The 68,324-nt window shown below is 51.1% G+C and overlaps 3 protein-coding genes across 3 annotated transcripts in view; 1 reads left to right on the top strand and 2 right to left on the bottom strand.

The window, feature by feature from the left end:
- Positions 1–7,890: 7,890 nt before the first annotated feature.
- On the top strand, positions 7,891–23,236 carry LOC141936672 (keratin, type II cytoskeletal 80-like). Its single transcript, XM_074853821.1, has 9 exons — positions 7,891–8,217; positions 11,664–11,878; positions 17,066–17,126; positions 18,137–18,232; positions 21,406–21,570; positions 22,082–22,207; positions 22,303–22,523; positions 22,888–22,943; positions 23,034–23,236. Exons 1-9 carry the CDS (start codon positions 7,891–7,893, stop codon positions 23,234–23,236), a joined length of 1,470 nt encoding a protein of 489 aa, XP_074709922.1.
- A 21,588-nt stretch (positions 23,237–44,824) lies between these two features.
- Positions 44,825–48,709, bottom strand: BCDIN3D (BCDIN3 domain containing RNA methyltransferase). The gene is made up of 2 exons (XM_074853829.1): positions 48,503–48,709; positions 44,825–46,266 (listed from the first exon to the last, which is right to left on the bottom strand). The coding sequence occupies exons 1-2, from the start codon at positions 48,692–48,694 to the stop codon at positions 45,652–45,654; spliced, it is 807 nt and encodes a 268-aa protein (XP_074709930.1). The 5' UTR covers positions 48,695–48,709; the 3' UTR covers positions 44,825–45,651.
- Positions 48,710–53,520: 4,811 nt separating this feature from the next.
- FAIM2 (Fas apoptotic inhibitory molecule 2) overlaps positions 53,521–68,324 on the bottom strand; it is an 18,155-nt gene continuing 3,351 nt past the window's right edge. The window contains exons 3-12 of the mRNA XM_074853826.1: positions 66,460–66,563; positions 66,236–66,300; positions 65,420–65,473; positions 63,054–63,104; positions 62,475–62,514; positions 61,919–61,956; positions 60,659–60,746; positions 60,055–60,150; positions 58,162–58,215; positions 53,521–56,352 (exon numbers count right to left, since the gene is read on the bottom strand). Coding sequence (XP_074709927.1) covers positions 56,203–56,352; positions 58,162–58,215; positions 60,055–60,150; positions 60,659–60,746; positions 61,919–61,956; positions 62,475–62,514; positions 63,054–63,104; positions 65,420–65,473; positions 66,236–66,300; positions 66,460–66,563 — 740 coding nt within the window. The 3' untranslated portion in view covers positions 53,521–56,202. The remainder of the gene's footprint in view (positions 56,353–58,161; positions 58,216–60,054; positions 60,151–60,658; positions 60,747–61,918; positions 61,957–62,474; positions 62,515–63,053; positions 63,105–65,419; positions 65,474–66,235; positions 66,301–66,459; positions 66,564–68,324) is intronic.

The raw sequence follows: 68,324 nt of genomic DNA, 5'->3' as shown, positions 1-68,324 counted from the left end.
AAACTGTCCTCCTGCTACAGAGGGTGGTTTGTACCAGCCAGGGGTTCCCGAGATGGTTTCTCCTGGACAAGCACCAGGGACGTCCACAGCAGGGATGTTTTCCATGTGCAACCGCAGGAATTTAACACATTCAACTTGTAAAAATGGGAGCTCGCAGAATCTGCCCAAAACAGCTCAACCTGTGAACATACAAACAATTTTGTGAAAGGCAGAGAAGTGGAAAAGCAAAGGCAGGGGGGCTAAACCAAAGAGGTGTAGGACCTCCTCGCAGATGAGTCAGTGTCGGAAGAAGAGAAGGGCAAAAAAAAATTTCAAATGATTAATTTGCTACAAGTATTTTATTATGGCTATAATCACCCAGCTGAGATGGTTATCTCTGCTCACAGAGGGGCCAATTCAGGCCCTCAGGGAGACAAGGGTTTTTTCCTACAATTGCAAACATGGGAAATACAGAAACAAGGAGAATCGTGCTCCCAAGATCTCGGCTTCAGTACCTCCCATCTGTCTGCTGTCACACCAGCCAGGTATTTTATCTCAGCATTTATATCTCAGCCAGCAAGATGCACTGCTGCAGCACCCAGCTTTTACCAAGTATGACAGAGTTGGAAGCTTCCAAAGGAAAGCCAAAAGGAAGGCGCAACCCCCCTTTCCTCTCGCCTTCTCCCAGCTTGGGACTTGGTATCAGGTTTTACAGTACGAGCAAAGGGCAAGATTGCAGCCTTGGACCTGCTGGGGAGCCAAGCCCTGGGTGCTGATGGCAGCAGAGGGTGTGGTAGGTCTGTGTCTGGCACCATCATAATCAATACATTCAATTATGACAATAATAACTATGATTATAATTATTTTGTGTCTGCCCACATTGCCTATGACATGACTGACTCTTTCCAGGTCTGTGGGAGGGGAGGGATGATCAGGTCCAGCACCGGATGGAGCTGGAGCTACCCACGGCCATGTCTGCTGCTCAGAGAAAGTTCCTCCAGCCCCAGCACCCAGCTGCCTCCTCCCTCCACCCACCAGCACCCCAAAGCCACCTCCGGCCATCAGCTCTGCTTGCGGCAGGTTTCCACATTACATGAGGATAGTGTGGGAGGAGAAAGGCTTGCTGGACAAAGAAGAAGAGGAAAAATGGTGCCAAGAGCAAGAACAGGTCTCCATGATGCTGAGGGTGCTTCCTTCCCACATACCGTGGGCTGCAGCTCCTCAGTGCCGGGGAAGAGCTTTACCCAGCATGAAAAAAGACATAAGGGCCCTTCAAGGCAGGACTGAGCTTCCAGTTTACCGCGTTCACCAGGCGTGCACCAGGATGAATCAGTCGCACAGAATTTGACCCCAGGAGTTAAAAACCAGGATGAATCAGATCTGGTACCAGATTTAAGAGGGATTACAGACTGGCTCCTGGGCTCAGTGCCGGTGTGGCCCTGACACACGCACACACGTGGGGTTGCGCGGGGCTGTCGCACAGGCACATGCAGCCCAGCCACGCCACGTCATAACATCCTCGCAAAGCCGAGGCAGAGCGAAGCAAGCAGGCGATTCCTCCCTCTGCCTCAAGGTGCTGACTTGGGCCCGTGCCTGCACCGCCTGCACGCTACGAACCCGTTGAGCTACGCTACAGGGCACACCATTTGGTGCCAAAGTTTCTCTTGTAGCCACGTCGGGACGACAAGCAGCTCCCGACCGCACGCTGCACTGCTAAGAGGAGGCTCCAGGAGTTAACCAGCCCCCGGGGGGATCCCAGCACCAAAACCACGCACACAGCAACTGCCCCTTCACAGTAATTCAAGCAAGGAGCAGGAGCAGAGCGGGCCGTGCCCCTGCGGAGGGGTTGGGTTGCATCATTTGGGAAGTATGCAGCACGACAAACCGCGCCAGGAAAGCTGTGGTGAGGTGTAGGCATGGCCAAACGCCCACTCTGCATTTATTCCAGAAAGGTGTTGGTGGCACAAGGTAAAAAGTGGGAGACTGAGACTCCAATTCACATAAGTGGCCAGGAAAAAAATAAACTCAGACCTTTTGCCTGACTATTTGGGCATGTAGCCTCTGAAAAGTGTGGGCAGAAGGCAGCTATCAAGGGAGGGGGCATAGAGGCACTGGTTCTCCAGCACAAGGAGCTCCCACGTTGATCTTCGTGGGATCTCACAGCAAACTGTCCCTCTGTTTGTCCTAACACAGCTGCTGCATCAAGCAGTGACACCGTCCCTTTCTCCCATTCCCATCCTCACCATGTCCCTGTTCCTGGCTGCGGCTCCCACCTGATGACAAATGGAGCCCAAATCCCTGCCCTCATGGAGAAAAAATACACCCAAAGACATCTCACCTCATGTGCCATCCCTCAAAGTTCTGGGCTCACTCCTGCTACACTAATGTTGCTCTGACCAGCCACCAATCCCCACCTTGGGGCAAAATGATCCGTTTCTGCAATTCCCAAGGCAAATGTCCACCTTCTAACTATCACTTTGATGTCTTAAGTCTTTTTCCCCCCCCTGAAAAAAGATCCCAGTGTATTTTAGCCTCAGAATCTGCATGTTGCAAACCAGGTAGATGGCCTCATAAATATCCATGCAACCTCATTAAGAGCTAAGAGTTCGCAGTACCCACTGAAACACAATACATCATTATTTATGCTGCAAACCATGTGAGAATGACACACAATGCAGAAACAAAATGCCTAATTAAAAGTGACACAAGAGCACAGAGCCAGACTGTAATCAGAGTGGTGGATACTGGGTGCTGTCTAAAAGGAATGAAGTCATTTGCTCAAGTGTGGATTGAGAAACACTCAGCAGTAAATCCTCATGCTGTGTGTCTCATTTATGCTCTTTTTATAAGCAGGGATATTGAGAAAGAAGAAGCCATTTGCCAAAGTAACAGGACAGATTATTAAAAAGGGAACTGGCAACCTTCAGGCTCCCAGCATAGCTCAAAAGAGTGGGCTCGGAGAGTGGCTGCCACAGGGACCGGGGTGGGGGCTGATGGAGAGCCGAGAACACACGGCGATTCAGAGACCCTGGGACAGCCTTCAACTGGGAAAATAAAGCAGCGGTTTCTAAGATGGAGCAGAGTGCCTTTATTTGGGAGATGATACCATGCGGCTGCCTGGGGGAGATCTAGCGCCCAGCAGCTGCTTCCCCAGCCCCAGGCACGGACAGTATCACCCAGCCTCTTTGTACAGTGGGAAGGGAAGAGCCTGCAGCACCCCAGCACAAACGAGTGATGTCACCACCCCTTAATTAGTCCTACTTTTTTTTTTTTTTTTCAATACCTGAAATTTCCTGGAAACTACGTGAGCAAAAGCGCAGCAGATGGATTGGAAACCTTCCTGAGTGTGAAGCAGATGTGGGCACGTCCCGTCCTGCCTTCCAAACCCTTCTATAAATTCTTTGCAAGTGACGTTTATTTTGGGGAAGCAATTTAGATGGCAGTTTTAGCTACTCACTGCTTCACCCAGAAATCAAAAAGGAGCATGGAGGGAAGAGGGTTGGCAGGAGGAAGGGCATGTGGATGGCTCTGGGCAGGCACGTGAAGGAATGAAAGGAGGAAGTGAGAATGGAAATGGGACACTAGAAGGGTGGATGAGCAGGGAAAGAAGGAACAAGTGAGAGAGAAGGAAGGAGCAGGGGTGGATTGCATGCAGGGAAGGCTGCAGAGCTATCCCCCAAACCAGGGCCCACAAAGAGCCACGGTCCAGGGCAAAATTCTCCTGCCCCCTGCCACCATGCCCCGATCCCAGCATGGACAAGGTGGCTACAGCACTTCCCTCAGCGCCCATCCACTGTCCCCCAGGGCTGGGGAGGGTCGGACAGGGAGAGTGATGGCAAACCACATGCGTGCCCAAATTAGCATGGAGCCCTGTGGTCAGTGGTGTGTCCCTGGCTGTCCTACCACAGCACTGGTCTGGGCATGCCTCCAGCTCAGCCCAGGCCTGTCCCTCCTGCACTGGGCACTGCAGAGATGGGCTGAGAACAGCTGAACGAAGGTGTCTCTGCAATCAAAGCCCCTCACCACAGACCCAGCTCTGGGCAGTGGTGCTGGCCTGTGACCCCGCATAATCAACCTCTCTCCAGCCTATGCCCCAGAGCAGGTAAATGCCTCTCCTGTCACAGGATGAGGGCCAGCAGCCAAATTTATCAAAAGCAAAACAAACATTTAACAAAATAGGCCCTCCTCTTCTGTTGATTTTTTTTTTTTTTGAGCCTGAAGTGAGCTCAGTGGACTGAACCTGGTTCTCCGGAACCAGGAACCTGCAGCTGCTCTGCCTTGTCCTACCTGTGGCCACAGTATCAGCCATTCCCCTGCGATGTGTCACTGGGCTTAACACACTCAGTTCCCACTCCAGACGCTCCTCGCGTGCCTGATGAGGCTTAAATAAGTCCTGCTGACCCACTCATTACCTCCACAGCTCTCTGCATCCTTCAGCCCTGTCTCTGTCTTGCTTAACCTTCATCATTCGGATTCCTTGGGGCAAATGCTGATTCGTTGTTTATGCTTCATACATTACCCATACTTAATAAACAGCAATTACTTATGGAACCTTGATAAATGAATTATTCTCCTATGTGTATACATATTGAGCTAATAACCCTAAAAGGTGATTTTCCAGATGGCTGGGATAAGTCTCCATGTATCAAGGGAAGGGTGACAAGACTCTCTAGGTTTGTCTGCAAAGGTTTAAGCACTCCCAAGCCACCCTGTGCCCGTCTCCAAACCTCAACCTACCGAACAACCACACTGCAAACTCAAAGCAACACGTTGTTTTCCTCCAGACAGATCCAGAAGAGATCCTGGGTCCACTCAGCATCTTTGGATGGTGATGACTCCATCCAAACGGATCAGGAGACAAGCCAGCCCAGGCTGCGAGGACACAGGCAACACTATGGGAGCAGGAGGACACAGCTGTTTAGCTGGAGGTGACCAGACCCTTCATCGCATCTTCCAGAGCCTTCTCCACCTTGCTACCACCTTCCTCTCGTCCCCATCCTTTTTTAGCTTGTTTTGCCGTGTAGCCAAGAAGGCTGGCGCCAAATCTTAAAGCCCAGTTTTAGAGACCAGCCCATTCCAAATTGAACCAAATACCTAGCCGAGGAGGAGCATCGAGAACATCGTCAGGAAAGGAAGAAACACCCTGACTCAGCACTGCCTCTCCCATAGGGCTGGGAAGAGAGCAAGGGAGAGAAACACGTAGCAAGATTTTGGCTGCCGATGTAAAGCAGCCCTCCCTTCTCCATCCTTGAAAAGACAGCGGGAGGTGACAGGTTTCTGCCCTGCTAAGCGCACCTACGATGCCAAAGAGCAGTCTCATTTCAGCATCAGGCTGTTGGATTGAAATTAGGCTGGTTAGACTGAAATTCTTGGATCCCCCACCTCGCCCCTCTGCCTAGCAGGTGGGACACAGGAACTTCAGCCTTGGCACCTAGAAGGGAGAGGTTAGAAAGCAAGTTAATCCTCTCTCTGCAAGCTCTTCCCACACATCCTCACATCACCTGCCAGCAGAGATGACCACTTGCAAACACTTTCCTTAGATGGTTATTGCAAATTATACCCATCCTTCCGGAAGGAGGCAGGACTTTGAAAAGCCTTGCTCATCTCAGAGTAGAGTGGCCCCAGTGCTCCCACTGAAAAACGGCTTTTCACCCTGCCTTTTCCTAAAGGCAGCTGTAATCCTGAACAATCATCCTTCTGCATCTTTCTGTGGCAGAATGATTCGGCCTCTGCCTCCAGCATCTAATAGAGAGGATGTGGGATAGAGCATGTGCTGCTGTGCAGGAACCGGGACTCAAAAGGCATCCAGCAACATGTCACAATTAGATCTGATCACCTCAAGAGGTTTTTGTGCCATTGTGCACTGGGAGATGCTACTTCAGCCAAACTCACAGGCTGGTTCCAGCGCTAGAAATTTCATTTCAAGAAAAAAAAAAAAAAAAGGGGGGGGTGAGAGAAAAAATTGATACTTAGAGGAGAAAGGAGTAGGGATTGATGCACAGGTAGATGTGGCTGCCGATGCGATGACCAGCAGCGCTTCCTGGGATCTTGCAAAGCGTAACCGCGCAATATCCCACCTGGCTCAGTGCAGAACACCGCTCTTCGCCGCTATTAAATTGAACTAGCCTAATTTCACCTCTATCTCCTTCCCTCAGAGGGATCATTTCTAGGGAGCCATCACAACTGCCCTCAGTACCAGACGAAGCAAAAAACCTGCCAGGTGACCCCATGACCTGATGCTAATCAGGAACACTGATGTGCCTGCAACCGCAAAGCCACAAAGAGCAGCCCACGATGAGATAGCTCATCTCACCTCATCTTGCAAGAACCATGAGCTTTGTCATCTCCCAGCCATAAGTTTTGTTTTAGTCCTTAAAATAAACCATCAGGATTAAACTCAGAAGTCCTGACAAGGATTCGTTAAGTGAGGGACTTGGTATTCAAATGGATCATCAGGGGAAACATTTTCCCTGAAAAGGGTGTTTTGGTAAGATGGACTCGCCCTGTGGAAGCACACGGTTCTTGAAAAAATACTGAAACTATGCTTGAAGAAAAGGTTAACCCTACTGGAATGGGTCATCTTCCTTCTGAAGTCCTTCTTAAGGCAAAAACTACTACATCATCAGACACGTTTCTTGTTGAAGCAGGTCTGTGACAGATCCAAGCTTTCTTTCACTGCACTTGGTAGGGAAATTCCCAGCTTGTCTTTCAACACGGGGCAGAACCAGACCATAAAACAGCAGCTTTCCCACAAAATGGAACTGCCAAATTTTGGCCAGAGAAGACCATCCCCTTTCCTGAGAACTCCACAATGCCAACAGACAAAAAGAGGCAGAAACAGGTGTTCTGTCCTGATTTTTCACATGTGAAACTGAGTTAAAGCAGGAAAATGCTTTCAAGAGAGCCATGTCCAGCATTGATTTATACCTAGGTCCAAACAGGTATTTAAGGGCGTGCCACCTTAGCAGCCTAGAATTCATTAAAAGACAGTGGTTTTTGGTGTCTCCAGCTCAAGCTTTTAAAGGGCTTTCAAGGAATGTGGAGCGTGGTAGTCAAAGATGGACTTGGGCACTTTTGAGATCCAACTCTGTGTCTAGAGGTTTTGAAGGTCTCTGCTGTTGCCAGACCAGATGACTGAATAACCTCAGGACTCTTGGTTCCCACACCCAGGGGTCTCAAAACCAGACTCAGCACCCCTAAAACACTCAGAGCACCAGAAGTTTCCATGATGTGCCCGTGTGCTCAAGGGAAGGCCATGAGCACCTCTAAGCACAATGAGCTTGAGATGTGTTTCCAAACTCCTACCTTTAGCCAATTCAGTCTTTTTCTTTATGATTTTAACACACACACCCCCTCCAAAAAAATCACAATTCCTTCCTGCAGATTTTGGCTGGAAACCAGCCGGGGGCTGAACCCAGGCTCCATGTGCTAGGTACTAGTGCAGAAGCCGTGCTCAGAGCCGTCCTCCCTGAGCCTGCTGCAGCCCAGCACCTTTGACTGTTTTCTTCACCATTTAAGGATGAGGAAAGCAGCTGCTTGGGGCCCAGCGAATTACCTGTGAGTGATTTGTTTTTGCTGTGAGTGCCTATGCCCTCACCACACAAACAAGCTCCTGAAGAAAGGAGGGTACAGACAGAGGAGGGAAAAAAAAAAAATAAAAAGCCAACAGGTTGATCTGGATTACATCAACGGTTACACCCTCCTCCGTTTAATGAACATAGGAGAACAGGTGCTTGTAATTCATTAGCCAACCCACGAGCTGAGGAGACAGGAATTAAGCCGACCAAACTCCTCAGTGTGCCACTACTCTCTTTCCCTTTGAGGCAGCAGCAGCAAGAAAACTTCATCTTTTTTTTTTTTCCCTCTCCCTTTCCCTCCCCTTCCCTCGAGCTGCAGAGCCACAAGCTGAGCATGACTAACCCTTGCAAAGCCTTCACCAGTGGCTCCCTCTCCTCTTGGGAGGTGTCAGGGAAGATGAGCAGAGGAAAAGCAGCCAGCACGTCCCCGGATCGCCTGGGCCGCTGCAGTCCCGATGGGGTGGCCAGCAATGGCTACAGCTCTCTCAGCCTTCATGGGGATGGTGGATACCGGTGCTCCTCTTACCCCTCCTTCTCCATCAGCGGGAGACTCCTGGCCCCCGTGAACCTTGATATCGACTCAGACTTCCAAGCCATACGGCAGCAGGAGAAAGAGGACATCAAGCTGCTCAACAACCAGTTCGTGACCCTAATTGAGAAGGTAAGGTGAGCTACTGAGGACCACGGTGCAGGATGGGGACAAGGATGGTGGTGGGGAAGAAAACACTAACCTGACCCTCAGGAGACTTATCAAGAACTGCAGCTAACCATTGCCAGGCTCTGAATATTAGGCTAATTACCCAATTAGTTATTCCTTCAGTGCTATCTGTTTTAACAAGGGCTAGCATCATCTCTAGGTGAAGCTGGGCCGCATCCATGGTCAGCGGCATCAGGCATCTCCTCTGCTGCGCCGGATGGTCCGTGGGGAGGACAGGCAGCTCTGCCCCCGGGGACCCTGCCCTGCCCGAGCAGCACAGGCAGGGCCACAGAGGCACCGTGCTGCAGAGAGAGGCCTTGGCTCCCGGAGTGGACACACAGCCACGGGTGGTGACGCTGAATAAGGTGGCAGCTCAAGTCTTCTCTGACTGCTAAAGAGAGCTGGAAATTCACCTCCGTAGCGTTGTGGTGGGCAAGGGAGACACCCCCCCCCCCCCCCCCCACCTCCCTCCTCTGTGGTTTTTACTGTGAGGGGTTGCGTGCTTAGCCAAGAAAGTGTCGCTTTCATCTCTTAAGATGCATGAGAAGGCAGAAGGTTTTCTCAAAGGAAAACAACTCATCTAGCCGAGGCAGGTTTCTGCAAAGCCCTGGTGCTCTGTAAACAGATGGTAATCTCCTAGGAGGATTGCTTCACTGCAGTCTACAATACAGGCACTCAATGCCAAGCTACTATGGCTTGGTTTTTTTTTTTTTTGTTTTAACTCTACCTCTAAGAGGACCTGAGTTCACACTGGGAAGGAGAAGGGCGGGGGAACCATCTCCCATAGCATCTCTCCAACCTGAATAGCTGTGAACCAACCACACCCGCGTGTGCGAACAGGCGTGCGGCAGTACCAAGGGGCTGACCTTGGATGGAGGGGACATGGCAGCCTCCACATCGGTGCTTCTCCAAGCACAGATCTTGGCAATGTGAATTTGGAGAAGCCCTGGTGTGGAAATCACCCAGGTGGGTTGTGTTGCACGTGCTGCAGGACTGGTCCAGATTGAAAGGTCAGGTTTTGTGTGGATGTCAGCCCTGCTCAGAAACCAGACCTCAGCAGGAGGAATGGGGGTAGGGGTGATGGGACAAGACCACGCAGTGACAACATGTACGTGAGCCAGATCACATGCAGAAGCCTGTTCTGTGCAAACAGGGATGGAAGAAGCAAGAGAGCCTCCAGGTTTCCTGATAAACCCAGTCTGGTGGCCTGATGGACAGAAGACACAAACAGCCCACCGTTGTTGGGTGGCTTTGACCTCGGTGCTAGCAGCTCCTGCGTTTGGCTTTGAAGGCTGTAGCTTCAAGTGGTGCATCAAGTGGCAAACTTCAGCCATCTGCCTCAGGCTCTCATTCCAGAGGAAAGTAATGACACTTCCTTGTCAAAGAGAACTTGTCTTTTTAATCAGGAATTCAGATGGTCTCAAACCTGAGTGGCTAATTCCTCAGCTAATTGACCACACTAACTTTAGGAGTTTGCTGCTGATGGTTTTCCAGCAGGCTGTTCCAGATCTGCTAGTGTTTATTTTCCATCCAGGTATGTCCAGGTGGAAGAGAGGGAAAAGCCAAGTCATGAAGTCCCTGTTTGAAGCTCTACCTTTAGCCTGAGCAGCACCTTTGGTCACTTCTATGTTCAGGCCTGATCTTCCGGGAAATGAGACCAGATCTGGGTGATTCTTCTGCTGCAAAGCTCATGTTAAAAGACTTTGCGAGGAAGAATTTCTGCTAAGAGGGACGCTGTATAAGAAGCCAAGATGTAAGCAGTTCAGCCCTGTGGATGGGTATGGTTTGGGAACAGGAGAGAAACTGAAGAGTTTGGGGGAGGGAGAAAAAGAGCAGCTAAGGATTAGGAGCAAGGTCAGGAACTGAGACTTGATTTGAGGGTCAAAGATGGACCTAGAACAACAGCCAACACATTCAACCATTTACCATCCCAGCAGCAAATGGGGAAGCTGCCTTGAAATGAGAGGCTGTTCCTTACAGCCAATCCCCCAGGTTGACTCCAGCCCCCCGGAGGGATGCTCTATCACAGTCCCCAAGATGCCTCAGATGGAGAGAACAAATGGCCCAGTTGGCTCCTGGTAGCCCCAGAGGCCACTTGTGCCACCTGCGATGCCCCTTTCTGGCTCTCAGCTTCACACATGCACCCAGTGTGCCACTGGTTTTGTGCCAGGACAAAGGAGCCAGTCAGCAGGCTGGGCTACTGACGGGATGTCTATGGCCATGTGTTAAGATATTGGGAAGAAAGGATCAGGTCTCTAACAGTGAGACCTGGAAGATCTCAACACTCACATCCCTTCTGCTGAAAACTGAGCATCGGAGTGCCTCTGCTCCTGCTCCTCGCTCTCTGCTCGGCCAAGAAGCAGTGTGGGAAGATGTTGTCTCTCCCCGTGTGTATCCGTGCAGTGGTCAGCAGCTGGGAGCTCTGTCTCTTCAAGGCACTGGTGCTGCTTCGGGCCACAGAAAGTTCATCAAAGCTGAAGGCCAAGCAGAAGGTCAAGGCCAGATAGCATCTGCACCCCACTGCCCACACCACACAGGGCACAGTATCAGCACTGAATCATCCCCATTATAGAGCGGAGGATGTTGTTGGAGGCAACTCACAAATCACCAGCCAAAAGGTGACTGAGGGCATTCGGTTTTGTTCACAGAGCAAAAGGAGAGAGGGGTAGCAATGAGATAATTGATTGAAGTTAACCAAGAGCTTTGAAAATGCAAACTGTTAAACACTGAGCATTACTGTTAAGGTTGTGAATATTAGGAAAGAAGAGTGCCAGATTCATCAGCTGGTGGGTGGATGAAATGCAGTGTCTCCTCTCTCAAGCAGACAGGCGCACGCACATGCAGAGCTCACGTGGAGTCTGTAATTATTTTGCTTATTCTCTAGAGTTCCCATAGGCCTTGTCTATGTTGCTTTGCAATACAAACCAGGACTCTGATTCACTACCCAGACTTCACCATGGTGTAATCCTACAGATTTGAGAGGAGTTATCTTTGTTTGTGCCACTCTGAGGTAGTAAATCTGACTTTCCTTCACCCTGGACATCTGTGCATGACCTGTGGTGGATTTTCAGCCTTTGCTTCGATCTGTTCACAGGCGAAGGGGACTAGCATTGAACAGTCCTTGTTTTTCTGAGACTTAATAAAAGATGCTCATTCATTTTCATGTGAACATGTTCTATCAAGAAATTAATTAATAGGTAATGTGTAAAACCTCTAAAAGTCCCTATAACCCTCCATCCTCAGGCCTAATTTTCAAGGGATTTCTCATTCTTACCTGGAAATCTCTGCTAATTCCAGCAGCTTCTCACTACTCTGAAGGTCTCCAGGTCAATGTCTCCTGTCCTGCCAGAAGCAGTCAGCTTTGATTTTGGCTGTCAGTGTTACTAATATCTCTGAAACATCTTCTGTAGGTCCAGTGCTTGGAACAACAGAACAAGATCCTGATGACAAGGTGGAACTTCCTGAAGGATCAAGACAATTCCCACTCCGAGTCAGACATCAAGGCCATCTATGATCAGTACATGAGCAAAATGAATCAAGAGATGAAAGCGCTCAACTACGAGCAGGAAAATCTCGAGTCGGAGCTGACAAAGGTCCTGAGCACCATGGATAACTTTCGAAGCAAGTAGGTGTCTGGCCTAGCTGGATATTACAAGGGGGGATGTGTTTGGAAGGTATCGGTTCAGCGTGTGCATGAACAGTAGCGTGGGATTGATTTAACACAGACTGTTATTCCCAGGAACAAACTCCTAGTCTGGTGTGCACAGAACGGTGTATTCCTGATTAATTAGAGATGAAAGGAAACCCATAAAAAGTGAAATACCAAAGAGTGCATGGCATCTGAGAAATGCCTCAGGCCAGAGAACAGCCCTGGGGAACAGTATTACCAGGAATGACAATCACTAAAGCAGAGAAATATTTCTTGTCCCTGCTGCTATCACAAACCAGAACTTTATCCCCAAACCATTTATGGATCTAGGCTGCTTAGTATTAACAAACATCCCTTCCTTTCCCCCTTCACCCTACAACACTTAATGCAAAATTCTGCTTTAGTCCAAAAAGTCAGACTTTTACCCAGAAAACCTGTTGACAGAAAATATTGAGGCAGCTGAAAGTTTAAGTGAGGACCAGCTGCCACGTGCGTATCACTGCTTTTGCCAAGAGCTTTGAGATCTTCAGATAAGAGCCTCTGAGATGTGCCATGGCTCATTCAAGAAGACAATGCTTTTCTTATTATTGGTGTCATTTGCATACCACAGATGAACCACAATTAGATACTTTCCTTTACAGTTACACCCATCTGCCTACACGAGATCTCTGGAGTCTTCCATGCTGATTTGTAGCAAAGAGCCATGCATGGGCACTGTCAGAACAGCGATGCTAAGGGACTGCCCTTCCCGTCTACATCACTGTAGTAACAGCCCAAACCTCTTCCTCATGTACAAAGTGATGCAGAAATAATAACAGTGCCCTCTTCAGAGAGTTTAGCCCAAGGATCTTAAAGCTCTTTGCAGACTTTGATTAAACCAGCTACTCAATGTGTCTGCAAATTAGGGGAAGGACTGATACCTCCACTTCACAGATGTCTTAACGGAGACACAGCAGTTAAATGTCTCACCCAGGCTCACAGAGCGAGCTGGTGGCAGAGCCAGAATAGGACCCAGGAGTTTGGTTCTTGACCTTATGCTGAAATCATTATGCTCAGCATCCTTCAAGCAGTGATGCAGTGAAACCCAGGTGCCTAGAAACACCTAAATTCCTCGCAGTGGGTGTCTGTCTGCTCTGTACTTGGATGTTGGTTTTGCTACAAGACTTGAGCTCACGGACACTTGCTTCGCTGACACGTAGCAACCCTGTGCTTCGATCAAAGCCACAATGTGGACTGTGCCATTTACTCCCTGCCCTAAAAAGGTTAAAACCTGTCATCCCTCTCTGGAGCACTTGCTCTTCCTAGCACTTCCCCGAGGAAGTAACTGCCCTGTGGCCCCACAGTTATAAAAGATACTTCTTGGTTTATTCCCTGACAGCCAGGAAAACCCAGATGGGAAAATGGTTGGGCTGGTGAATAAATGTCAGATCAGTCACCCCTATCTGCTCTCACAGTTTGTACTCATATTTGTACTCAGCAATTGCCTCATTAATTGCCTACGTCTGGCGCTTCGTTTATTTTTCAGCCTGACTTCTTAAGGACAAAGGTGCTTACACAAACCGGCTGTCTGTTTGTTTTCCCCCTATGTTTTGGTTTTCTTGGACAGTTACTACCTAGCTAGACAACGGGATAAGACATGATAGGGATGTTATATCCCTCAAAATTAGGAAAAGAGACTGGCTAGAGGAACCCACCCCACACCCAACACACGCAAAAGATAAGGATGCAGCCTGTGCACAGGCGCAGTATTAGACAGCAGAGAATCCGCAACGGACACCAGCTTATGACTAGCCCAGCTATCGGTCTTGAGAAGAGTTCCCGCTTTGTGGGACTTCACAGCCACGGGAAAACAGCATTCAGAAATTACACTGCTCCTCAAAGCGTTTTTCCTTCATTTGCGGAGCCTTCCCCTTCCGCTTTCTCCCGTCTGTGAGCTGCAAGGCACAAGCTCTGCCGGGGGTGACCTAAGCAGCAAACGGGCAAAACCCACCCTGTCATTGGGTGCTGTTAACACCCAAAGCCAGCGCAGGTGGATTTCTGTGACAGTGACAATCCACAGCGCTGCTCCCAGCGGTTAGTGATTCATGGGGAGAGAACTGCTGCTTCTGCTGAGCCTTCTGCAGGCAGCGATCCAAGCCCGTCCTAACCCACGCTGGCTCTGTTGAGTCCTGCACGCCGCCTTCAACAAGGCTGCCTCAGCCCAGCAAATGGTCTGCCTAAGCCATGCAAATTTTGAAGGCTTCCAACTCCTCTGGAGGTTTCTTTTCCCAAGGGAAATTTTGGGGGGGAGGAAAAGCTAATAACTTCCCTGGCTAACTGAACTGGGTACGCTCCCATCCACGCCGTGGCGCTCCAGAGGGAACACGCCATGCACCCAGGGACCATCCAACGAGCTGCTGCCCAGCAGGTCACTTCAGATGTGAAATCTGCCTTCAGTGCCCCTCTATAAGGCCCTAATTCATCTGTCTTGTCTACACAGGGCCTGCTTTCCAAAAACCGTACGGGAGGTTTAAGTAGCTGGGATACCTGTACCTCCTCCTCAAATTAGGTTCTCACTGACCAGCAATTCCAAATGCAGAGGAGAATGGAGAGGGGACAGGGATGCAGGTTGGAGGCTGCCGCAGGATCTCAAACCCTGCTTCTTTAGGAAGTCAAGCTAAAAATCAAATACCAAAACATACCGAATAGGGATGCTCAGCTACACAAGGGTTTGCTTCAGCTCCCCATGTGTGTGGGGCAGGAAATTTTCGCCCGTGCTGACCTACTCTAGTGCAGCACTGGGGAGATACTGCAGGAAAATACGGGGCATACAGCCCTTAGAGCATCCATCTCTGAGATCCAGGGATTCTGTCAGTCAAATCTTGCCCCTGAAGACTAGACAGCCAACACCCCTCTACCTTCAACCTCTGCAGTTGGTTTTCAGCTACTTCCCGCCCCATTTCCTTGCTCCACAAGAGGAAGACTGACTTAATTCATGCCACCAGGCTCAGATCAATCCCACCACTATATCTTCACCCTAAAGTAGTCTTGAAGGCACATCCAGAGAGGAACACAGCCTGCCTGAGATTTGGTTCACCTCTGCTTTTGCTTCACTGCTTATGGAAGGAGCCCAAGGCGGCCAGACGCCTGTCTCAAGTGTGTCTTAAGTGCACGAATCAAGCTGGGATGGATTTACACCTGAATGCATGACTGCTTGAGGATTATCTCTGAGGAGATAAATGCTGTAATGTGTTTGTGGAATGCTCCATCCCCATGTGAATCATCTCCCGGCCGCCAGGTCCCTCCGGAGCCGTGCGGTGAGCACGTTTGGCTGGCTGGGCCTGCTCTCTTTCAGTCAGAACTGTTGTTTGTTCAATATGTAAGATTATGTCAGCGCCTGGCAATGTGTGAAGCTGCTTCGGCAGGCTGGGACAGACTGGGATTGGGCTGAGATGCAATGAGGATGAAGGAAGAGTGGCAGGCTGTAATTAAGCTCAGTACATAGTTGCTGGCAGCATGGCTAACATTCCAGCTAGAGAGCAGAGAAACCAGACAGGTAAATCTCGTTAGCCACACTACCCGGCCTTGCAAAAGCAGGCAAGGAGAGGGCGAGTTTAACACCATGGAGGTACTCAAGAGGAACCTCAGAAGTGCCTGACTGTAGAGCCCGGGACTGTCAGATCCCCTCCCTGTCCTCATTAGCCCCTCTGTTGAGGAAGCGACAGCTCCAGGGAGCTGTTTTTGATATTTCAGATCAGCTCCTGAGCTGATTTACCCCCTTGCCCTGTGCTGTGTTCCCAATACCTTCTCCTCTTCCTGCTCCTAGGCACAGCTCCTCTTCCTCTTAAAGGTTTGTACGACAGCAGGGAAGGCTCTTCAGAGTAACTGGAGTGATGATGCACCAGACACCAAACAACAGAACATGGCTGTCATGGCTGTCATTCCTGATTTTTATCATCAGTGCTCTGTTAGGAGATGCCATTTTACCTCATTCCCAGAGTCTCAGCCTTCCCCATATTAATTTGGTGCCATCTCTGAGAACCACGGGAAGGTTTCATCCACAGCCTGGAATCACTATGTGCACGTTAGGCTAAAAGGAGCCTGAGGTATCATGGAAGAGCAGGGAAGCCACGACCTCCCTGAGAGCTCAACCCGCTCTGGCCTCAGCAGAAGAGCCCAAAGTGTGTCCAGCAGCACAGTGGGAGATACCAAACACCCACCACATAACGCTCCTGCACGGCAAACGAACCAACTGCTGCTGGTCACACACCAGGCCCGAAAGAGACCCTGTGGCTTCCAGACACCTGCTTTTAGCAACATCAGGGCTAGCCACGTGCTGGTCCCCGGAGCCAAGAAGGGTTGGTGTGTTCCCTGAGCTACTCTCTCATGTCTGCTGCTGGCCATCAAGAAATGCATTTGCCCCCGGACTAAGTCTTTGCTATCCTGGTCCTGCCTTATCAAACCTGTTTTCAGACACCTGAGGGGTTGGTTCCTCTGCTGGATATTCAGCCATTAGGCCTCCACCCTATCCCGTCCGGTTTTTGTTACCTTCTGCTCTGTGGGCACCGTTTTCCATGAATTGCTTTGCCTGGTCCTGTGTTACTTCACAAACTGCGCTACATTTAGGATAAGTTATGACACTGGTCCAGTATTCTCAGAATTTTCACAAGTCAACATCTTCTCCCTTTTGAAGACTCCAGACTCTGGAAATTAAATGCTGAGAGTACCTGAAAGAAACAGAAGAGGAAGGCTTAGGGTGAAGATTTAGGAGTCTTTGGGCATGAGACTGGGTTTCACAGAGAATAACGCACCACACCCCACTTCTCCATGCCTACTCTCTCTTTCTGTGGCAAATGTGAGGTAACCTGAGGTTGCTTAGCCCTCAAATTAAATTAGAATTAAAGCTACCTCCTCTCGACTCTGGGGCTTTTCAGACTTGAAGCGCTCATGGTGTTGCTACAGAGCAGCTGGCATGTAGCAGCTTGTTATCCTCTCTCTTGTCCAAGATGCCCACACCTAGGAGACATCTCTCCTTGCTGCCTAGTGTACATCAAGGAGGTGGGACATTCTAGTAAAAGTGGAAAGCTTTGATACCAACACTTCTTGGGGCCAGCAACACAACCTTAAGCATCCCAGAGGCTTTCACCATGGGCAATTTCTTACTGCTTTTTTCACTCTCCTTAGATACGAGGATGAAATTCGCCTCTGTAGCGGCATGGAATACACCTTCATGGAGCTCAAAAAGGTCAGTGGCAAGAGAAGCTTTTCATCTGGACGGGCTCGACACCAGATCGGTGTAGGCACAGAAGAGCCTGGCGAGGCAAGATGGTCCAGGCTCAGCTAAGACAGTCCGAGCTAGTCCTCGTATCACAGATGTTTTGGGGGGTAATAAGGTCTTGAGGAGGGCAGCAGAGCGGTGAATGCAGTCACCATTTCAGTAGGAAAAGCACAAGTGAGTCTGGGCCACTTGTGGTTACAAACAAGCCCTGTGGCTCGTGGCAGAAGCGCCTGGGGGTCAGAGCCAACCACACTACAACTGCACTGGCCAGACCTGGCCCCCAGGGGTCTGTACCCCAGGACCCTGTGAGGCAACTCCTCTCCTCCCTGGCGTGGTTTCTCTCAGAATGACACCATAGGTTGGGAAAGGCTAGAAATTGATAAATGTGTTTGCTTTTGTTTCCTGTCACATGGCCACACCCTGTTTAAACATCCCGCCCCAGAAGTAGCTGCATTTGAATATCAGCTGAAATGGGAGGCTTTGTGCACAGCCTTTATATTAAAAAAAAAAAAAAAGTCCAAGGTGCAGGAATGCAGGGTATTATTAGACAGAGGAAACGTTCTCCACAAGTGATCATTATGGCTAATTGCATGTTTTCCCTGAGACACTCATCAGCTAGTAAGGGCAGTTCTGGTGACTTTTGTGGACGACATCAGAGTTTTCAATAACGTGTGCTTTTTGTGGTGAACAAAAGATGAGTGGGTATGGACCAGCCCTGCCTGCTTCCTTCTCCACCCTACCTCATTTGAGACTTCCACCAAAGCGCTCACTCAAAAAAACCCACCCCAACAAACACTGCACAGGAAAAAGGTCCACAAAGGAGCCTCCCTACTTGCAGAGCAGGAGAGCAGTTTCACAAGTGTCTGTCAATAAACAGCAAACAGGGCACTTGCTGGGGGAGAGGTGGCAGTGGGAAAGACTTCTTGCTACAAACTCAAAGACAAACTATTGATTAACACCCTTTCCATCTCCCGTAGGATTTAGATGTGAGCTCCTTACACAGAACTGAGCTGGAGGTAAAACTCAAGGGGCTCCAAGAGCTGATGGATTTGAAAAAAACCATCTACGAGCAGGTAAAAATGCAACTGGGAGAGTGGCCTGGGAACACACAAGCTGCTACACAAAAAAATGGCATTTTTGTGGATAGTTCCACTACAGAGAGGGCATTGTTCCAGATTTACAGCAAAAGGAGAGCTTGGCCAGGGGAGTTGCATGGTGTTGCAGACATCAGATGGCTTAAGGCAGGGTCTCATGTGCTAATCCCCTTCCCTTAACTAAACCAGCTCCATTTAAAATCTGATCGGGATGTTCCTTCTGCCCCGCAGCTACTGCAGAGAGGCTGCTCCAGCAGGTCTCCTCTCCAACAGTCAGGACCCCCCCCTAACTCCTGAGTTGGATGTTTTGGGGCTCAGCTCCCAACCCCCACTGACAGCATCTGCCTTGAGACCAAGCGCTCCAGGTCACACATAAACTGAGTATTATTCTAGTCAGAGTCAGAGGAAGGGCTCACAACAAAACAGGACAAGCCGTGGCGAACGTGGGTGAGGTGCTGGATGCTCTTTAGCACAATCCACCAGACTCTGTTTCCACTGAAACGAGACGTGCGCGGTCAGGGGAGAAGGACGGAGTCTGCAGCCCTTCAGACAAACCCAAAGGCTGCAGCGTGCCCGTATCTACTCAAACAGGGTGAAGCGATTACAGCCACTTACTCAGAGCCTCTAAAATGTTACCAAGCAGGCTGGGCAGTGTTTTGGGAATACTAATGATTTGTCTGAATTCTACAAATACAAACAATTAAAATGCTTGAGAGAGGAATGTTAACATTCCTGTGTGGAAACTGAGGCACAGAGCGGCGGAAGGACCTGCATATCAGAACTATATTAGACCACAAGCCCTGCCTGCAACTAACCACGAAGCCTTACTTTCTCAAAAATTATAAGATTATTCCTGGTGCAAGGCAATTCACAAGGGTAGCCGGAAATCACATCCTGCTGTCAGGATCTCCTTGAGCTGATTTCCTCCAGGTTCCACACTGCTGTCCTGGCAGAAAGTTGCATTTTTTTACCCATGCTTCATGCAAAGAAATTACCCTCCACCTCTCTTTCTGCCCTTTCCTCCCAACAGCCTGTCTGCAGGTTAGTCACCTTCTCGCCCGTACCTGTTGATTTGACTGACATCACCGTACAGGCACACATATGCAGTGGAAGGGCAGAAGAGGAAAACTTTTCTTGACAGCTTTGCTCACAGCATGTCGGTGTGAATCAGAAGAAATCCCAGCCTCTATCCTCCTTAATAAGGTTCTTTCCCCCCCCACCCCCTCAGCAGAGGATGCTCAAGTGTTTGCAATAAACATGCATTTTCTCATATAACTCAAAGATTAACAAAGAGGCTTAAGGATTAACCACCAGTGGGGAAAAAATACACTGATAATCCTGCTCTTTGGAAGAGTGGTGGGGTATTTTTCTGTTATTCAGGAATGACCATGTCAGGGTGCCCTTTGTCTCCCCAGTCAGGGGAAGGCAAGGCAAACAACATATTCAAATGCTTCTCTAAAGAGATTAGAGCCCTCAGCACAAAAGGGAAGAACAAAAACATCAAGATGAAAGGTAAGAGATGGGGAAAGATGTATGTTGCTCTCCTTTTAACACTGGTGTAAATCAGAAGCAACTGCAGAGGTACTGATAAGAGTGACATCCCTGCAGAAACAGTCTGAGGCTGTGGGGGTAGCTGCCAAGTGAACATGTACACCATCTGCTCAACATCAAGTCACGTCTTGCCTGGATATAAACCACCCAGGAGCGCAGTTTACAGGCACGGATTAAGGGTCCTTTTTAGGTTCACTGAGGGGAGTCTGCATTCATCATTGTTTGGCTCCTTTTTCTAAAGCTGTGACCTAGTCAGCTATCAAAGAGCAAACATCCCCGACAGTGATACCGCGGCCTGTGTGTGCACGCTCCTGCTTCCCCCAGGCTGCCTTGAGTTTTCCCAGTGTATGAGAGCAGCTCTGGGGAGCGGACTAGGTCTGCTAGTGATGGATGTGCGTCGAGTAGAGGCCTGCCAGTCAGAGAGGGACCTGGGGGGGTTGATTGCTAGCCAGCTGGGCAGGAGTCAGCAGTGTGCCCAGGTGACCAAGAAGGCCAATGGTGTCCTGGCTTGTATCAGCACCAGCGTGGCCAGCAGGGACAGGGAAGGGATCTGACCCCTGGGCTTGGCACTGGTGAGGCCGCCCCTCGATGAGTGGGTTCAGTTTTGGGCCCCTCACCCCAAAAAGGCCCTTGAATGACTCGAGCGTGTCCAGAGAAGGGCAACGGAGCTGGTGCAGGGTCTGGAGCACAGGTCTGATGGGGAGCGGCTGAGGGAACTGGGGGGGTTTAGTGTGGAGAAGAGGAGGCTGAGGGGAGACCTCCTGGCCCTCTGCAACTCCCTGAAAGGAGGGTGCAGAGAGGGGGGAGGAGTCTCTTGAGCCAAGGACCCAGCGGCAGGCCAAGAGGGAATGGCCTCAAGCTGCGCCAGGGCAGGGTCAGACTGGCTCTTAGGAAGGATTTCTTTGCAGAAGGGGTTGTTGGGCGTTGGAATGGGCTGCCCAGGGCAGGGGGGAGTCCCCATCCCTGGAGGGGTTGAAGAGTCGGGTTGAGCCAGCGCTGAGGGATCTGGTGGAGTTGGGAACGGTCAGGGGGAGGTTCATGGTTGGGCTGGAGGAGCTTCAAGGGCTTTTCCAACCAAGAGGATTCTGTGATTCTGAGAAGGCTCTCCCTTCTCTAACCAGACACAAAGCAGACTATAATAACAGAAGTGGCAGCCACAGCCTCTCTAGATACTGAAGCAGAGCTCAGCAAAGGCATCTTTCTAGCATCACCAGCCTGCAGAATGATTCATGCTGCCCTATTTCTTACCCAGGAATAGATGCCCATCATCTGAATACTGATAGATATCGAAGCATGATCAGCAGTTCAATTAACCTGGTCTTGATCCAGTACAAATGCACTATTTTGTCTGACTCTTAACAAATTGTATCCAAAGATCCCAAACCAACACTTTAGTACCTGAGTCTGGATTTCATGGAGAAAATAATATCAGCTTCCAAACTTTGGAGAGTGAAAACCGAGGAAATCTCACCATCTCCACACTGCGTATGGCAGATGCTTTGCCTGGCCAAGCACAGCAGCTCTGCCAGGGTTCAGCTCTCTCCTGCCTTGTAGCTTTGTTGACTACTTGGTATCTCAGTCCTATTCTCTTTGTTATTCAGGAACTCGAGGAGCTGCTGACAGAAATTAAGGACATTTCTGTTGTACTGGGAATTGACAATGCATGCAAACTTGATCTGAGCAGAATTGTGGAAGAAGTGAGGGCCCAGTACGAAGCCCTGGCTCTTCGGAGCTGGGAGGAGGCTGAAGCACTTACCAGGAGAAAGGTATTTTGTCTCCTTATCTGATTGATCCAGGGGAGAGGCAGGGAAAGAAGATGGAGAGAGATCAGCCTAGAAACTACAGGAATCAGCAAGATGTGGAGGGACAGACTACACCTGGGAACGGGGGGAGGGACAGGGTGCTAGCCCAGATCAACTCCTCCTAACTCGGGTGTGTAAATTAGCAGTCTCATTGCTCTAGGCTCTCCATGCTGCCAGTGGAGAAAGGCAACGACATCTCCCAGCGGCAGCTTGTCCCACCTAAGACGCAAATGACCTTCCACTGGTGCCTCCTCCAGCAGAGCAAGAATGTGGTTAACCCCAAGAGGCAGTGCGCTCTGTACCTGGCACAGCTACAGCCAAAAGAGGATATCACAATGAGCCCTAAATCCTTCCACACACCCGCTAGTCTTCCCCTGTCGGGTGTTTCTCCTCTAGGGCAGTGGGAATCCTGGCAGATCCCTTTGCTACAGCAGAGGAGGCGTGCAGATAGCCCACTCTTTCATCTCTCCTGCAGCTGAATGAAGGAAGCACCCAGTCAGGCACCTATGGGGGTCACCTCCTTGACAGCCGACGGGAGATCGCAGACCTGAACATACAGATCCAGAAGCTGAGGTCCTGCATCGTGTCCCAAAAGAGCCAGGTATGTCCTGGGGTGGGTGACAACACTCTGACGTACAGGTCTGAAACTACAACACACCTAACACCTCCACCACCCTTCTCCCTTTGCAATACCAGTGCCTGCACTTAGAGGAACATATCAAAGAAGCAGGGGAGCACGGTGAGATGGCCCTCAAGGATGCCAAAGCCAAACTGGTCAAGCTAGAAGCAGCCCTACAGAAGAGCAAGGAGGATATGGCTCACCTGGTGAAAGAGTATCAGGAGCTGATGAACATCAAGCTGGCACTGGATGTGGAGATCCTCACCTACAGGAAGCTGATGGAAGGGGAAGAGAACAGGTAAGTTGGGCTTCCTTGTGCCTGAAGAGCGGAAGGGATGCACCCAAACACCTAGGGAGAAAGCAGACATCCCAAGCTTTGAGTCTGGTATTGAAGGTTTGATCAAAGAAAGCACAAATCCCAGCAGATCCCATACAGTTCAGCCCTGTTTCTTGCTCTGAAGCTTTCCCTAGATGCGCCAGGTTGGAGGGTTCCAGCACTCCTCTAGATGATGCTTTGCCCAGATGCTGTTGAGTTAGCCTTCACCATCCAACCATGCACTTGGCTCTACCCGTGTAGCCCAGCTCATGTGGGCCAAACTCTACATCTCTCTGGCACTGCAGAGGTTAATACATGTCCTCACACTCTGTCCTTGTGTACACAGCATGGAGCAACCAATACCCACAGTCATCAGCACCGTCCACTCCAGACCAAAGCACCGTAAGTGGTTTTATTCCTACAGTTTGGTAAAGCAGAGTGTGAATGAAACGTTTCTAACCTCCCTGCTCTCATTTCCCCCCACCCCTGCAGTTTCTGCCAGCACCTTCAGAAACTCCAAGCTGTTTGCAAGAGGAACAGGGAGCACCAATGGTGAGATGAAGGCCAACGGAGGCAGCACAAAGATCCTGCCCTCCAGAAGCCACAGTGAGGGCTCAGTGACACCTGAAGCAGATGCCCTCAGCACCAGCGTCCGGCCAAAACTCAGTTCCCTGCCCGCTGAAGAATGCTCCTAAGAGACCTGGAGCCCTGCAGCATAAACACAAGACCCGTTGGCATCTGTAGCCAAATGAGGCAAAAGCACTTTCTCCTGAACTCAAGCCAATGTCCGAGGACAAAGGATGAGCATCCACTCCGGGCTGTCTCTTTTAAGTTTGTCTTTACAACATCCCAGTTAACATCTCTGTTACCAGTTACAAGCAGAAACCAACCCAGGATTTTAGAGACTCTCCCACTCAGATACCCACACCAACATCATCCTCTCTAGATCAGTTTCCCCAGAGGATTTGCATTCACCACCTTTGAGATCTACCTATAGGAAACTTGGCAGGAGGGGAAAGTATTACTACACAAGCTTTTAACACAACAGCCAGAAGCCATCAGCCCAGCCATTTTACCAGTATTACAAAATCATTTTCTCTGCTCTGTCCCCGCTCTGTGTGTGTCTGTGAGGTGTCACTGATGTGGCTTTTGGAGGAAGGCTGGTGGGGAGGTGGAGGTAAACAACCCGAGCCAGGTACATCTGCGACATCTGGATTTGCATATCTGGTGACAAACATGCCAGGGGAGCCTGGGCCACTCCAGAGTATTTAACTGATTTTAGTGCCTTTTGGGTGACCCTTCATTGCTTCCCAAGCCACCAAAGCTAAAACTTTTCCAAACTTTTATTTTCAGAAGCCATCTCTAACAGAGCATCTCCACTTGTCTCATGTAAAGGCTCTCCAGACTCCACACACAGTGGTGCTCAGTCCTAGAAATGGGATATTGGTTCCCATTTCAATGCAAGGAGCGGGACTTGTCTTTGTATTTATTGAACTCACACAGCAGCTTTTACCTTACCCGGCTGATACCAGCCAGTGCACACCGGTCAGGTCGCACCAAAGCTACCAGAGCCAACTCTGTAGATGCCGTGTCCCCCTGCGAGCAAGGTGGGGGGGGATGTTCTGGTCTCCACACAGACATTTCTGTGGCCTTCTTGCACAAACTAACATAGACAGTGCCCTGCAGTATTTTCCTTTATGAGGCCAGGCTCTGGCCTCAGCCACTGCCACGCAGCCCCACTTGAGTTCCCAGATTTTGAGTTCCCAGGAGGAGTTGTTAATAGTCTCTTGGCGTATTTCCACTGAGTGCATTGCAGTATTTCCACATTGCTGTAGGATAGACAACTACTGTAGCGTCTCTGTAGCCAGAACACTGGCTCTCTGGGGTTATGGCTGTTATAATAAAGCACTGAGTGTCACACAGAATGCATTGTTTTGTCAGTTTTCTCCAAATTTCTTACAACAGCCCACCTGAAGCAGGAATTCCTTCCCCAGCTGCCAGCAGGTCGCAGCTGAGGGCTCTGGCTAAACTCTGGCTGAAGCTGAAATTGCATCCCAGGTTTGGTTTGGTCCCCATCAGGAGAAGTACACGGCCCTGGAGGGGCAGACACAGGGCCAGCAGCCAAGGCTTTGGTGAGCTCACTGCTGTTTTGCCACCAGGCTCCCATGTGGCTTCAAATCCCAGAGCAGCTCAAGCATGTTTCAGGAGATGAAGGGTTACTGCACAGGCCACCACACTCTCACCCCCGTACTCACCTACACAGAGCTTCCCCTCGCTGAACTCCCCCTGCGCCTGCGCAAAGGGGAACTTCTGTGCAGCTGGGGCCCACATCTGTCCTGGGGAACCACACTTCCGTGCTTCACACTTACACCCTTCATTCCAGAGGTGCCCCTCCAGAGCACAGGGGTTTTCTTGGTGCTTCTTGCTCAAAACCACCCTCCTCCAAGGGACTTATGTGGGAGATCCAAAAGAGACGAGGCCTCCAGGGGTGCCAGAAGACCTGAGATGGGGAGCATCTCTGCTCTGTGGTTTGCAGCCCACCCAAGAGAAACCCTGCACTTCCAGGGTCAGCTCAAAGGGGCCAGGGGCAGCGGAGGGGAGGACAGTCCAGGCCAGCAGAGAGAGTCCCCACCTGCTAAATCTGGTTTCTCAAACTGGCAGGGGTGGGAAAGGGGAGAGGTATGAGTGAGCTCCCAGCAGTACAGCAGTCCCAGCCATTTGCAGCTCAGAAGGAGACGGCGCTTTAGTGCAGAGCTTCCCCTGGAGGCAGGACTCAGCAGAGCCCTTCGACAAAAGCCCTTCCAGCTGGAGGAACAATGCTGGGTTTGTGCAAGGCGCAAAGGTGCGTGAGGCCCAGAAGATGAATGGCTGCACTGAACAGCCCAGCGTCCTTGTGATGGGGGGGGGGTGTCTGAGGCTCTGTGAGCAAGGAGGGGGGACGAGAAACACAGAGTTTCTAGTGTTGCCCAGAATGAAGCCTGAATGGAAAGGGAGGGTTTGGGAGCCCTGAACATTCAGCCTGGGGGAACTGGAGGAGAGGGAGGTCAGAGATGTGTGTTCGCAGTCAGGCTGGAAAGGGCAGAGGCTCAACAGCAGCCCGGTCCTGAAAGAAGAGAGTTTCTAGCTGTTTTCCCTCCCTGCCATATGTTTTTTTGTTTTGTTTTTTTCTGCTGCTTCTGAGCCTTCACCACCCAGGGGAATGGGAGAGAGCCCTGAGACCAGACTAGGAAACTGGACTCCTGGGTCCAGTTTACTGTTCTAGGACAGAGGAGAGAAGGACCCAACTCACTATTTCACTGTCTCAGTCACTTCACTGCTCTGTGCCTCAGTTTCCCTACTGACAATTGGAAAGGGTGTATCAAGCCACATCAGGGCAATGATTTTATGCAGCAGAATAATTCCTGTACCCCACTGATGGGAGCTGACCTACGCCTGAGATAGTCACGTTGCTTTGGGACATCTGTATCTGCCCGTGCACCCGTCCTCCCTCCTCCACCATACTACCCCTTAAGCACTGACCTCACCTGAAGGACCAGCCCCTTCCTCAGGACTAACTTCAGAAGCTATTCTTACACCAGAGACACAGCCAGCCCTAAACCCAGCTGTTAAATCCACTGGGGAATTCTGTATCTTTTTTTCTTTGTCCACTGAAGGGCATCACGCCCCTCGAGAAATACCAGGGCAATACCATCAACTCAGGATGTCAGGCTTCCCTTTGGGGTGTTGGGGGACAGTCCTACAAGGGCAAGGATGCTGAGCCAGCACAGTAATCAACACAGATTTAGCTGCTGCTAAGGGGATCAGTGGAATAAAGGCAAGCTCATCCATGTTATCTGGCGAGATACATCAGTGCAATTCAAAGCACAGCCATCTCCAGGTGAAGTCGTATCAGTTTCAACTGCAACAGGCTTCCCAAAGATGATCTCAAACCCTGTCTGGAGCCAAAGATTGGAGTATCTGCCCAAGCGTGGGGAAAGGAGACATCAGATGTCCAGGACACAGCCCAGTTGCAAGTCAAAGCCCAGGGGCAAAACCCAGGGACAGATAAATCCGCGTGCTGAAAGCAGGGGGCAGAGCTGATTTTAGTGGGACAGGGAAGATCACCAGGGAAATATTCACGTCCGCACAGCAGCAACTGGGCTGGAGTCCAGAAGACAAGCCAGAGCAGACAGAGGGAAGCGGCAGGGCTCCTCTGCTGTCTTCCAAGCAGGGAGAGTCTGAGCCCCAGACCACATCTAAGGGCACCGCATACCTGGGCCGCAGCCTCCTGGGGTGGGGAGCACCCAAGTGTGAGCTCCAGGCTCCCTCTCCTGGGCAGGTGACACCATTGCAAACGCCTCCAAAGAGGAGGCTCAGAGGCCTCCAAGCCCTGAATCCCTTAAGCTGCCACATCCCAAACCACCCCCTCCTTCCTTCCAGCAAGCCCAGCCTCCCAGGAGAACGGGAAAACATCTCCCAGGCACTGAGAAAGAGACCAAAGCGTGGTCGAGATCCTTCCCTGAATACTTCAAGAGGGTAGAACAGTGGCTGAGTACAGAGACTGAGACACAGAGGTTCGCCCAATCCTAAAGCGTGTTCCTCATCCACCAAGAACTCACATCCCAGTGGAAATCATGCCTGTAACCCCGTCTGGCTGGCCTAGATTTGTTTCACCGCACACAGACTGAGATCTCATTCCTTCATAGCCCACACACACTTTCGAATCAGTCTGGGGATCTGCTTGGGGAGGGCAAATCGGTTCCCAGCAGAGTTATCAAGAGTGAGAAACACCTCCTGCAATCAGATCCCACCAGTCCAGGGGATGAGCCCGTCACCTTCCCCTCCTCGGTGTCTGGCTTTGGTGGCTAACTCCAGAAACTCTGGCTGGGGGCTGTGCTGCCAGCCCCACTCTGAAAAAGGCCATGGACCATTTCTAACCTGCAGAGACACACCACTTCTTGGTCCTTTTAGGGCTAAATCCTGCAAGAAAACACTGAAAATAACTTCATAAAGAGATGAACCATGTTTTCCTTTGGAAACTCAGCTTTCAGCCCATTTGCTCCCCATGAAACAGTTCCCCAGCTGCACGTGGGAGCATTTCTGGTTCTTCTCCCAGCGCTCCGTTCCCTCCAGATGTAGGGATGCTCCTCTGGGCAGAAGCAGAGATATTCTAGTGCTCCCCAGGGCACCGAGCAGCCAGGCTCACACAGACAAGTACATTTAGACTGGGGAAATCTGGCACAAGCTGTGTTCATGCTCTGTACCGGAGGGGTGGAAAAAAATCCCTCCACATGTTCCATGTTGTTAAATGTGTGGGAAGTGAGATGGAAATGTGTTCCTGGGGTGGTGAAAGGATGGCCTAGAGCTCTAGAGACTTTCCACTACACCTAGCCCCACTGCGGGCAATTGTGCTCTTCCAAAAATACCCTCAAGCCCACTCCAATTTCCAACCCAGTTTAATCTGCCAGTCCCAGTTCACCCGCAGCTGCTCCCCCTGGTTCCAGCTCATGTCTGGAACGACTCCAGGAGACAGGGCACAAGACAGGAGGAGAAAGATGGATCCTCCAGGCTCATCTCCCAGGCCTGTGGCCTGGCACAGCCATTTCCAGGAATTGAAGCAGCAAAACCCAAGAAATGAGACATTGGGAAAAGAAACTCCCCCAGTCTTGGGCAAAGACAAGAGTTTAATTTCTTTTCCCTGCATGTCCTTGGACAAAACTATGCCTCGGTTTCTCCTGTTTGTTTTTGCCTGCAGCCTAAGATGGGATCAAGTTGAGGGGGGGGGGGTAATTTAGTTTTCCTAACCAAACGTTCCAGCCCAGGACAGAGAGAAGGGAATTTAGCAAGCAGGAAAGAGGCTTAACCATCAGTGATTTTCACTGTCCCTGGTGTGTACTTGAGCTTGAAGAGATCTCCAGCCCCACCAAGGGGCACCCTTGGCTGCCCACCCATCACCTCCCTGCCTCTCAGAGGACACAAAACCAGCCACACTCGCTGCGGGGAACCAGTCTCTTCGCAAGCCCCAGAAATGAGCCACGCTGGCTGCAAAGCCAACACTGTATTTGTCTCCAGGGCACCGGGAGAAGGGAGGGGAGAGCAGGGAAGGGTGGAGGAAAACATGCCCGACCCCATCAGCCCATCCACACCTCTCCACACGTCGTCCCTTGGCAGGGAGGAGGAGGAGGAGCAGCCGGCACTGGCGTTTTTGACCAAATAAGGCCAGGTTTTTCTCTCCGTGGCCAATCCGGGGAGGAATGTGAACACCTGAGCCTTGCCCGGTTTGCCAGGGCCCACCCTCCCCTGCCCACAGCCTGCGTCCTCGGCCAGGTGTGCCGAGCAATCCCTGCAGCAGAGGGGAGGCTGCTTCCACACAGCCCACTCCACGTTTGGCACAAACCAGGGGGAAATTCTGCCCTGCACAATAATTTCATCACTGGGGACAGTGGCCCAGTCGGGGCTTTCCTCTCCTGCAACCCTTCAGACTCCCCAGGGTGGCCAAAATGAGCTCAGGTTGCCTGCTGCAAGGCTGGGTTGCCCCTTTCTTTCAACTATTTCCAGTTATTCACCATCCCAGACATGTGAACTCTCTTCTTCTGTCCCGCAGCCATCCCTGCTGCTTCGTTTCCATCCCCGCCTGCACCTGGCTGGCGCAGAGCAGCCCTGGGGTCTCTACCTCCCAGACAGCACCCAGGAGACAGGAGCCTGCACAGACCTGCTACGGGAGCTTCACCTCTGAGATGTCCTCAGCCTGGCCTTAGTTCAGGGGAACTGGATCACGGTGCGGGGACTCCATGAGTCGCCCTGTTATGGCTGGGACACCCAGCAGTACCAAAACCAGCGTGTGACAGGGCTGGCAGCCTTCTCGCCCAGTGGCTCCCAGTCTTGGTACCACATCTCACTGCCTCAGTCTGAGGTGAGAAGAAGAATGAAGGACAAGTTGGCTCATCTCTTGGCACCCCAAGATTAGTGAAAAAAAAGGTAGACCCAAGCTACTACCAGCCAGGAGGGACACAGGAGAGACCCTGAGCCACCAGCCCCACAGTCCCGTCTCCAGGCCTCGCCGCCTGCCGCAGCGACACACACGCCAACTCTGCCCTGACTCCGCGTGCCAGCGCCCTGACCAAACGAGCCCAAGAATTTCAGAGAAACTAGTGCTCCCTTGTTGTGCTGCCAAGATTCGGTACCCGCCTGCCAACAATCCTGGTTAGAGCGGGACAGATTCCAGGAGAGTTGTGTCAGCTCACTGCCCTTGGGCTTTACAGGGTGGGAGTGCCAACAGGTCCCACACCTCTGCCTCTGGGCATGCCAGGGACTCGCACACGCAGTGAGGCAGCAGCAGCTGCTGCTTCAACACACTCCCTACCCAGCCCAAATTCCTGCATATCCACAAGGCCTCACAGGCCTGGAGGAAGCCTCACCTGAAACGAAATGGCCATTTGATGTTTGCCCACATTTAATCCTGCACAGCCCTCCAGGAGGACAGAGCCCCGGTGAGGGGGCAAAAAGGGTGGGGACCAATGTGCATGGGAAGGCAACGTTTCGCTCCCTGGAAGGCACGAGTCAAAATAATATTTCCCAGCAATCTCCTGACCTGCTCTCCCCTCTACCCACACACCATTTATGCTACAGAGCAACATCACCCAGTGGCAGTGGGAGTCTCTGGGAATCCAGTGCAAGAAGCGAAGGGGCACTGGGAAAAGCAGTGGCTCTGCCCACGGAGTGGGGGACATGACAAGCCTGTCCCTGCCTGGCAGGAGGGGAGTGTGGATCATGGCCCGTGCTAACCTCCATCGGGTCTTGGCACAGATGGGGACGCTGCTCTTTCCAGTGTGGAACGTTCGTCAGGGCTTGGAAAGGCCAGTCTGTCCAGAGGGCAGCCAGGATGCCAAGGATAGATGTGCATGAGCTGTTGTCCATTTTGCTGAGCAAACAAAGGAAAACAGAAGGAAGCTCAGGTCAAATTACTACTAGTGATCAGGACTGAGATTTTGCAGCTCAGATCAGGTTCTGTCTGCACCAGGTTTCATGTGCTCCAAGCCCAGTATGGTCCAGAGACCATTTAGAACCTCACACCCACCATCTCCGCTCGGCACAGACGACAGCTGTGTCCGAGACAGCTTTTAACCGTGGAGCCTGACAGCACATCCTGGCACGGGCTGCAGACCTGCACTGGCACTGCTAGCCCAGAGACCTGCTCCCTTTGGCCTCTGTGGACATTAGAAACCAGAGCTTGTAACTGGGGTTCGGGGTTTGGTGTCCACTTGAGAGGTGATGCTGAAGTCTCAGCTACTGCACCCTCTCTGCCAGCTTTAAGCACGGCTACTTAAACAACACATATCCCTCAACATCCTCAGCAGGAACAACCAAGGGCTTGTGGTGCACTGGAGGAAGTGGAAGAAGCCCAACACACGGCACATGTCCACCCTGGTTCAGGTCCAGACCGCCCAGCTGTGCTCCCTCCCAGCCTGACAGATCACTCCAATGCACAAATACACCAGGCAGCCTCCAACCCTGATGCAGCACAGTGAGTGGAGATCCATGGAGGGGCCTGGGCGAGCTGGGGCAGTGCCCAGTGTGTAGGGCAGGGCAACAGAAAATATTTGAGAATGCAGGTTGGACGGGATGAGTCACACACAAGGATGGGCAGTCCAGCTGCCGGAGCTGCCTGCTCAACTCTCCACCCCTACCAGCACAGTACCCTGGGAAGCTGCTAACCGTGGGAACTGGGATATCGCAGCAGGCCAAGCGGGTACAAAAACATGGCTGTTGCTGAAAGGAGATTAAAACTGTCCATCTCTGCAAAGCAATGACTTAGCGAGAGGAGCAAAACCCCAGAGCTCAGCAGGTCTAGGTGCTTGAGATTGGCTGCTCAGCCTGGCAGGATCCCCGTGGCAATCAGCCAGGTATTCATAACATAATGGGAACAGTGCTCACCCGTTCCTGCCGGGGCCTGCGTGTGTTTGCGAGATTTCATAGACACACCCTTCGATTCAAGGCTTTGGAAAAAGAGCTCAGCACCTGGGGAGGAGGGGGGAGAAAGAAAAAAGGGAAGGAACCACTTCAGAGCTGAGGAATCCCAGCCGTGACTCACGGCGGGGCTCTGACGCAGGAAGCAAACGGGGCTGGGAACGCCGGGGAGAGGGTCAGGGCAGCCGGGCTGCGGCCCTGCAAGGGGATCCTGCAGGGCAAGGCAGCCCCCTCTGCGCAAAGGACTCTGCTAGTGTCACCCAGCACCCAGCTCCTCGTGCAAAGCGGGGCTGGTGCCATCACGGCCCAACTTCTGCTCATGGAAACAGGACTGGCTTTTTTTCTTTTTAGCGTTAGCAAACCTGGCCTGCACGTTTCCCAGCTCCCTAATGCCCAGCTTTACCCACCTCCGTGGCACTGAGATCAACTCCAAGAGTCCCAAAATCTCCTTCGCCTCCAACATTTCTCAGGCTGGTGATATCCCAGTGCAACACCAAGACCTTCCCTGGCTGGGAACCTCTGTCACCCAACAAACATTGGCCCATTTGAGCTGCCCCCCCCACACACACACACAGGAAAAACATTCACACTTACAGGGAATATAAAACATCTGGGGCTTGGTTTCCAACTCTTCCAGAGCCTTATCATGTAGCCAAAGTGACCTGTCAGCTCCTTTGTGCAGGATAAGTGCAGTAGGGCTGAAAGACACCACTACCAATGTTAATGCTGATTTGGAGCCTTTTGGATAGTTTGCAGAGGTTCGAAATACCAGACAAGGAGTAGGATAACACCTATTCAGATCCATAGCTGCAGATCCACTCTAGATTTACACCTGCCTGTTCCACTGACCTCAACAAGGTCAGTCCAGCATCCCCTTAGCACTTCACTGGATAGAAGCGGGTGTAACTTCAGTGTTATCCCCCCAGTGCCAGCTCGCCCAGTGGGTGACACTGTTTTAAGTCCCAGTTCCTGAAGTCAGAGCAACATGGAAGAACGGTTGCTCTCCTAGTTCAAACCAAAGCTCCAGCCCTCCAACAGAGAACACGCAAAAACCGGGACCCCAAAAGTCAAGCTAGACAAGAGGGAACAACCCCAAATGGCTTTTTATTTTAAAGCAGCGAACCACAAGGCACTACAAAAATCCTGAAACTCATTTAGCCTTGGATTTGCCCAGGGGAAACCTGAATCTTCGCAGCATGCAACATCTTTATCCCCCTTAAGAGGCAGACCCGAGGTAGCATCAGACAAGCCCTTTGCTCCCACAAACGGTTCGGTGTTCAGCCTCCATGTCAGTGCTTTCTCCAACACAGTTTGGAGTGCACCGAGGTGGTGTGGAGTCTCTGGATGCAGCAGGACGACTCCATCCATATGTGCTCCGCTGGCAGCTGCCCGGACAGCCAGCTCACGCTCATGGCAACAAACACCTATGGGACGTGTTCTGACCTGAGCACCGAATTCAGTTCTCCCTGGAGGATTCGCCCACATACATATCTGGAGTGAGCTCTGCAGGTTATACAACACACGTTATCTAAGTGGATCCAGAGAAATGCCCCTGACTTGGCAAGGTCCTGGGGGAGCCCAGCTGGACCAAGGTAAAGGATTTGGTGGTTGGCAGGATTGAATTTTAATACAAAATGTCTGACTGTAACCCAGAAACATGAACTTCTGCCTTGCTGGAAGCTTCTCAGTCCTTGATGAGACCTTAAGTAGAGTAAGAAGCAACTCAGAGTTACATCTTTGAATTTATAAACCAGCCCTTGACTGCAGCAACGCTCCAGCCCTCTGCACTGGTTAAAAACCTGGCTCACAACTGGAAATAGCCTCTTGGCTGCAGCTCTTATTCACCACTTGGTTCTGGGAAGGGTCAGCATTTCAATCTCTCCTTCCTAAAGTGGGTTGATCTGTTCCAATCCTGTTGCCACCCCAACCAGGAAAGACCCCCAAATTCTTCACTCAAGCAAAGAAAACAACCCATAGCAGCCTGGCGGTGCTTGTCCATCCAGGTCCTCCAGCAGCACAAGGCAGAGGCAGCATCAGCATGTCTTGCCCCTGAGCCTCCTAAAACCCTGCCATCATCACAGCTCCGATTCCAAGATTATCCCTAGGTTTGTACCTGAGGCAGGTGCTTGACAGCGTGAACAGGACAGAGCTGTTGGGACCAGCTTGCAACAGTATTGAGGATGCTGCTGTCCACAGGCAGCAGAGCTGGCAAACTAAGCCTAACTTCAGCCTGACTCTTCTCAACCCCACACCACCACTTTGCTCCTGATTTATACTGCTCGTAACAAGCTTTGGCATCTGCCCCTTCTCTGCCAGCTTAAAATTTAAGTGAAATAAGCACAATTTCAGTGAGAAGTGGCTACAGCAGCATAGTGAAACAAGACTCCCTGTGGATTTTATGGGACCAGGACCAGGCCCCTCCGAGAGTCACTTTTGTGCCAATTTCTCTGCAATTTACTGAGAAGCCTGAGCTTTTTGCAAACCATCCCAGCCATGCAAGGAATGGGGTGGGGATGTTTTGACATGGAGTCCTGAATCACTTACAAATCCCACCCAGCTCCCTCCAAACTCACCTTCTAATGCTCTCTACGTGCTCTTGTTTCTCAGTAACATCAAGCAGAGAGCAATTCAGATAGCTTAATTTAAGAGAAAACAGACTGCAGGGAGCAAACACTGCACAGACCAGTGTGAATATGCACGTAATGCTGCTCGGGAAAGACCAGGCAGCTGCTACAGAAACACTGATTTCCACTACAGGCTGAAGGATTACCAAAAAAGAAAAAAAAAAAACAGCCTATCAATTGTTCGTTGGAAGGGAGGGGGGACTTAAAGGCCATAGGGGTCTTCTCTCTTCAGTTCTCTAGAGTTTAAGAGAAAACTGTAGGGAGCAAACACTGCCCAGACCACAGTGAAAATGCACAGCTATCAGGCCCAGGCACAATCTGTGAACGCAGCATCCCAGGCTAAAGCTGCATCTGTTCGTGTGTGCACAAACACATCTGCGTGCGCAGACACGTGTGGAAGCATCTCTGAACCCCACTGCTTGCCTGCACGGGCTGTGAAGCTCAGCTCTAAGCAGTGCCACCCCTTAACTGGAAATCTGAGGGGAGACTTGGCCTGGCAGCAAGGAGAGGGGAATGCTTGGGGCAGGTCCTGGCTGTTGGCTGATGAAGGAAGGGCAGAAAGATCCCTAATTAGTCTGGAGCAAATCTCCTTCAGCAGCAAATACCCTTTGCACCTCCAGCTGCTAAGCAGAAGGGACAAAACCATTCCCCTCAGGAAAAAAAAAAACCCTAGCAGATACAGAATTTGTAACCAGATGTATTTAGCTGCCTAACCAGATGTATTTAGCATTAGATTCCCAATAGGTTAAGCTAATCCTGTGTACATCACTAACTTACTAAAGCATCCGCACATTACCCCCCTTATTTACTTTGCTTCACCTTTGCTGCAGGTTGGGCTGGAACCAAGACTGACAGCATTCCCTTATTCCTCAGTTAAATCCTACCCTGTAAGAAAAAATTCAAATTCTTTCTACATTTTCACAACAAACAGCTGCTTCTTGCAAAGCAGAAGAGACACGTCTAATGCATATGTAAGCCACTGTCCCTGTTCTCAGTGTGTATCGTCTAAGAAGCCTTGTGGAATCACAGTTGTTTAGTCTGCAGCAAGATCCAAATCGTTTCAGATGTGGATCTATGTTTCACAACTGGCCTTTATTTCTCTAATGCACTATCCCAGCCTTTCCACCTGAATCCCAAAACCTGCAAAATCCAGCAGGTCTTCAGATTTGGAGCTCACCTACTGCACCATGAACCTTGCATTCACAAAATCCTCTGTTGGAAAAGCCCTTGAAGCTCCTCCAGCCCCACCATGAACCTCCCCCTGACCGTTCCCAACTCCACCAGATCCCTCAGCGCTGGCTCAACCCGACTCTTCAACCCCTCCAGGGATGGGGACTCCCCCCCTGCCCTGGGCAGCCCATTCCAACGCCCAACAGCCCCTTCTGCAAAGAAATCCTTCCTAAGAGCCAGTCTGACCCTGCCCTGGCGCAGCTTGAGGCCATTCCCTCTTGGCCTGCCGCTGGGTCCTTGGCTCAAGAGACTCAACCCCCCTCTCTGTACCCTCCTTTCAGGGAGTTGCAGAGGGCCAGGAGGTCTCCCCTCAGCCTCCTCTTCTCCACACTAAACCCCCCCAGGTCCCTCAGCCACTCCCCATCAGACCTGTGCTCCAGACCCTGCACCAGCTCCGTTGCCCTTCTCTGGACACGCTCGAGTCATTCAAGGGCCTTTTTGGGGTGAGGGGCCCAAAACTGAACCCACTCATCGAGGGGCGGCCTCACCAGTGCCCAGCACAGGGGTCAGATCCCTTCCCTGTCCCTGCTGGCCACACTGGTGCTGGTACAAACCCTGGTGAGGATGCCTGAGGCAGCCCTGCACAGCAGTGCTTTCAGTCCTGACGCTGGTGAGAGCTTCCTGAATTCCCAGGAATGTATTAGAGTTAATAACGGGGCCCAATTACTCCATGAACAATGCCATGGAAGGACAGAAAGGCCAGGAGTGACTTCGGTACTCCTAAAAGGGCAACAACAGCTTTAGGTATGTTGGGGTAGAAGTAGCCTGCTGGCACACACATTTGTGTCCCCCAGTCGATGCAAATACTGCTCTGAAGTGAGGAGAGTGCTCGGGCAGGCAGACGGCCCTTGGGCTGGAGAACCTCAGGAGACGCAGCCAGCTCAGGCTTCTTCTTCCACCTCTCTGGGAAAGGAGAATTCAGGCTGGGCCGCCCAGCCCCAGAGGGCTTTGTCAGCACTGTTTGCAGGAGGGAGCAGGCCGTCGCCCCGCCTGGCGCTTCCCTTTGTGCATTTGCTGAGCTCTGATCTTACGGCGTCCATCGCCGTGGGGAGGGAACTGCTTGCAACCAGGGCAGACGGCTCCAACCTACTTTCGCTGGGTTTTGCGCAGAAGGCAAGTCTTGCAGGCTTCAAACCTTCCACATCAGCAAATTGTCTGACAAGTGCCTTCCCTGACGTCTTGTCAAAGAAATGCCAATGTAAGGAAGTGGGGTCGGTGTTCTCTCATATGTGGAGGTGCCCAACTTCTGCATTAGATTCAAGACCAGCTCATCTACCACCCGTTTCCTTTCCCCCAACCCCTCGGGCCCAGACCAACCCACTTTTTCCCCCCATCTTCACTGCCCTCCAGTTCCTGTTTTGCCATCATGCAACCACAGCACAGGTGCCTCAGCCCCACAGCAGGTGCACATGCAAAGCAGTTCCTGTGACGGGAGGGGGAAATGAACCGTTCTCCCATCTTATCACAACCAAATTTGTATTTCTGTTACATGATATCCACAGACACATCACAGAGAGAGGAACCGGGGTGAGCTGCTCTCCATGACCTCCCTCCAAGAGATCCGATGGCCCCTTTGCAAGTCTCTGCTCTTTAAGAGTCGAAGTCTTTAAGAGCACCCTCAGACAATATCACACACGGTGCTGCAGTCGCCAGTGATGGACGCAGTGGGCCCACCTACCCTGGGCCCTGCATCAGAGCAGGGAGCTGAAAGGAACCAGGGTTTGCATCAACCAGTTGCTCCTCTGATGACAACTGTGACCATCATCAATGTACTTCTACAGTGAACATCGGGCCCTCTGGAAACCTCAAGGTACCTTCTTGGTACGGGGCTCCTCTCCTCCCCGTCTCTACACACGCACACCTGCACATATACAACATTATTCAGGTTTACTAGTGGCTTTACAAGCATTTACACACTCAATAAAGCATTCTTTTGCCTTGCAGTTGTGCCAGCTCTTTGTAAATCCTTAATACTCTTCCTTTAGAACCTGGAAGAGAATCAGGCCACCTCTACCAATACTGTTTGCTGTAGTTTATAGCTTACAACTCCTTAAAAAGACTTTCCTCCCTCTCCCCTAAACCTCTCCCCTTCTGAGTCATGCTCTGCACAATGCCTGAAGTCAGCACTTCACACAAACCAGCCAAAGCTGGTCTTTGGAAAAAGCGCAGACACATACATGCAGAGCAGGGAACAGCTACCAGCCAGGACCTGCAGGCCTGGCAAAGAGCAGAGCCAATATGCTGGTGACAGCACCAGCTAGAAACGCAGATCAAGAGAGAACACGGAGAAGCAGAGCAGCTCTCTGCTCTCCACCTCCCCCGAAGGCAAAGATCAGTGTTTGTGACAGTAACTCGTCACCTGGGAAACTTGTGCCAGGGGAGAGAAAGGCCTAGCACAGGCCTGTTTTGTCCTTTGCATTACTCTATTCTCAACCTACAGCTCTGGTAAGTGCGTCCTTTGGCCCTGGGAATGCCCCCCAAATCAGTTTTGCACTGATGTTATTCAAGGTCAGATGAGATTTCTACTTTCAGCATTGGTAGTACAATCCTCAGGAGGAAAGAGCTCCTACCAAAGGCCAGGAGCTACCCCAGGAATGTCTAATTTGATTCTCAAGTCTCATTCACATTTACTCTCTTTTTCTTCCTCCCTCCTCTCCAAAACAGCTCCAAGGCTCAGCACTGCTGTGAGGTCCCTGTTCCCTCTCACCCAGCCATAGCCTTTCAGACCGGATCTTTTCCATTCAAGGCTCAACACTTCAATTCACATCCCCATGCTCTCAGGTTCAACACCTCTGCTCTCTTACGGCCTTTCCATGAAGGCAATGCTCGCCCTGAGCACTGTACAAGATGTCACGGAAGAAGCCACACCGTTTTGGAAAGTCCCACAGGTTGGTTGAGGCAAGGCAGAAAAAAAAAAAAGTGCTTTGACATGTCACTGTGGCTGCCTTGATCCAAGGACAGGATTGTCCACAGAGATGATCAGCAGTGGGCTCAGAAATGACCCAGGGCAAACCAAAAGCAGTTCTCTTAGGCATTTGTCCTGAGTAACAACTATGGGTATTTTAAGGAAAAGACTAAGGAACACCTGTTTAAGTAATGGTTAAGATGTGGAGTTAAAACTCAACCTGAGTCAGTAAGGAATGCACTGCAGGTCCCGCTCTAGGGGCTGGAGGACAATAAGTAATTCAGCATCTGTCCTACTTCGCCACCTCGGACAAGAGGAGTCAGTGCTGGTCAGGCTGGGAATGTCCAGTTACTCCACCAAATCAGTCCCAAGAGCCCTGGCTAAGAGCCACCACACACATCCCTGAAAAGCCCTCCCAACTTTCCAATACTGCCCTGCCAATTCATTTGCCTGCACACACTGGCAGCAGCGAGGTCTAATCCCTGACCCAAGGCAACGGCAGCCCTGCAGAGGGGACCTCCTGGCCCAGTCCCGGCAGGGCACGGCAGCTGCCGAAGGGAATTGCTGCTCTCTAGGTCAGGACTGACACCAGGCCCACACAGGGCAGCTCGCACCCCGCTCCCCTGCGCCCTTTTACGCTCAGGCCGTGTCACCTGCTCTGATGGGACACAGATGCTGGCTGTGTTAGAAGGGTACATCAAAACCTTCGCTCTCCTCTATGCCTTCTTCACAAAGGGTAAGGGAATTCTTCCCCAACATGCAACCAGGGATCTCTTCCCTCACGCTAGCCACTTCACAGACGAGCTTTTCCCACCACCATCTCACATGCTTGAAACAGTGATCTAGGAGGTAACTGAGATTAAAGGGACACAGAGAAAGAGATGAGCAGTCTCAAGGGCCAGCCAGGAGAGGAGCCGCCCTGCTTGCTTCCTTTTGATCTCCGCAGAGAACACCACGGAGCTGCCCTTCTCTTTTGATGTGTCACCCTGCAGCTTGTTCTCTCGCAGGAGGGCAGGCCTGTTGCAGCATGACTGCGCCTGGATTTCAGCTGCTGGGGTAACAAAGCTGCATTTCAGCAGCTTCTATGCATTTCACAGACTTCAGAGTCTCTGGGTTGACCCAGGGGTGGAGGGGAACTGAGAAGGCCAAGGAGGGACACCACCCTCAGACTCAGCTCTAACTAAATCCTTGTCACTCACATAGAAGGCGCATAAATTGCTAGCGTAACAATAAAACAGAATTAATTACTATGGAATCATGAAGCACTCCACACCAGGGAACAGAGGAGAGGATCTGCAGTGCCATGTCTAATCTTCAGCCCACCACATATAACAGATGAAAGGGGCTTTAGTCAATTAGAAAGGCACTTACCTAAAGCTCATTCTGCTACGGAAACAGGAGTAAGATCCCTCCTTACCTTCCCTGCTTCACAGCAAGGTCCCCACACTACAGCAAAGGGGTTTAGAAAGCTCTACTGCTCTGAAAACGTTATCACTCAAAATAAAACCTCCTGCTCAGAGTCAAGCTGCTTTGTGAAGGATCCCAGGATGGAGTGGTTTTGTTGCAAGTCAGGATAGAAATCCAGGCAGCTGATAATAAGCATTTTATAAGCCTAATCTACAACTGATTAAACTCAGATTGTCTGGTCATAACAGATCAGGTCTGCATAGCATTTCAGACTCACTCAAGGGCTTATCACACCAGCTGTCAGGTTATGCTTCCCAGGGAAATAAAGAGTGCAGATCACAGGTCCAAGGAAAGGAGCAGCTCACCCAAGTTCTGTGGTGACAAGCCTAAGAAAGGAACCCACAGGGCCCAACCTAGAACGACAGCCTTTTAGACTTGAGCACCTTCAGTTCTTGTCAGAGCATTATAAGCATATCCCGACCCCAGATCATGACCCCAAACTTTCTTCTTCAAACTCAAGACCCCTTGGGCATCCAAACCTAGTGTGTGACCCAGATCTAAGGTAACAAGGACACTCCCACATCATTAAATCCAAGAAACTCAAGCTTGAGCTGATAAAAGAATGGTGGCAAAGCTTCTGCCCGTAATACTCCAAGGGATTTTTGTGCAAAGGCCTGTGGGAAACCAAACCTCCTGTCCACATTAGCACAAGCGAATCCAATGAGAACACTGAGGTGCCTGTAATGAAACCCTGAAGACTAAAGAAGAGGCAGGACAAACTTCCCACATGGCATTTATCTATTTATCAACTTCTCCATTACGTCCAGAGAGACTGCGCCTAAACCTGGGACACTTGAGGAGACCGTTCTCACCCAGACATCAAACTTAAGCGTACATGGGTAAGCTGCACCCATTTCCATAACCAACAGGGCAGCTAATGCTGCTGGGAACAGCTCATCTGTTTGATCCCCTCTGACCTCCCCAACCCACCAAACACTCCTCATTTGCGACAAGGCCGAACAGCAGCAGCCTTCAGCACACGTCCAGAGCGAACCTCAGACTCACACCTCGGATTTGTGGTTGTTTTTCCCACCAAGCACCCCCAACTCTGCCAAAAGGGCTCTGTTTCCTCACACCACCAGCTCACCCAACAAATCAAAACTTTGCAAGAGAACTGGCTCACACCTGGTAGAGAAAAGACATCATGTGTTTGGTTTGTGGCTGTTTTTTTCTCAGGTTTCCACGCTGCCAGAAACAGATGCCCGTATTTCCATGGGCTGACACCTCTCACTTTTCTCCTTTAATTCACAGGCAGCAAAGTGCCAGGAAGAACAAGAATAAACTTGCCCTCAGCTGAGCAAAGGAAATCCGAAAATCTGCAGCTTCTGCCGTACAAGCTTGTAGTGACAAGCTGATGGTTTCCCAGCTAGAGGAAGCTGCTATGGGAGCAGACATGTTCCTGCCAACTCTCAGTTCCTAAACTTGATTCCTCCACTCTTGGGCTGGTCACACGTTCTGGGGAAAGTTGAATTAAACCATTTTTTAAACCATGTCACCATTTAGAAATGCTGATGAACAGCGTCTGCAAGGCTGTCAATACATATATGCGTAAGAAGGAAAGCAGACAGCGGGGAGATAGGTGCTTACAACAGCCTTTTGCTCTGGCAGCTGTCAACGTTAAACTGATAAAATTACTGCTGTTGCACCATATTTATGCACTAAACTTTCCCCCACTGAGCACATCCCTTGTACTCATCCAGCACAAGAATCTAGGAAACAGCAAACTGCCTCTTAGCATAAGCAAGAGTTAAAATTAAGAAAAATAATAAAAAAAAAATACTAAAAAAGGACCTCTCATTGACTCCATCTAAATCTTACTTCCTACAGAGGCTGGAAGCAACTGCAGAAACATCCAGAAACTGGAACCTCCAAGTTCTCAGCCCCAGCTTTGATGCTAGCTTACGCAGGACTAGATGCTTCACCTCTTCTGCCTAGATTTTTCCATCCAAGGAAGGGGGATAATTAGCTGCAACTTGCTACACAGCAGTGGCATGAAACTTAATTAGTCAGAGCACTTTGAAGGTATGGTACCTAATTAATATCTGCAATGGCTGCAGTGATTATTATGAACAATGGCATAGCTCACAGCTGATGATACAGCTCAGCTCATCAGTATTTTTCATTCTCAAAAGTGCTGTGCAAACACACAGCCAATATTCCACATCAGAAATCCCCACAGTGGTGGGTGGTTATCAGCCTCATTTGGTGGATGGAAAAATTGAGGCAAGGTCTGATGGAGCCCAGCAACAATCACAAACCACAGAGCACGGGAACTCCTCACTTGCTGCCGGGATGGAACGGGGCAGCAGTTTCACAGTCCCATCACAGTACCCTGCAACCTTTTGGGTCTGTTTGGAAATGCTCAGCTATACGTGCTCTGTGCAGGTGTGGAATTTGGCGTGCTCCCGTAAGCGACCATAGGGTTGGAGCTCTGAGAGGGGGAAAAAGCGAGCAGCATCTCTTAACTAACACAAATAATGTGGCACATAGGAAGCGAGTCATGACAGCTATGGGACCTACGCACCAGCACAACCCGATGCCACGGGCTCCCAGCTGAGCAGTGGGAGCACAGAACCTCCCCCCACACACCCAGGGAAGCTGCATCTCCCTGGTTTTAGCAGCAGCAACCACCACCAGGTTGGCCCCATCCCTGGATCACGGAGGAGAGGAGCGAGCAGTACTTTCAGCACAGAGGCCTCCACACCTTCCCGGAGCTCAGGTACTCCAAGCCCTGCCAGGGTAACCGCCCCCAGGACCCACACAAGGAAGGGGCATCCTCATTTCACCAGCTGCACGATGAACAATTACCAACCAACTCTGCAAAGTGCTCTCAGCACAGGAAGAGGAAGTGTCGGTTTTAACCCTCATCTTTACTTTCATTCTGCCCTGCCTTCAGGAGACCTGGGAACATATTTTAGCCACATTGCAAAATGCAGAGAGAGTAGAATATATATAAAAAAAAAATTCTCCAGAGCCTTACACTAGCACTGCAGTTGAGATCCAAAGGCTCTCTTCTATCGCTGTGTCATGGAGCTCGGTTCCCACCTGTCTCATCTCCCAACAGCCTCCGGGAGAGCAGAAGCAGTAAGCTGAAAAGAAAAGGAAAGATTTTTTTTTTTTTCTTTCTCTCCTGTCTGCTAAAGGACTGACTCCATTTTGAGCTCCTTAGTATCCCAAGAACTGCACAGAGATTTGTCTTGACATTATTCTGAGCTGTATATGTGGCAATATCCAAAGGACGAGAAACTAAACACACTGCTGTGCCAAAGCCAAACAGAGCTGATTTTGGAGCTCAGCCATTTCTGAGACAGTGGGACATACTGATATTAGCAGTTTAGTAGTACAGACTTGAGAGACAAATAAGAAGTCATTATACTGTTACACACACACTGGGCCAGTTTGCAGGTCTGTACACGGCCAGCCTATAAAGACTGCAAAAAAAGAAAAACAACCCACAATCTTTCAACAAGCAGCAGCCCAGAAGAATCCCCCAGGCAGATACTGATCTATCACTCAGTGTACAAAGAACGTAAAACAGGGTCTCTTTGAAGAGGAAGGTCATTCTAGATGGGTGCAGGGGACGTCTCCTGGGTGTAACTCTTTGGGTTGTCTACCTTCCTAGCAACTGTTCATAAAATTTTTCACAGGCAAGTGGGTAAATCCCCAGAGGAAAATGAAAGGCAAGAAACCCTATTCACCCCTTTAAACTTGAGCACTGAACAGATAAGTCCAGGTCTATTTTATAAATATTTCAAAGTTCAAAGAAAACAGCAACTAATATTGACACAACCCAACAGAAACATCCCAAGGGGGAAGACTGTAGGTTGCACGATACTCCAGTGCCACCAGCCGCACAGGACAGGAAAGAGCAGCTAAGCAGAACGAAAGGGGAGGCTGAGCTGCCTGGCAGCCCTGGGTGAGCCACCACCCCTCGAGTCAGCAGAGCTTAGTGTAGATTATAATGAATGCCAGACGAGGTGCTTAATTACCAAAGTGATAAATGTTCTATATAAACTGCAAGAGAGATCAGGCACTTGGGTGAACCCTCAGGAAAACACATGACAGATTGGTTCTCCCTTCACTCCCACAGGGATAGTGAAATCAGCCCAGACTTTAATGTCTTCTTTAAGAAAATTAACAACCACCACCACCAGGAAAGGCACATTTGTCTGCAGCTGAGAAGGCAGAGGAGCTCTCAGGAATCCTGGTGGGACTCCTAAATATTTTCTGTGCAGCAGAACACTGGAAGTTTCATTTATGTGAAGAGCCTCAAAGCCTTTCTGTGACTCTACTCAGTCCCTTTAAACACATGTACATACACACACGCTTTTTTCACAGGTCTGTCCATGGGTCCCAGCGGCTTTTCATCCAGAAGGCTGTGGCCAGGCAGCCAGAGCACTCACACGCTTCACTCTTTCATCTGAGCTCACTGTGGAGGAAATCAAAGCCTTTCCCACCACCCCCCTCCACTATCACTGCATGAGCAAACAACAAGGAAGTCCCAGTCAGGACAAAGTAAAATGCAATCAAAGTTCCTCTCTGCACCTGCACACAGGCTCACCTGGGCACAAGAACTGCTAGACAAGAGCAGCTCCCAGAGGAATGTCCTCCTGTCCTCTTCCTCTAGTGCTGAGCTCGCCTGACACAACATTTACAGCACCTACATGGGCTTCCCTCTCACTTCGCAGGAAGCAGCGGAACCCAGAGATTCCCAAGTCATCGGTTATCTCTCTCTCGGTGTCACAGTCTGCCCAAGTGAGGTTTTTAATCTGTTTAGACAACACTGTCGAAGTGTGACTCCTACTTACTATCAAAGCTAACAAAACCACTAGGTATGAACTAAAGCTAGTAGGGATATTAAAACAAGAACAGTGAAGTTAAAATATTTTGCTCAAGTTTTCTTTCTTTAGATTTTTTTCTTCAGAAAAATCTTTCTTTAGATTTTTACTGAAGAACACCCACAAAACCGACTCAGTGAAAGTTGTGCCAAGCTTGCCAAAGTTTCATTTAAGCCTGTAAACACAACAAAATTATAAACTCAGTTACCTGGGACTGCTTAGGTGTTGAAAACAACATGAACAAAAAGAAAGACTAAAAATCCCAACACAGTATTTAGGACAAAATTAAGTTATTTTTATTTCAAGGATATTATCACAAAAAGCACTCACACTGTTATACACTTAAATGAACCCATGCCCTACCACAGAAATCCCTCACTCCACAGGAAGATCACACCAGTGTCAAGCTCCAGGCAAGCCCCAAGGCAAAGGCACGTTGATCACAGCCTGAGCAGTGTCACAGAGTCACAGGATGGTTTGGGTGGGAAGGGACCTTCAAAGGCCATCGAGTCCAACCCCCCGCCATGAGCAGGGACATCTTCAACTCAATCAGGCTGCTCAGAACCCTGTCCATCCTGACCTTGAATGTTTCCAGGGATGGGGCATCCACCACCTCTCTGGGCAGCCTGTTGACCAGACACTCTCTGTAACAATCCAGCTCGTTCATAGCTGGTAAACGAGGTCATGTATTTTCCAAGAGCATTTTATACAGAAAACAGTGGAACAGTGAATCGCGTGGGTCAACAGAAATGTTCCCTTTCCTTGAAAAGCTCCAGGGAGAAAAAAAAAGGCATGTTCTCTCTTCTTTCAGGGAATACTCTTGGTACACATAGAAAGCACAGATGTAGCAACTTTGATTTCAAGAGCACTTTCTAGGAACAGCAATCTCAAAACCCACAAGGTAGGTTAAAACTGCCACCATATTTTGTGGATGGAAAAAAAAAAAAAAAAAACAAACCAGAATCACACAGACATTACTTGCCTCAAACTCCCTAGGGAGGTCAAGGTCTGGTCCCAGTAGGGATTTAGGAATTCCTACATCTGACTCTGTGAAGAGCAAACACCTCCTTGCCTCATGACCGCGAGAGGCCATTTGTCAGTCACTGCTCCTGTTCTGAAGACTCCCTGCCCTCGTGATTTGAGCTGTTTGATTTAAAAAGCAAGAGGCTTCTGTCCCAGCTGGTGCTCCCAAAGCAACACACTAGCTCCATGGCGCAGTCCTTCGTTAAGATCTGGGTTATCCTCGCGGCCATATCCCCGTTGATAGCAAGAGATCGGAAGTGATCAAAGTCATTTCTGCCCAGCTTCCGCAAGCGGCGCGCGGCGGCCCGGTAGCACTTCCACGGCTGAGGTTCGATCAGCAGGTACTGGCACAGAGAGGAGAGGAAGGACAGGAACTCCAGCAGGCCACTATCCCCATGATTCAGGTGGATCCACATGGTCACAGACATGCAAAAACCAATGTCAAAGGTGGAGCGGCCAAAACGGCCCAGGTAGGAGCTCAGGAACGGCTCCCTGGCACTGGAGTCCATGATGTCGAGGTTGGCAAAGGATATGGAAGCAGGAAAGGGACTGCACTGCTGAGCCCTCTCAATCAACACCGGGTCAATGTCACAGCACAGAAGGTTCAGATCCTTTCCAGCTGCAGGCTGGTCCAAGCTGCCTTCGCTCTCCTGAAGGCCAAGGAGATGCCTGTACAGAGCCACACTTAGCTCCTGCAGAAAGGAAAACAACAGGGGTTCACGGGGCCTGCGCTGCTTCGTTAGCACATCACCAAACACACAGGATCCCACTCTCAGCAGCGAGGTACAAGCACCAACTCAGCACTTGCTCTTGAAGTTCAGAGCAACAAGCTCACCAACAATCCTCCTTTCTGTAGCAAAAAGCATCACAGTAGCCCTGACTACCAGAAAGTCAACCAGAGATTGGAACTAAGCCTGTATTGTCCCACACTTGGGGGTTTGCTCCAAAAACTAGGGAAAAGATGAGTTTTAGTAACAGGAATCTTGCTGGATATCCCCAACCAACGTGGGGGTGAAAGCTTCACTGGCTTCCCTAGGTGAGCCTCAGAGCTCCCTAGTGACACTCAGAGCTATTTATAATGCCTAATTTAGAGTAATAAATGTCTTCTGCTGCTGCTAAAGTAAAAGACATTCCCTGACCATTCGATTGTAGCACAAGACAGTTAACATGAGAGCTTCCCTTCGAATTTCCTTTCACAGAGTGCACCACTGAGTGGAAAGCGTATTATTTTTTATTAAAGCAGACCGATGAAATTCCTGAGTGACACCGGCCCGAGCGTGCAGCCACACAGGCAGGCAGAGAGTGTCCTCTAGCGGTGAAGGGCTCTGCGCCTCAAGAGAACTGGACTGAGAACAGCTTTCCCTGACCTGTTTTACAAGTTCACCTGAAATAGGATCTAGAATGGTCCTTTAGAGAATGCCTTAGGCAGACTTTCAAACCTTCTGGCAGGGGGAAGAGAAACCCTAGAAACAGCAGTACTCTTGTCTCCAACCAGAACGCAACTTCATTCTGAATAAATAATTATTTCTAAGTTAATACATCGTTAAAGTTTCCACCAGAAAAAAAAAAAATTAAAAATCTTTAAACATAAACTTAAACACTGCACCAGCATGCATCACAGAGGCACAGATACTTCTGAATTACAACACAGCAAAGCTGCACACTGAGGAAAAGCCATGAGAAAAAAGTAGAACTAGGTAAAGAAAGAGAATGAATGAAAAATGGGAAGTTCTACGAGATTCACCAGCTCTCTCACAATATTTTCAAGAGCGTGTGACCAGGATTTTAGTTTTAAGTTCTGTCTCATGGTTAAATGATGTGATACTACACAATACACAACAGTTTCTAGCTTCAGGCTTGTCCAGCTCCCCCGCTCTCAGGGCAGCCCTACAGCAGTTCTCTGGTGCTCAGGACATGCAGCAACCCAGGGCACTGCAGGCTTAGGCCTCAGTGGGAAAGAGGACAGACCCACCAACACAGCTTCCTAACCAGCACAACCAGCTCTGCCCCACCCCTGCCTTCACCCCAACCTTCACCCTCCTCTCACAGGAGACCTGCGGAGGGGCTTCCCACACACCGACAATCTCCTGACCCCCACAAGTCTCACACTGCACCCAAGTCCTGCTTTCCCACAGGCTCATCCCTGCCACATGCTGCCACCCCAGTCCTGGCCATTCCAGGCTGTTCCATTCCTCCCCAGCCCCCCAGGTCAGCGCTCCCCCCAGCCTTCCCCACTGTTCCCCGGAGCTCCAGGCCACTGCCCCCACCTCATCTTCTCAGGCTGACCCATTCTTCCCCAACATCCCATGGGAGCGCCTCCCCCAACCTTCCCTCCAACACCACAGGACTGCTCCAGCCTTCCCACTCCGTCCCAGTGCCCCCAACACTCCCCACCAGTGCCTCCCCACCTTTCCCATCTGCCTCCCAACACCCCAAGTTCCTACCTCCCCCAGCCTCCTCCATTCACCTCACTACCTCAGGTCACTGCCTTTCCCAGTCTTCCCAGTTTGCCCCACTGCCCCCCTCCCAGGCCCTCACCTCCCCCAGTCTTCAGCCTGCCCCACCACCCTAGATCAGTGCCTTATCCTCAGTCTTTTCCATACACTGGACTGTTCCCCAATACTCCAGACAAGCGCCTCCCCAGTCCCACTGGGCCCCAATACCACAGACCAGTGTGAAACAAAGTGCTTCCCCTCATTCTTCCTCGCAGCCTCCCCCCAGACCTTCTCAGAGCCCCCCAAAACCCCAGACCAGTAGCTCCCCTCAATCTCACAGCCCCCAGTACTCCCGACCACTGCTTCTCCCCAAGTATTTCCAGTCCTCCCCACAGCCCAAACCCCCTCCCAGGGTCTCCCCCACCCCAGGAGCCCTCCAGCCCGCTGCTCCGCGGCTCCCCACCTCCCGCTGCCCGCCGAGGCGCCCTCTTACCCCCGAGTTGCACCCCACATCGAGCCCCAGCAGCGGGCGGGCCGCCGCGGGGAACAAACTCCGCAAGAGCCCGCCAGGCAGGAGGCTGACGCGGCCCTCGGGCGGGTGGAAGCGGGAATAATTAGGGAAGTTGCCGTAGGGAGCAGCGCCAGGCTCCAAAGCGGGAGACCCCTCACTCGTGGGCGCCGCCATTTTACCCTCAGCCCGCGCGCGCCGGGCGGGGCCCAGGCGGGAGCAGAAGCGTTCCGGGGAACAAAGGTTCCGGGGGGGGGGGGGCGGAAATTGCGCGTGTGCCTGCCTGCATCGGGGCGGGGGGGCGGCGGCCTGGGGGGTGACAGGGACAGGGATGGGGACAAGGGACAACGCCACCCTCCCGCTGCCAACAGAGCAGCACAGCCCCAGCCCCTCCTACCCCAACCTTTGCGGGTCACTGAACCCCAGAATCATCTGGGTTGGAAAAGCCCTTGAAGCTCCTCCAGTCCAACCATGAACCTCCCCCTGACCGTTCCCAACTCCACCAGATCCCTCAGCGCTGGCTCAACCCGACTCTTCAACCCCTCCAGGGATGGGGACTCCCCCCCTGCCCTGGGCAGCCCATTCCAACGCCCAACAGCCCCTTCTGCAAAGAAATCCTTCCGAAGAGCCAGTCTGACCCTGCCCTGGCGCAGCTTGAGGCCATTCCCTCTTGGCCTGCCGCTGGCTCCTTGGCTCAAGAGACTCAACCCCCCTCTCTGCACCCTCCTTTCAGGGAGTTGCAGAGGGCCAGGAGGTCTCCCCTCAGCCTCCTCTTCTCCACACTAAACCCCCCCAGTTCCCTCAGCCGCTCCCCATCACACCTGTGCTCCAGACCCTGCACCAGCTCCGTTGCCCTTCTCTGGACACGCTCGAGTCATTCAAGGGCCTTTTTGGGGTGAGGGGCCCAAAACTGAACCCACTCATCGAGGGGCGGCCTCACCAGTGCCCAGCACAGGGGTCAGATCCCTTCCCTGTCCCTGCTGGCCATGCCATTGCTGATGCAAGCCAGGATACCATTGGCCTTCTTGGCCACTGATCCCTTTGAGTGGAAAGAATTCTTAGAGGTGGATGCACAAGTCTGTGGGACCTGATGAGATGCACCCACGGGTCCTGAGGGAACTGGCGGGTGAAGTGGCTCAGCCACTGTCCATCATGCTTGAGAAGCTCTGGCAGTCTGGTGAAGTTCCTGCTGACTGGGAAAAGGGGAAACATAACCCACATTTTTAAAAAGGGAAAAAAGGAAGAGCCAGGGAACTACAGGCCACTGAGTCTCACCTCTGTGCCCGGCAAGATCATGGAGTGAATCCTCCTGGAAACTGTGCTGGGGCACATGGAAAATAAGGGGGTGACTGGTGACAGCCAACACGGCTTCACTAGGGGCAAATCATCCCTGACAAATTTGGTGGCCTTCTATGACGGGGTTACAGCGCTGGTGGATAAGGGAAGAGCAACTGACATCATCTGCCTGGGCTTGTGCAAAGCCTTTACACTGCCTCACACGACATCCTTGTCTCTAAATTGGAGAGACGTGGATTTGACGGATGGAGCACTCGGTGGATCAGGAATTGGCTGGACGGTCACACTCAAAGAGTTGTGGTCAATGGCTCCATGTCCAAGTGCAGAGCGGTGACGAGTGTGTTCCTCAGGGGTCGGGGTTGGGACTGGTGCTGTTTAACATCTTTGTTGGGGACATGGATGGCGGGACCCAGTGCACCCTCTGTTCACCAACGACACCGAGCTGTGTGGTGCGGTGACACGCTGGAGGGGAGGGATCCATCCTGAGGGACCTGGACAGGCTGGAGAGGGGGGACGGGCAAACCTCATGAAGTTCAGCAAGGCCAAGTGCAAGGAACTGCACATGGGTCGGGGCAACCCCCAGCACAAATCCAGGCTGGGCGAGGAGGGGATGGAGAGCAGCCCCAAGGAGAAGGACTTGGGGGGGTTGGGGGGTAGAAAACTGCCTGTGAGCCAGCAACGTGTGCTCACAGCCCAGAAAGCCACCCGTGTGCTGGGATGCACCCAGAGCAGTGTGGGCAGCAGGGCGAGGGGGGGGATTCTCCCCCTCTGCTCCGCTCTGGGGAGACCCCCCTGCAGTGCTGGGTCCAGCTCTGGGCCCCCAGGGGGGGTCCCCCAGCTCAAGCAGGGCCAGAGGAGGCCACGAAGATGCTCGGGGGGCTGGAGCACCCCCCTGTGAGGACAGGCTGAGAGAGCTGGGGGGTTCAGCTGGAGAAGAGAAGGCTCCGGGGAGACCTTAGAGTGGCCTCCCAGGGCTGAAAGGGGCTACAGGAAAGGGGGGAGGGACTCGTTATCGGGAGGAGGGGGGGGGCGGGTAGGGATAGGATGAAGGATGACGGTTTTAAACTAACAGAGGGGAGATTTAGATGAGATAAAAGGCAGAAATTCTTCTCTGTGAGGGGGGTGAGGCCCTGGCACAGGTTGCCCAGAGAAGCTGTGGCTGCCCCCTCCCTGGAAGGGTTCAAGGCCAGGTTGGACGGGGCTTTGGGCAACCTCGGCTAGTGGAGGGTGGCCCTGCCCATGGCAGGGGGGTGTCACTGGATGGGCTTTAAGGTTCTTTCCAATCCAAACCACTCCATGGTTCTATTCTATGATTTTGTGTAAGAACAAGCTGCCTGGGCCCCCGCACACTAGGACAGGCTGAAGAGGGACGGCTCCAACCACCCAGGTGTCACCTTTGGCCCTGCCACCTTTGCCCCAGCGTTGCCATGGTGACACTGCAGCCTAGTGTGGGGGCTCAGGCCTTGGGGAGGATCTTGGGGTCCCCCCTGCCCAGGGCACCTCACCCTGGAGGAAACACCTTCCCCAAGATGTCCACAGATGTGTGAAATAAAGACAGAAATTTTATCTCAGCTTTCACACTGTAGATGTCAAAACCCACCTGAATCTGGGCAACCCAACCTCAGCCAGCACTTTCCCTACTTATAAAAGCTTTTACAAACTTTTATAAAAATGTTATTTAGACATGTATAGATAAATAACATACAAATGTTATTTAAATTGCATTTCAGCATGAGATTGCTCTGTGATTGCCCAGGCCCCCACAGGCAGACCGCTGGCAGGAGGTTTTACAGCAGAAGAAAATGAAAGCTTGTGGTTAAAGGAAAGAATTGGCGTGGGGAACGTTTTCAGGTCAAGTTGACACAGGGAACGTGGATTTAATTTTATGCCGGTTTTTTATCCCAGCGTGAAGAGCAGAGGGCGCCAGGAGCTCAGTCATGCAGGTGAGCGGCTCCTGCCCGAATCGGGGCCCTTCTTGCGTTTTGTTCTTGCCATGGAAGAAGCAGGCAGGGCTCAGTTGGAAGAAGCAGGCAGGGCTCAGTTGGAAGAAGCAGGCAGGGCTCAGTTGGGAGAAGCAGGCAGGGCTCAGTTGGAAGAAGCAGGCAGGGATCAGTTGGGAGAAGCAGGCAGGGCTCAGTTGGAAGAAGCAGGCAGGGATCGGTTGGGAGAAGCAGGCAGGGATCAGTTGGAAGAAGCAGGCAGGGATCGGTTGAGAGAAGCAGGCAGGGATCAGCAGGGAGAAGCAGGCAGGGCTCAGTTGGAAGAAGCAGGCAGGGCTCAGTTGGGAGAAGCAGGCAGGGATCGGTTGGGAGAAGCAGGCAGGGATCGGTTGGGAGAAGCAGGCAGGGATCAGCAGGGAGAAGCAGGCAGGGCTCAGTTGGGAGAAGCAGGCAGGGATCGGTTGGGAGAAGCAGGCAGGGATCAGTTGGGAGAAGCAGGCAGGGCTCAGCAGGGATCCCCCACACCATGGCAAGGCCGGTGCAGAGGTCGCCTCAAGCGTCCATCCTTCCTCAGAATACCTCAGGCACGGAAGGGAAGGAAGGCGGAAAGAAGTGCAAAAGTAGACAAAGTTTCCCCCTTTTCCAGGCAGTGGAATTCAAGTTTTTTGAGGTCTTGTCTGACTCTCTCTGGCTGTATTTAGGGCCCCCAAATTCGTGTCCTGTTTGCTATAGGCAGGGGGAACAGAGCGATCCCTTCCTCCTTCCAGCGTCCTTCACACCCCGATGAATCTTCCCATCTCCTCCCTTGTCCCACATCCCTGCATCCTACCTCTGAGTGGTCCCACTTTGACTAAGCCAAATGAATTTCCGCCCTGTTCCTCAAGAGCCAAGTGTTGAAATTTGACTGAATCATCAGCCTTTTATCCCCTTTGTGGTAATTACAGGAACAGTTAATGATGCCTTATATGAGCACCCATGGCCACCTCATTGTTCTCATGGAAATGCTTCACTTCAGTTATTTTTCCACAAATGCTGTCCCACAGCAGAGCATTACCCAGCAAAACGCGGGGCAAAATATTTTCTTGCTGCAGAAAATGCAGCTGTGGGCAGGAAAGCCCAATACCGGCTGTACCACGCTGTTTAGCCACACTTCTTAGGAAACAAATCTCACACCTGCTTTTTGCGCACAGCTCCTTCCAAAGAGCAGAGATCTGCTGCAAAAAGATGCTGCAGCGGGGATTTCTCTCCTCTGAGAGCTCTGACAGCCTGGACTAATCACTGGATACGAGTTTTCACCTCCCAGTGTAGGCATTAATTTGGGTCAGGTGAAACGCTCTCTGGAGACATTTCTTTCTCCCATTGACTCTAGAGAAAGCTTAGGTCAGGCTGCTCTCCAGAGCTACAGAAAATGCCCTCTGAGGAGGTGCCTTGCTTACAACACTTACTTACCCCCACTTACTTGTTTTTTAACCCTGTGGCTGCTTAAACCAAGTCTAAGAGAAGACAGGATCCTCATTCAAATTGCCCTTTGGCTCTCAGTTCTCAAATATTTCCCATGCATGATGCCTGTGCTGGAGCCATGTGCATTTTATTACTTGTGTAGGATGTTCCTTAGTCATAACCAGCGAAGGGACAGCCTGTTCTCCATTAAAACTTTGAGCCATGCCACATTCTTGTTTATGTTTTCTGTTTTAAGGGGAGGCAGCACCAGCTCTGCAACCAGACCTTCCTTCAGCCGTACATCAGTAAAGAGACCTCACAGCAGCAATAACAGTTTTGCAACAATTTATTAGCAATGTTCAGAGAAAATACAAAATCTTATTTACAATGAAATCATAAGAATGGCTGGACAAAAAGAGCAGGGGGATACAGAGCCAGGGTCTGGGTGATGCAGACCTCAGGTCAAGGACATCCACACGGAGGAAGAGAAGCAGCCCTGCACCTCCCCTGCGCCGATGGTCAGGGAACCCAGGAGGAACATGCCTATAGCTATATCCCACCCCTAATCCTGTGTTACTCAGCCTCAGGAGGACTTCCACCTCTCTGAGCATGTGCACATTCCTCACTGCTTCAGTCCAGGTGCTGTCACTAGGCCTGGCTTGGATGGACTGCAAGCCATGGGGTCAGCACCGGAGAGGGACCAGGACACATGCAAGAAGGGAGCCCTGTGGAGGGGCACGGGAAGGCAGCAAGCCATCCCCACTCGAGTGGCCTGGAGATGGAGCAGGTGCCATGCAAGCTTTTCCCACGCAGGAGCAGAAAGCCAGGACGTAGCAGCAGCTCAGGCAGCGGCAAAGTTACTCCACACCAGAAGGAAAAAGAGCAAGAGATCCAGAGCGGGCTGCAGATCCGTGTTCTCCTCCCCAGGTCTCAGGGTACACAGGGCCAGTTTGGAGGAGTCCCGGTGCAGAAAGGAAGGCTGCAGAGCTCTGGTCTGGATTGTCCTCCAGAGGAGGAGTTTTAGGACTATTTCAGAGTCAGAACTCATCACATAACTCCATACTCCCTCCTCAGAAGATGGGAAGCAGAAATACTTACAAGGCCTTTTGCTTTGTCTGCCTTTGCACAGCCAGTCTGCTAAGATATTTCAGAAGTGCCTGCATGGGTCTGAGCCAGAAAATTCGCTCTTTAAACTCTTACTTCATAAACTTTTAGGGTGCCTCCCATTCTGTCCCCTCTCCCAGTTCTGCCTGCTCAGCAATTCAAGGCCCTTGTTTCTTCTCTGCAATGCACTGCAGAAATCAGTGGGTCATGAGCTTAGTGCTGTCATCACCTAATAGTCTCCTTTTTCCTTAAAATTATTTTGGCTTTGCTTTTTTTAATTGGTTTGAGGGGGGCTGTTGGGGAGGAAGGTAAAATGGAAGGTATCAGTTGTGCTCCTGTGTGATCCTGGACAAGGCCGGTGCAGCCGCAGAGGGGCTGAAGCATTTTTACTCAGCACAGTAACTTTCCTCTGCCCAGCTCGGGGCACGGAACACGTGTGGCGGGAGGATACAAACATGTGAAGGGTAAAAGCCAGGGCAGCAGCAGAGGAGGAATGTGCGGTACGGAGCATTTTGGCATAGCCTCTCTTGAACACGCAGGGATTGCTAGAGGCAGCTCAGTGACGCACTTGCCCTGGCATTCCCAGAGAGATTGAAGATACGGGTTTCTATCAGCAGAAAGGATCACTTTTTAAATAAGAGCAAAAGGCCTCTTATCTCCACCTGGAGCTTTACAGTTAGAAGTTAGCCAGCTAATCCCCCAACCAGGGGAATGCGAGCAAGGGGAAGATGGAAAGTTACCTGAGCACTCAGAGGTATCCAGTGCTCTCACTGACATCCCCGTCTGGGGGAGCAAAACTGGAAAATGGCCAGAGGAAGAGGCGATGTTGGTGTTTGCTACAAAGCAGTGCCCGTTTTGAGCAACAGTTCACCCTGGCCTCAGTGTCTGGGTAGTGGCCACTTAGGACCATTAATCTCAAGAAACCAAGACAATTTGGTGAAGGCATCACATCCTCATGATGAGTCACAGGATCTCAGCCGCCCATTTCCCACTTCAGGAGGTGCCTGGCTTTGTACAGGCTCTGAAACTCGGCCTCTTTCTTCTCTGCCAATCACCCTTACATGGGATCACAACCCTCCCAAGTGAAGAGCCACACTTCAGAGAGAACTGAACATGGGTGGGGAGGTGAGCACACAGCCGATGGTCCTGCTATCCCTCTCTGGGAAGAAAAGAAAGGACACGCTCAGCCCCATGGCCAGATGCAAAGGATACAGAATTCTTCCTGCAGGGGCATTAGGGATGTCCTCAAAGAGGCTGCACGTCCTGAACAACAGGTTCCCTTGTGCCTGGAGGACCGATTGCTGGGACATCCAGACTATGTGATCCCATGCTCTGCACTTCTAAAAGCAGGCACTATCACGAATATATCTCTGCAGAGGCCACAAGGCTCCAAATGAGTGCAGGAGAGAAACAGGGGGATGCAATTATTTCCCTAGCCTCCTCCCTTTCTTCAGCTGGTTTTCCTGCCAGGATCCTAGCAAAATTCCCTACTCTCCTCCCCTTAATTTTATTTTCCCTTTGCAGAGCTGATCTCAGCACTTCAACACCCCATGATATACAGAACTCAGACAGGCAACTCTGACAGCCTCTGGGGAAAAGAAGATCTCGGGCTCATGCCTCCCAGTCTCTGGTCTGGTTTGATCTCAGTAGGAGTGGAGGGAGCAGAAGAGACATAACACTTAAGCCCTGCTTTGCTTTCTGGGTCACAAAGGCCTAACAGCATATATACAAGCTGCATAAGGAACCCAGGGGCTTTGCTCAGCTGACTGAATGGAGCCTGCTACTGGGCCAGAAAGGGTGGGTTTGTTTTTGTTTGCTTTTTTAAACCCTCTTTTTCTCCTCTTTTAAGATTTATTTTAAACACTTGCATCTTGCCAGCAAAGAGACGATACTGCCTTGCTGCACTCACTCCTGGCTGGAACCGAAGAACTGGAGGAAGAAGGAGAAGATGTAGATGATGTCCAGATAGATATTGAGGGCTCCAAAGATGTATTCCTCTGGGCTCAGTGAGTACCGACGATTCCCCATCAACATCTGGGTATCAAATGCCAGGAACTGTGAGGAAAGAGAAGGAAACCCAATGACATGGAGATTTGGCACAGGGAGGCAAGAAGTGCTCTAACGACAGGAGTTCTCCAAATTGCTTCACTGTACCCAGAACAAAAATGCAGCCACTTTTTATGGGCTGTAACTGCAATTTCAAAGCCCAGAACAATGCACTGAAGAAGCTGCAACCTTCCCCTTCCTTCATTTTGCTCTTGATAGTCAAACCCTGAGCCCAACTGTTACTCCAGGCCTGCTTCCTTCATGCTTCATCCATCCCAAATGTGCCCCAGGATCAGCTCTGGAGCAGTTCTCCGTGCTCTTCCTCAGCCAGTCCCTGTTGCCAGTCTTCCCCCAGTTATTCCCAGACTTCCCCCAGTTCAGAAACACCTGCCAGGGAACAAGGTGATCTGGATCCAACATGACATTGCAGCAGCAGCAACACCAGAGCAATAAAGAGCAAGAAACCCCAGATCCTGGGCAGCACCAAGGTCTGCAGAGGTAGCCAGACCCAGAGGGGAGCAGAGACCTTTCTGAGGTACAGCCACGACTGAGTGCAGGCCAGATTTTACCAGTGAAGCCATCACAGTGGGAACCCACTGCCCAGTCTGCCTGCAGGGACACAGCACTCACAGGAACAAACCTGGGCTACAAGACAGGCTGCAAGAAAACCTGCACCGTGTCGCACAACTTCAAGCCAAGTATCTTCTTCCATCTCACTTTTACTCCCTCTGCTAACGTAGCCCATGACAGACACCTTGGCACGGAGCTCTTCAGGGCTGGCCGGGCATCTTTGCCATCACCTGGGGTCAGCTGGCACCTTTGCCCTCCCCAGTCATAAAAAACAACTGATCTCTTCAGATACTGTCAGGCTGAGCTGAGGTTCTGACTGAAGTTTATGGGCTAATTATAAGATGTTTAAGCTCACTTGTATTTTACAGAACAGTCTTTAATCATGAATCACAGAAGAAATATCCGAGCTCACTTGAAATGACTTTTACAGCTAATAAGAACAGTTGAGCAATTTCATTTATTCACAACATGCCCAACAGGCACCGCCTTGAACCCCAAGGCAGCCCTCCTCTTGACCCCCACCTCGAGGTAACACCAAGCATCTTCCCAGACAACTCCCACACCTGAACGGCAAGCGTGGCACTGCTGGGACTTGCTCTGGGAAGAGGCTCACAGGAGGCACGGCCAGGGAGCACTCGAAGGAACGAATCAAGCCTTTGCAACTTTCCTTGGAGGAGCTGCCCAGCTTCAGGGCTTTTCCTGCCTGCAATGAACCTTCCTAATGCCCCTTAATCCCAAACCACGGCTTCTCACGCTTTCTGCACCTCAGTTTTTGTTAGTCAAACTCATACCCAGGCCTTGGCTCACTCCACTCAGCCGGCCGCGACTTGACTTTGCTTCTGCAGCCTCATTTCATCCCCAGTTCCCTTTGAGCCCTGCGATCCAGCTCCCACGGATGTGCCGAAGTTTGGTCTCTGCTTTTCCCACTCCAGAGATGCCTTTTTGCCCCGTCCCTACACTGGTTTCTGCTGTTCACACCTAGTGTTGCGCATACAGCATGAGCTTGCCAATCACACCATGCTCAGCACCAGCACTGTCACGTACACCAGCACCTTCTCGGGACAGGGCTGAGGTCACTGCACTAATTGCTATTCATGAGCCATTTGAAGATGTGGACCTCTACAGCCCTGCGACTCACTCTTCTCCCTTCCCCAAGCACCCTTCAAGGCTAAAAGCATTTAATCCTTCCTTATTTGCTTATTTTTCCTGCCAGCACATTCCCAGGCCCCATGACCAGCACCCACTTACCATGGTAAATATAATGGCACCAAGCAGAGCATAGATTGCGTGGAGCCAAGGGACCTAAAGGAAACAAATCCATCAGTCAGTGCCTGGGAGAAAACTGGTTAATTAGGACTTGACCCAGAAGAGGGCTTAGATCTCATGTGGAGGATACAAGTTCGGGAAAGTGCTCTAATAGCCCAGGATGGACTCACACCACTTCCAGCTCCAACACAGTTTCTGTTGTGGACCTTTTCATGACAAAGGACGGGTCACTGTGCCTCAGTTTCCCCTCTCACTGTGGTCTTTGTGTCCCTTTGGTTCATAAGCTTCTAGATCAGGTACTTGTGTTTCGGAATAGCCTACATCACCACAGCTGCTGTCTCTGTGGAAATGTCTTAGCACTGTCCTGATGGAAACACATTTTGCAGCAGGCCCAGGAGGTGTTTATTTGCCCAGACTAGAAGAAACACCAAATGCTTCCAAGAGCCAGACCCAGCTTTAATTAAGAAGCATAACTTCAATGTGTCCATCTGCTGGAGTCACAGCAGGAAATGCACTGGAATTAAGACCAAACCCCACCCCTGCTTGCTGTGGCACAGTAGCACCCAGCGCTAATGGAGAAGGTGCCTTGTGTTCCAGGAGAAGGTGCCCACACCGAGCTGATTCAACCCAGAGCTGGAAGCCTGCCTCCCCAGATAGACAAGCTCATTACAAGGCTGCCTCAAGCTATGCTTATCTTGACAAGCTGCAAGATAAAGAGTAGTTGTCTCAACAGTTTAATGGCAGTGGCTTGGTGCTGTAAGCTGGTTTACCCTCACGTTTGCACAGGGGAGAGGTGGAACTCAAGCCAAGACTACCAAAATCCAAGCTCCTGATTTTGGAAACACCAGCCTGTGTATTTTTCCATCATCAGACCAACTCCAGGGCTAGTACCAGTGGGAGTATCTTCTGCAGGTCTGGCCCTTAAAGCATCACTCAGGTCCCCAGAGGAGCCAGGTGAGATGTGAAGAGTTTGGAGGTCCCTTAAAGGCTGCTGTGATCAAAAAGCTGGGTGCCGTTGTCTTCAGCACAAGCAAGCATTCAGGGTGATTAGTGGTGGCTGCACAGCCCCACACACCTTCCCTCTTTCATCAGCATCTTCCAGGGTCTGTCAGGCTCTTGCCTGAATGACGACTCTCCTAATGAAACACTCTTGGATGGAGACCAGACACTCTGCACTGCCACGCCAAACCCTCTATCGGGTGTAGTCACAAGCTGCTCCAAGATTTCAGCTGGGCACAGCTAACGCCAGCTGGAAGGGGCTGGGCCCATGCCAGAGGGGCTGGCAGCAGTTGGAGGAGCAATAAGGTGGTCACTCATCATCAAGACTTGTCCCTGGGATCCGAATCACCCTCTGGAGGTGCTTATTTCTGAGAAATTTGAGCCTTGGGATTTAAACACTGCAGGACGTTGCCTGGAGTTGGTGTGAACACAGCCAGGTCTGGCCAGACAGGCACCCCATGGCACTTGTCCGGAGTCCAAGTCCTGCCCTGAATTTGGGGCAAGGGCCCTGCGTGGGGCAAGGCAGCGCTTTAATGTGCTCACTACCCTGGTTTTACTGGAGGGGAAACTGAGGCACAAGCAGGTGATATGACCTGCCATGGGGTCACTACACAGCTCCAGGAACAGAAGCAAACTTCCTCAAGCCCCAGGCCAGTGCTGTCCTACAACCTGATATCTGATTGTACAACCACCAGGTAACAGCCACCTGGTCTCGCCTTCTCTTTCTGTTGGTGTTTCTGCACCTTTTCAGAGAGCAGGCTGGGACACCCCTCTCAAGCCAAGCCCTGGAGCTTGCCCGCTTTAGGCTGATCAGCTCCCAGCCTTGCACCAGCACTGGTCGCACTGGGTGAGGAAGGGGCCCAGGTCGTTACTCACGTATTGGTAGGGCAGGATCACAGCCAGGATGATGCTACCGAAGAAGAGCACCATGACCATCACGAAGAGGACGCCCTGGTAGGAGGTGAAGTCAAACTGCGGAGGCAAAGAACATCACGTTACCCATATCCACGGGGAGGGACTCTCCAGCAGCACACCCGTCCTGCTGTCACACGGCAATTGTTTCACCTGCATCTCAGGTCCTATAGCCCGATGCCCATCTGCATGGCACGCAGAGCCAAACACTTACCATGTCCCCTTTATTGCCATAGGCAAGAACCCGGTACCCATTGGGTACCTGAAATCCAAAAGCCCATCGTACACGTTTGTGCCAGTGCCCTTCTGTACCCCGCAGCTTAATCCTCAAAAAAGCCCAGCTTACCCTCATCCTCCAGCCCCATCGATAACCCTGACACATCCCTCACCCCAGAATCTGTCCTAATCTTCCTGTAACCTTCACTTTTCACCCCAGCACCCCTCAGGTTGCTCCTGCATCCAGAGCCCTACAGACCTGCCCCTTCCTACCTCACCCCCAGCACTGCCTGACCCTGTGTCCTACCCCGGCAGATTCTTCTCCCAGAGGGACTGATCAGCACAAGCTCACCTTGGTCTGGAAGCTGAAGATCGTGACAGACAGACACACCAGGGCTGTGATCCCCAAACACAGAAGGACTGACTTGGTGTTGTAGTAACTGCAAAATTAACAGCAAAACCACTTTTCAGTGTTTCCCACAGGAACGGGTAGAAGGAGGGAATAAGACAGGCAGAAGCTTGGCAGAGGTGTACACAGAAAACATGAGTCCTAGGGGCACAAACAGCACTGAAATTATCGATGTCCCCCTTAACGTAAAGAGGGGAGGATAGAAAACACTAAAAAAAATACTAGATGGGTTTTCCTCCTGCTTTAAATAGAAGAGGGTAGGCAGGAGGGCATGTCTATGCCTTCTGGGAACTCATGAGCAGCTAAGATGGGGACTTACTATACAAATCTATCTGTCCATGGACAGATGGAGAAGGGGAGGATTCATACTAGGAGGGAATAAAAATAGAATGACAAATGTCATTGCAGCACAACGAGGAATCAGAAAGCTGCAGCCACTCTTACGCTACTGATGTGCTCGTAACAGGGGTTTGGGTCTTGGAAAACCACAGGCAAGGAGGGATTTGACTGGCTAGGGAGACTGCAGGCTTCGGTTATAATTTTTTTGTATGTCTGACCACTGCTTTTGGTTACAGCACCGGCCCTAAGAGAAGCCAGTCCCCACTCTCCCCTTCGGTTTGATTGGAGAGTGATATCGCTGGTATTTTCCCGGAGTTGCTGAAGCTGCTACTTTCTTTGTCCCCAGCACACATCCATCAACTCCCACTGGCTCATCTGCCTCATCACCAGGGACCCACGTGAACCAGGGCCGATCTTGTGAGCAGATTGTAACAGTAAAAATACAAGCTGTAGACTACAAAAAACCTGAAACTGCTGGAAAAAACTCCTTGTCTCACTCCAGCCCCATCTGCTAGCGTGCTGCTTCGTGGGAAAGGTGCGATCACAGCGTGTGGCAGCCCCCTATAGCCCATCCCTGCAGGTGCTGCCTTGTCCCTGGCTCTCTAGTGCTCATCTGTAGGATTCAGCACAGCCAGGAACTGCCCCGTGCTGCCTCGGCTGTGCCAGAGAAGGGGATGTCACCGTAGGTCTTGGAGAGCTGCTTTAAAATGTATTTTCAAAAGGGAAGGTCAGGCCTTGTGTGGCTGCTGGAACAGCTCCAGAGAGATCAGGTGGCGCATATATTTCAGAAGTAGGGAAGATTTTTTGCAGGAAAAGACAGGACATAGGACCAGAAGACATCCAGAGACCACGTGCTCAACCTACCTGGAGAGCATCCCAGTGAGATAAGCCATGGAGAGTGTCTGGGAAGGAAGGAGAACCACATTACTTCTGCATTCATGTCCCAGGGAGAGACACGCAATGGATAAAATATTTCAATTACAGTGATGAGTGCAGTGAAACCTCTTAAACAGATGCTCAAGAGAAGCAATTTTTGCATAGTTTCTAATCCTCCAGTGATTAATACCCACAGGGCAGGTTAAAATGAGGGCAAGCCACCACCCTGAGAGCAGTCCCACCTTCTCCGTCCCTCTACCCCTCTTGCACAGGACTCGAGCACCCTACCCCAGCTCCCATCACGACCAGTCTCCGCAGGTTTGGGGGTTTTTGGTGGTTTTTTTTTCTTTTTTTAAACAGAGGCTCCCTTCTTTCCTGCTTATCACACTCTAGTTCAATTACAGCTCCTCAGCCCAAGTGCAGGGCAATTAGAGGACAAAATTTCTCCAGGAATCCAGACCAAACGTCTCTCCTGCTTGGAGCCATTATGAAACCCACGCTGGCTGCAGGGGCAGGGCAGACGCTGTCCAGATGTGCTACTTACAAAGATGCTCAACAGGATCAGATTCCATGGGAAATACCTCCTGCAAGTGAAGAAACAGTGGCTGGTCAGCCCTGCGATGCGGAGGGCAGAGGCAGTCAGCAGCGCTGCACAACAGCTTGCACAAGACGTGCCATATAATTAATGACCTGTGCAGCAAATGGCAGGGGTGGTGCAAGGGGACGATCATCCTGTTGGGAACGAGAGTGCATTTGGGGTGCTCCTAGACCAAGAGGGTAAACGTCCCCATGATATTCCAGCAGAGCACCCTGCTCTGCTGGGAACAGACGCCCATCCCCTGCAGTATTTAACAACGAGAGTTTGGAGCTGCACAGTGATGCAGTTTGCTGCAATGTCGCTTCCTTCCCAGCTGCAACTTGACTTCAGCTTTTAATGCTGTGTTGCAGCAACCCACAACTGCATCAGGCCTGAAAACACAGCTGCCACCTCAGTCCCTACATCACTGCGTCGGCATGACCCCATCCCATCTCCGCAACATCATTGGTCATGCTTGAAACAAGAGGAAAACATTCATCCTTCATTTTGTGGGGTTGTTTCAAAACCAAAAGGAAAATATTTTACCTGGGTCCAGAGCAGCAAGCAAGAATCAAGTAGGTCACAAAGAAAACAGCACTGCAAAGAAGAGAAAAAGAGCAGTTAGGGAGGAAAACCCAGGTGTTGTGTGGTGATACAGGAGAGAAGTCTCCAGCTGACAAGTTTCAGTGCCCTGCTGCGCTGTTTAAAATGCCAGCACCGTGCCAGAAGATGAAGCTGGGTAGGAATTAAGGCAAATACTGCTTCTCACTGAAGCCGTTTTCTGCCCACAGCTGCCTGCTTTGCATGTGCCAGTCCCCAAACTGGGACAGCACAGACATCCCTGAAAAACCCAAAGGATAGCTTTAGGGCAGAGCAAGGGTAGCATTCAGCTCCAGGACAGGTGGAGCACCCAAACGTGTTCGTTGTTGACACCTCGTCGGTGCATGAATTGCTCATACGGAGGTGGCCAGACTTTGCCCCTCATTTCCAGGCACTTCCTGGCTTGCTGGGATCAAGGCATCCTGCTGGAATTCCAGCAGCACTTAAACCAAGATTCACAGGGCTGGCAAAAGTGACTTGCCTAAGGCCAGATGGAAGGTCTGTGTCGGAGAAGGGAACTGGTCCCATGTTACTGCACCAGTAGAAGGATCCTCTAAGGTCAGTGAAGCTCGCAGACCCAAGCCTAATATGCTGTTGCACAAGCCATCCCCGGGTCACAGGAGAGTTATTTATCTCACATGACTTGACCCTTCAGCAAAGCAAAAAAATCCAACAGCTGAGGGATGGTCTCCCTCTGCTCTGGATGTCACGCAGCCCGGGTGTTTTTCCACAGTGCTGATGGGTTATGGCACAGTGGGAACCTGCTTTCACCCAGCGCCTGGGGGGGGAAAGCAGCTTCCAAGCATGCCGATGGCTGCACGATAGCCAGTCACCTTAGGTCTAATAAATGAACGTGACGGCAAAACCCACGGGCCATGATAAACGCACCAGAGATAAACCTGAGCATTGCTCTCCCACGGGGAAACCAGGAAAGCTGGAGTGGACACGGCTGAATAGATGGAAAGAAAACACGTAGGGAGCAAAGAGAGCCACTGCAGTTGTCCATCTCCTTTGCATCCCTTGTTGCCCGTCTGCGGCCCGTCTGTTGCCCCTCTGAGCCATCACCCCAGCAGTAGGAAAGCACCCTAGGGCACCCACTTTTATTTTGAAGAGGTATATAGAGAGTTGGGGGTCTCTGTGTATGAAGGAGATCCAAATTCAGATCAGAACAAGCAATTGGAGACGCTGGGATGGAGGGAAGGGCTGGCTCGCTGGGAGCTGAAGTCCCTCAGGTACACAGCTACCCCCAGCTGGGCCAAGACGCGTTTGCTCCTACTGAAAGTTAGGAAGAAATAACTGCTCACTGGCCAGTAAGCTGCAAGAGATGAACCCAAAGGTCAAAGCATAGACCTGAGCAGAGCTTGGGCTCATCTCCCTACCAGGCATCACTGCTTCTCCAGTCTACCAACGGGCCAAGGAGGAGCACGTTATTTTCCCTTGAGGTCAAAGAGGCTGATGTCAGCTCCCTTCTATTACTGCTAGTTTGGATCTTTTTTTAAAAGTTATATAAGCTGGTGTCTCATCTCCGGGCCTGGACACATTTCATGATTTGGGTGTGAACTAATTAAAGCCAAGTTCACAGAGCCTTGTTCACAGACAATTGCATTGCACACTCTGCCTGCTTAATTAGCAGCACTAACACAAGCGGCAGCCAGGAAACGCACGGGAGCACAAGCACAAGCCTACGCTGCCTCCAAACTGACCTTTCGGACCAGGCTTGGCTAACGAACGGCATCCCAAACTCTGGGCACCGACAGCAGCTCCGTGATGAAGATCCAGACATGACAGCCCCACTCCGACACGGCCAGAAACATCCAAATACCTCCAACTGCACCCACCCCCCCGCCCCCTTCACTGCCTGCACCCTTCTTCGCATCTGCTGCATATCAAGGCGTGCGATGTAAACCCAGGTGACCTCCCCGCTTGCAAAGGGACAAGCCCAAAATTAAGCCTCTGAGGCACCCTGAGCACCCTTCCAGGTCTCACATCTGGGTTTCTGCACTGTTTTCCTGGAAGCCCCCCTGTTTCACCTGGTTTGCTCTCAAGCAATACTCATGTATTTACTTTGACCCCAGCTTGTAGAGACCCTCCTCTTGGAAGGATTTGGAGGTATCCAGCTTCTCTCATGTCTCATTTAGGTGGGATTTTCTATATTCTCACCTCAGAAACCATTAATTTCCTCAGCTTCCCCTGCACACATGTTCTTCACATACAAGGTACAAAAGTGTTTGGAAAGTGTCTCCACATCACCACAGCCACATCCAGAGCTGTTTGGAGCACACATGGCCACAGGAGAAGACAGAGATACTCACTAGGAAGCCCAATACCAGGCAGAGTGTGTCTGAATGTACCCCTTGACCGGCTCGCTGCAAGACAGAGAAAATGAGTGCTGAGCAGAAAGCATAAAAAACCCAATCATTTCACAGTTTGCTGCTAAATTAAACCTGGGAACATGCATAGGGTGATGCAGCACAGGGTATGTGAAGAAAAAAAAAAAAAACAAAACAACACCACACTGAATCTACCCAGCAGACTGACCAACTGGAAAGAAATTCAACCTGTCAAGTCGGAAAGACAGCCCCGCTGTTATCAATTACACAGCCGGGCTTGCTTGGGGAACGGCCCCTGCCTTCTCTGAGAAGTGATTAAGGAGCTGAAATCCTCAGGCTGACAGTGATTCATTATTTATTCTGGAGGCAACGTGAGCCACACATGCCCAAAATGCTCAGTCATCCGAGCTAGAGGCAGCTGCTGCTCGAGTGTGGGGTATCTGCTTCTGCAAGGGGAGGTAACCCAGCCCCTGAAGCTGAGGTAGGCTGGGATCTGATGGCCTTGATAACTCCCAAAGGAAAAATACAGCAGTTAATTTTTAAGGGCAAGCAGCCTGCGCCTCTTGGCTGGGGATAGCACCCAGAACGGACAGTGCACCATCCTGAGGACGTGCAGGAAAGGTATCAGAAGTACTGAAGGACCTCTCGGGGTTCTCCCAGTTTTGTTTTTCTATTGGAGCACACTGGAAAAAAAAATTCAGGTATCTACATAACAGACAACACCCCCAAGTAACAGGTAATTCAAGATCAGGTCATACACAGGACAGAGCAAGCATTACTGCTACACAAGGGACCTACCAGAAGGTGAAGAAAGCCACAATAACAAGAGTGACCAAGAGCTGGACCATCAGGATGGCATAAACCTGCAACGAGAGGCAGCCCGTGGGTGACCCACAGACCCTCTGCTTCCCACCCAGCCCAGGGAAACCAGCAAAGCCATTGCAGCCAGGTCCCTCCAAGGCTCAGAGCTGGTCTCCTGCCTTCACAGGGGAAGGCTGAGCCTGGAGACACTTGCCCCTTACCTTCCTGATGAACACTCTGCGCACATTCCTGTCATCCCAGCTGAAGGTCGTGAGCATCTCTGTGTCTCCTGGGTACCCGCCACTGCCATAGCTCGGGCTTGTGCCTGAAGCAGAAGCCAGACAGATCAGCTCCCGTCACCCAGTTCCCTCCCCAGCTACAATAATCTGACCCCGGTGATTGACTACAGCTCAGGAGGCCCAAATTTCAAGGTTTTCTGGTTGCATTGCAGAACAGAAGCTTGGTGGGGTGCACTCTTCTCCCTTCCCACTCCTAAATCTTATTAGGACCATCTCCAAGAACAGAGAGAGGAAACCACTTCTGCAAACTCCAGCCCAGCAAGGACACCAGGGGTGATTCCTGTCGCTGGTAACACCGTATCCTTAATGGTAATTAGAGGGCTCGTATCATATCCTTGCTCACCTTTCACTGAATATTAAAGCATCCCCCAGAGGAGCTGTGACTCAGCACCTCAGTCATTCCCGTCAGGAGCTCTGGTGCAGGAGGATTCCCTCGCTGCTCTCTAATTGCCTGAGCTTAGACTGTGTCTGCATCATGTCTTATGTCAACACTGTGCCCTCTCCTCTGAGACAAGCTCATTACAGCCAGCTTTTCTGTAAGGTCCATCCCTGAATCTGATTTCTGTGCAGGGAGCCAGAGAACGGTTTAGCAGCAAACCTAAACACAGGGGAAACAACTCCAGTGCTACTGCTGAGAGTACCTTCCCCCCAAATCATCGCACCACACAACCCAGCTCTGCTTTGCTGAAGGCTCTGTAATACGAACTCTTGTTGCTGGAGTTTCCCTGCAGATGGGCAAGGGGGAAGGCTGGACCATAAACCATCGGTTCGCTCTGTAGCCTGAAGGGAGATGGAGGGAAATATCGGAAAACTTCTGCCTGCAGGGAGGTGACTGTGCCGCCAGCCAGGGGTGAAGGTGGCAGCGAGGATACTGCAGGGTGGGCGGCTGCAAGGAGAAACCCAAAGCAGCAGCTTCTCCCTGCTGGGATCAGCTGCACAAATTAGATATAAGAATCTGCCTTCTCCATCTGCTGAACCTCAAGCTCAAGAAAAAATAAAACAAATACCGAAGCCTCTGTTGCCTTAGCGCATCATTCCCCTGTGCTTCTCTTGCAAACATCCCCCTCCATGTTACTAACAGCCCCCCCGCCTGGGTTTGCTATAGAACGAAGGCTTATGAGATTACACCAGCTACACGCTCATGTCCCTGCCTGTTTGACAGATGCCTCCCCTCCTTCTCAAAGCTTTTTAGCTCAGTGATACTCAGATCATTCAGGCAGATGGAGGAAAGATCCTCTGCAGACACCAGCAAAGCCAAACTCCAGGCCCTGGTCCTGGATTTCTTCTGTTTTACTGGCCAAAGGTTGCTTGCTTTTATTGCAGAAGCCTCATCCTAAAGATGCCCCTGGCAGGAAATAAATCTCTTGTGCTCTTCTTGTGCCTAATAAATCTCTTGTGCCTTCTTCTACGCCCCAGTGGAGATGAAACTCCTGCAGTGCATCCTCCCTGCGTTTCTGCGAGATCTATCATCGCCATGCGGGGCTGAGAGCACCTGAGGCCCATATCCTCGGGATGCTTCAGTGCCTCCTGCGTCAAAGCAATCAAGGCATCTAAACACCAAATTAGACGCCTAAATGCCTCAGAGGAATGGAGGGGGTTTCCTCCTCCCTGGCTGGTGTCCCCAGCGCTGGTCACCTCCCAGCCAAGGGCCACATCTGAGGCAGCAAGATAGTGTGTCCCAAGCTCATTATTAAAGGAAGCAACTCAAAACACACACCTCTTCTCTCTAGCCACTTCCACTCTCATATAAGCCGTCAGACACAGCCCCGTGGCATGTGTCCCCCCTG

This window comes from Strix uralensis, chromosome 33 (assembly GCF_047716275.1).
Source record: "Strix uralensis isolate ZFMK-TIS-50842 chromosome 33, bStrUra1, whole genome shotgun sequence".
Taxonomy (NCBI): domain Eukaryota; kingdom Metazoa; phylum Chordata; class Aves; order Strigiformes; family Strigidae; genus Strix; species Strix uralensis.
The sequence above is the reverse complement of the archived record's forward strand: the minus strand, read 5'-3'. Positions and strand labels throughout refer to the sequence as shown.

Excerpts from the sequence above, each read along its gene's own strand:
- BCDIN3D (XM_074853829.1), bottom strand. The coding sequence starts at position 48,694 with ATGGCGGCGCCCACGAGTGAGGGGTCTCCCGCTTTGGAGCCTGGCGCT. Across the intron at positions 46,267-48,502 it reads ATGTGGGGTGCAACTCGGGG|GAGCTAAGTGTGGCTCTGTA; the intron begins GTAAGAGGGCGC and ends TCCTTTCTGCAG.
- LOC141936672 (XM_074853821.1), top strand. The coding sequence starts at position 7,891 with ATGACTAACCCTTGCAAAGCCTTCACCAGTGGCTCCCTCTCCTCTTGG. Across the intron at positions 17,127-18,136 it reads CCTTCATGGAGCTCAAAAAG|GATTTAGATGTGAGCTCCTT; the intron begins GTCAGTGGCAAG and ends CATCTCCCGTAG. Across the intron at positions 22,524-22,887 it reads ATGGAAGGGGAAGAGAACAG|CATGGAGCAACCAATACCCA; the intron begins GTAAGTTGGGCT and ends TTGTGTACACAG.